Here is a 72,089-nt window from a genome sequence, read left to right as displayed (position 1 = left end):
TAGCACAAAGTTAAGAGTACCAATGGCGGTTGGAACAAGACTTACACCTTCGTTAGATAAACCTACTGTTGATCTTATTTTATACAGAAGCATGATAGGTTCGTTGCTTTATCTTACTGTAAGTCGACCTGATATCATGTTTTTTGTTTGTAATTGTGCTATGCATCAAGAAAATACTATAGAACCTCACTTAACTGTTGTGAAAAATATCTTTCGTTATCTCAAAGGAACAATTTCGTTAGGATTGTGGTATCCTTCGAAATCAGGCTTTTTTATTCAAGCATTCTCAGATTCAGATTTGGGAGGTTGCAATCTTAATCGAAAAAGTACAAGTGACGGATGTCAATTATTGGATGGGAAGCTTGTTAGTTGGCTGTCGAAAAAGAAAACTTGTGTTACAATTTCAACTGCTGAAGCACAGTATGGTGCGGCTAATGCTTGCACTTCTCAAATAATATGGATCCAAAGCCAATTGCGTGATTATGCAATAAATATGAAAAATATATCATTGTATTGTGATTCACAAAGTGCGATATGCATATGTCATAATCTAGTACAACATTCAAAAACAAACACTATACTTTGTTATCATTTCATAAAAGATCATATGGAAGATGGAAATGTTGAAATTCATTTTGTAAAGACAACTGATCAGCTAGCTGATATCTTTACAAAACCCTTGGATGAAAAGTCATTTGTTCGAATTTTAACAGGGTTGGGAATGATAGAAGCAAGTTCTGTTCCAGGACAAATTTCGAAAGAATGAAAAGATGGTATTGAGGAAAAGTGTCGATTTAGAGGTAATGGTTAATCATTCAAAGGTTATTGTTCATATTCAGCGCTTCGACATGCTTCGCTTTCGACATCTAGAATGAAAAACTTTCACAAGTTTGGTACATTTAAATTTTCGTTATTTTTTCTTTCTTCTTTCGAAAAAATTTGAAAACCACAAAAATATTTTTGATATTTGTTCTTTATTTTCGAAAAATCAAAAACCACAAAAATATTTTCGTTAGTTGTTCTCTATTTTCGAAAAATCAAAAACCACAAAAATATTTTCGTTAGTTGTTCTTTAATTTTGAAAAATCAAAAATACCAAAAATATTTTTTTGTTTGTTTTTCATTTCGAAAATATAAAATCCAAAAAGATTTTTGTTTGTTCATGCAATCTACAATGAAGATTTTCAGAAATCATGCTTGCAGTTCTGGGTCAAATATTCTTTCGAAAAACTTTGAACTAGTTAAGTTGTCCCGAAAAGCATGCTGCAACATGTCGACCCAAGCCTCCATTGACTCAATGTGTATTTTCGAAAAGCCTTAATGAAATTTTTCCTGACGAAAATTTCTTCCCAATCAGGCTGTATTCACATTAGTCCCTGAGCTACCTTACTCTTCTCAAAGGAGTTAAGAGTTTACTGCTTGGTCCAAACATAGCAGAGGTACAATTGCTTCGAAAACCAATATTTTTTATCCTAAATTTCTAACACATTCACAGAAAAAGACGTATGTCCAAGAGATCTTTGATCGAAACCAATCGAGATTTAGACATGTCAAAAATCTGTGTTTATGATCTGGATTCATGAGGTCGTGATGAATGTGAAACCCAATATTTTGGAAACTTTTTAAGGAATTAAGGGGGAACTTTGTTCCAGATTTTCACGAAACACTTTTTTCAGCACCAATTTTTCGATACTCAAAATCATATTCTTTCGTCATGAGTGAGCTTGATCAAATGTTTGAAACCCACGACATTTTTTCCCAGCAAGATCCAGTTAAAATTTTGTTTTTCTGAATATAATTTTTGTATGAGTATGATTCGTTTTCTTTGTCACATAAAATTTTTTCCAAAGCATACTTGTTACTGACTACACTGGTCATACAAGTAATTTCGGTTATAATTGATCACACTTATGTTGAGTGCTAAAATGTAACGAAATTCCTAACCATCTATAAAGCCATATAAAAGAAGCCCTTCGATACTTCTTTACAACTAATCAATTGTAATTCACGGTATAGCACACATGTAGTTGATTATATCTCTTGATAATTAATGAAGTAATCTTTTCCTAGGATTTAAGTGCCTTTATGTCGAATTTTTTTTTTTGACATCACAGATCCAAATTTTTTTTTTATCATTGCTTCTTATCTTCTTTCATTGGCACACTACACTCACAAAATCTTTGAGGTTCTAAGCAATACCAGCTCAGGCTGAAGATTTAGAAAGTCTGGAAAACGACTTCGCTTCTAAACCCAAAAGTGAAAGAGCGCAACCTCTATGTTGAATGTTTTTGTTCTTATCTACTTGGTACCCATGAACAGTCTGATGTGATCGTTTGGCAACATGGTGCGAGTTTCATGGGTGCTTTATCTGACGTGGCATTAATAACGGCTAGTGGTGCAAGTTTCAAGGAGAGACGTGGCTAATGCTTTGATTAAATCGTTTGGTATTCAACAGAGGATACATATAAAAGGAAATTGGTTTATCCTTAGCACTTTACGCGATCAAAATTCTCTCAGATGATTTAAGCCCTAATTTCTCTTTGTTCTTCAAAGCTTTCAAAACCCTAATCAATGGCCGCTACTCAAACTCATACCACTAAAGATGTATCATCTCAGCCAATCATGAAACTTCAAAGCACTAATTATCAAGTTGAAGATGATGTTTGAGTGTATCCAGATGAATTCAAGATGTTAATTGTTGCTCTTCAACACTCAGGCTTGTCGACTGCGATGTTAAAATCTTTCGATGTTCCCATTGGCTGTCAATGGCGAGTTCTACTGTGACTTATAGCAAGGGTATGGATGTTGTTACCTTCAATCTGGTAACTGACAAGAAGATTCGTCTCACCAAGAAGCTTTTTACTCAAATTCATGAAATCCCTAATTCTCCACCATTCTACAAGGTTACGAGTGCTCATGTCATCCATATGTTCAATGAGATGGGGCCATCAACCACCTCTTACCAAGATCAGTGACTTCAAGAAATCAAGCCCACCCTGTATTTGGAACTTTCACTTTGGCATTTACCTTCGATACTTAACTGGTCAAAGTGTAGGTCTTGACAAGGGTCGTATGGAAGTATATGCTATGGTGGCTGGTATATACAATGACTTGATTGTGGATTATGCTTCGCAGATTTGGAAGGAGTTTCTTAAAACTGTCGAAAACACGAATACGGTTCAAGGGATATCGTGTGCTCGATATTGGAGTTTGATACTACGTTATGCTTATGAGAAGTAAGGAATTAAAGTTTCAGTTGATGAACCTAAAGCTGAATTTTTGAAGTATCATTTTCCAAAGACAGTTGAATATGATGCATAGGTCTTTCCCAACATTGCAAGAATTTCGGATGCTATGCTCAAAAAGATAGATCTGTCGAATCCTATATTGGTGGAGTATTTGAAGCAAATTAATCCTTCAGTGGAAACTGGAGTTCTTTTACCAAGTAATGACGAGGGGTCTTCCAAGAAAACCAAGAAGTCAAAGAAGGAAACTGAAGAAATTCCTTCGAAAGAAAGTCCTAAGAAGATCCTAAATAAATCACCAAAGAAGCGGGCTGATCATCAGGAAAAAGTTTCAAAGAAATTGGTCACGCAAATTGAAGTGAATAAATCTGGTTCTTCGAAGGAAATAATACCTTCGAAATCAGGGGTGTTTTAATGATTGAGGAAGTTTTCACACAAGTCCAAAGTATCTTCTGATGATCACTCTCCTTTAGTTCGGAAAGCACAATCGAATAGGAAGGGAGTTCTTATTCGTGAAATCCTAGCACCAATTTCTCCATTATCAAAGAAAAGAAGAGCTGAAGATGTTGCGAAACATATTGCTGATACAAGAAAGAAGAGAAAGTTGGTCCTTCAAGAAGAGTCATCGGATAGTGAGATTGTCCCAGAAACACCTTTGGGATCAAATTCACCAATCAAAAGATCTACTCCTACAGCAGTTGTTGCTATTTCACCTGAAATTGTGATTGCCAAGTCAGTTACTGCGGAGGTTCCAACTTCAGGCATTCTTGCAAATCTATCTGATACGGGTGCAAATGTCAACATGGGTGAGGATGTCACGAAGTTAGCTAGTTCTCGAGGTATAATCACTTCATCTACTGTCGAACCCACTTCTGTCATTAACACTTCACTTCCCCCATTTATTTCAAAAGTTCTTATCACCACAACTTCACCAACTTTCGAAAACATCTTACAACAACCCTTCAATACATTTTTCACATCTTAATCTACTAATCCACCAAAGCCTACTTCCGATGATGAAACTGATGGAGGAGGTTTCGGAGGAGTATTTGCTGACTTAGAATTTGATTCTGAGGAAGAAAACATTTCAGATCATACGCTAATGTCTGACAAACAATTCAAGATCCTTAGTTGAAAGCTCAACTCTATTCTTCAATCCCAAGGTAACTCAGGGGCAAAACATTTTGTTTCGGGTATAGAGGTAGATGTAATGCTTAAGGAATAGGAGTTACATCTTCAAGCAAAGATGGGAATCTTGAATAAAAACAATGAGCTCAGACTCAAGGCTCAATCTGACTCATTCAATGGTGAAATCAAAGATCTTAGGCTGGTATCAAAAAACATCAAGTTCTATTTGTTAAAGATGTCAAGACTATATGAGAGGATGTGAATCGCAAGCTTGAGGAAATGAAGGTTGAAGTTTCCAAAGAAATCCAAGAGTTGAATACTAATTATTCTTCTCTTCATTCAAAAATTGATACCATTGTTGGAGCTGCTACGAAAGTAGTGGAATGTTATCCGTCATTACTTCCTAAGGCTGAAGCAAAGGCGAGTGAAGATGTTCAGAATTTCGAAAAGCTTGAAGTTTTACTTGGAGAATTGAAGGAAATTGTGTCAAAGCCTTTTACAAATTCTATTTTCACCCCTGATCTTTTATCTTAGAAATTCAATTCTCTTGAAGCAGTAATAACGAAAGCAGTGGCTCCTATATCAAAATTTGCAACTCTTTTACCAACTAGTGCCCCACCTGTTGTCACAGGGGTGCAAGAGGGAGAAAGGGAGTTAGTTGGTAAGAAAGGGAAAGGAAGCAAAGGAGGAGAGGAGAATGCAAAAAACAGTTGGCAAGGTGATTTTAACTCAAATCCAATTCTCATTGTTTCGAAAGTTAATACAGTGATGGCAACAAAAACAACGACAAGACCCATTCAGAAGGGAATAGTTATTGGTTCGGAAGGTGCTGGAGGTAGTTCAATTTCTTCGAAACCAAAAACAACTAAATCTAATAGAGATAAGGGAAAGGGGATTGTTGTTGAAAAGTAGAAAGATGAAAAGAAGACAGAAATTGAAGTAGAAATGGAAAAGCAAAGATAGATACAAAGTATTATGAGGCTTCGCGAAAATGATCCACCAAAAATGGATAAAGGAGATCCAAGTAAACTTCACACCTATGAAAATATCGAAGCCAGAGTGTGATACAACCACATGTATTCATTCGAAAAGAAGCCTAGAAGAAGCTATTCTATCAAAAATATTGATATGAATCAACTTGATTTTCCAATAAACGAAATGATGTTCATCACAACTCCATACAAAATTATTGAGAGGTTTCAGAATGAAGATGATTTTCTCCATATGAAATTAAGGTTTCATGTTGTGGTTGGAAAAGAACAGGAGGAGGTATGGTCCCTTATCAAGATAGTTCAAGTGATAAGCGTGACAAAGGATGTTATGTTTGAAAACACAATCCAAAAATTTCAGTATCATGTGGTCAGGGCAAACAAAGTGCCATCTGATTTTTCTGTTGCTGATTTTCCATTGATGAACTTGAATGATCTTATTCAAGTTACATTAATTCTTAAGGATATGGATGCTTTGAAACTACAAGGAACAAGCAAGGAAATTTTGAGACTTGGGCTTGGTCATATCAAAATTTTCATAGAAAATTACTATGATTGTCTAGCCTTGACCGATATAAAGCTATCTTATGCATTGGAAAAAGAAGTAAAAGTATATATGGAATTTGTGAAGTCACAAGTTGAACATAAGAAGTTTGCTGATGGAGAAATTTGTCTAAAGCCATTGGGGTTAGTCTTTTCAGGAAAAGACAAGAAGGGAAAAGTGAAGAGATTTTTATTTCAATCTTCTGAAGTTGAAAGGTATACTACAGCTCAGTATACGAACTTTATTGTTCGTATGAAAATTTTTAAAAACGAACAACGAAGGTGATAAAGCCGAATTGAAGAAGGTGATGAGTTGGTACACTGAAATTCAAAGGATGATGCATTTTTCTGCTCAAATTCTCACAAACTGAAGTTCGACACTGAATACAAAGGGGGAGAGTGTTGAGTCATATTTTTTGTAATGTTTCAAAGTTTGTTGAGTTAGTTTCGAATGTTTTGTAATCTATTTACTAAGGCATTTTTAGTAACGAAGTCTGAATGTCGTGTCCTTAGTATTTTTTATGTACTTTCAGTTCTCCTATAAATAGGAGATGTACTCTGAGATAGATAGAACTTTTGGATGTATTTTATATCTAATACTCTCTGTGTATTTTCAGTTCTCCTATAATCGAGCTGAAACAAGATATTATTTACTTCTCGTTGTTCATATAATTTGATTACTCTGATTTCTTTCATATACTCGACTAATCACTTCTACACTAAAACAACATACGTATCTCATGCGGTCCATGCCACGTTGTGGTGTTACTTCCACCATGTCGTGACCATCCATAAACTCATAATTTACTTTAAAATTCATACCATTAAGCCCTTCTTCTATCCCATTAATCCCTGAGCTGGTCCATTCTGGAAAACAGATGTTACATCGGAAAATCACACGACGGAGTCTGTCGATCAGTGAGTTCGGGCTGCTATAGGTGTGGAAAGATCGATCATATTATCAGGGATTTAACTTTAGGATTGGGTCTGATTTCCTTCCATTGAAATTAAGCGGGACATAAGAAGGCATATTTTCTAAGGTTATGAGGAGGAGCAGTGAGGGCACCCGATCCGGCTACTTTGAGGATCATAGATGGCTGCCATGGCAAGACAGATGCTCCAATGGTGAAGAGCCCGGATTCTCAGTTGATGGCTGAGGAGGTCGAGCAGCACCGGATGTTGTAATAAGTATGTATCCATCTTATATCTTTTTCCTACTTTAATTAATTATGCTTATGGTTTATCTACTTATAATTAGGGATGTTTCCAGGCAATAGTGTGTCTGCTCATGTTTTTTTTTTCAACTCGAGGGCTACCCGATCTTTTGTATCTCTTGTGCTTAGCAAGAAGTTCAGTGACGCTCCGGGAGTGTTGGACTACCCATTGGAGGTGGATATTGTTGATGATCATATTGTGAGTGCTTTGAGGGTTCACCGGAATTGCATTCTTGAGTTGTTCCATCAGAAGTATTTGGTACACCTGGTCCCCATTCCTCTGCGAGGTACAAAGATTATTATGGGCATGGATTGGTTGATCCATAATTGGGATATGACTAATTGTTAGCATCATCTGGTGAGAGTTTGAACCCAATGTGGGGGAGAGCTGGATATTCATGGTGAGGGCACTCAACGAGCACCATCTATTTGCTCAATTGTGAGGGATAGGAGGTATCTTTAGCAGGGATGCTCTGGATTTTGGCATATGTTATGGATACTCGGTTTGTGGAGGAGAAAACTATGGATGTTGTACATATTGTCTGGGAATTTCCTGTTTACTGATTTCCTGAGAATACAAATGATTTTGAAAAGTGTCAACAATTAAGTTGGTGAGTTCATAAGCGTTTTGTTGGAGAAGGATTTGTAATAGTTTCGTGAGAAATGATAGTGTATACTTTCAGAAAATCCAATATTTTCTTTAAAAATGAACTGGAAATCCCAAGACTACAAATGTAAGTAATGTTGTACTGAAAAATGGTATTATGAAGTTTTATCTTTATATAAAACTACTTGAATGTATGTTAACCCGTAAACCAAATGTTTTGTTAATACTTCATGTGAGTTATTAAAACTATACTAATGCCACTAGTGGCCTGCTACGACGTTCTTCAAGCGTCAGAACTGTTACCACATTTGTCACCCTTGACTGGTCGGTCTAGCTGTAGCTAAGAGCTGAGGTACGGGGTTGTCAATCCCGTATAGATCTATACACAAGTGTCACACTCTCCCTACAAAAGACTTTGGTTATAATGCATGACTTGGAGAGTACTCTGGTAGGTACGGTGAAGCCAAATGTCTCACAAAATTTTATCAACTGGTTTACGTGAACTGAAAACCCTGTTTCTTGAAAATTAAATAATTATACCTTTAAATAATTATATGTTTCTTCTGAAAATGATAGTGTAGTGTTTGTGACTCCCAAACTATACCAATTATAGTTTATCATGTGTGACAACCCGTAAATTTCTATCTTGTAAAGTCAATTTAATTCAATCAAAATTTGGACTTGTTTATGTTGACTTTTAGCTTTGTTAAGGGCCTGTTTGAGAGTTCTAAGCCTAGTACACTCAAGGATTGGGTTTTAGGAAGTATTTACTTGAGTTCATTGAGTTGCAATTGAGCCGAAACCACCTTCACATGGAGTTCACGGCTGCAAACTAGGGTTTACGGCCGTAAACCCATGTTGGCCATGAACCCCTCATCATTAGTATGAAGATCCTTCATTATCCTTTATTTCTCACATCTTCAAGCCAAGAACTCTCATTTCTCTCTCAAGTATCATCAAGGATATCCTCCTTGATCTTCAAAAGTGTAAATGATTCTTCCTTTCTTATTTGCTATCATTCTTATTCAAGTGAAACCCTTTGATTTCATCCATGACTTCAACTCTTTTTGGTTTAAATCTTCAAATCTTCATCTTTTCACCAAGAACACACACTTGTTCTTGGGGCCATAAACATTTTCAAGACTTCCATTAAGTAAGTATCCTTTCCATACACTTGTTATCTATTAGAAGCTCTTGATTTCCAACCAAGAAACAACCACTTTATGCATGATCTTCAAGAGTTTACGGTCGTAAACCCTTCATTGGGCAATAAACCCTTCATAGATCATGTGGTGGCCGTGAACCCTTCAACCCATGGCCGTAAACCCTTCAAGTGATCTTGATATGGCCATAAACTCCATTCAATCAATCACTTGTGATGTAACACCTCATAGCAAGTGTTTCCTAGTTCCTAAGGTTGTTTCCCTTAAATGTTAGTTGTAAAACCACTAACTATATACATATATGTATCAATATATGTCATTTAGGACTCGTTTGTACCTCGAGACTTCATTCGTGGAACTTCTCATCCTTACTCGAATCTCCAAGTTGAAACACCCACATAAGGTGAGTTCATACCCCTATAATCAATCTTTTAAATGTTTTAAATGATTTTAAAGGGGGGGGGGGATACAAGTTGAACACAATGATATTGTGTAAATATTTACCTATGATAACCATCGCATTAAATGATTTCTTGTGCTTTTGTAAGTGATCAAATCAATTTAAAAAAAAAAAAAACTCTTTTAAGTTATGTTACTTTGTTGTTTATAAAACTCTGTTTTTAAAGTACAAGCATAACTAAGTAAATAATCGAGTCTTTTCTACAAATCAGGGACAATACAAAACAAACATACTACTAAACTATAATAGGTATAGTTTAGGGGTTCAGAACATACTATAACTAGAACAGGAAGGAACATACGATAACAAGAACAAGATCACAATAAGGTGAAGCCACTACTTCACGACTTAGCAATATAACTGTTATGTCGCGTTTTGTAACTAGAGTCTCTTGGAGAGAGAACGAGCATTTTGTGTATAGATCTATACGGGACTGACAATCCCGCATCCCGACTGTTTGCTACAGTTCGGCCGGCAGGCCAAGGGGTGACAAATATCGCATCAGTTTCGACGCCAACAGGTCGTCGTGTTAAACACTCGTCAATCAATATGGTTATAACCACCTCACATTTTAACCTTAATTAACAAATTACTTTTAAGGTAGTTAGTAATTCAGTATTTACGTTATACAAGATTACTGTACACTTTCATTTTCCCATTACATTCATATAGTGATCTTCTCACATAAAAGGTAATGCAAACTATTTTCTAGTAAAGATTATCTTAAACTTGGGAAAACATACGTCATTACAAAAGACAAACAGAATAGTCAAGTGTCAGTACATTCAGTTAGAAGGGGACCTATAATGCTAAATTTATGATTCCTTGGTAGATACATTAGGGATATATATTAATTGGATCCGACAAATAGTAGGATGTGTGCTTTCCGCTTCATTTCCTGTTCCTTGTTTAGTTGTTGGCTTAGAGCAGATTTATCCAGTCTACTATCTATTCGATCTTAGCTATATATATCCTGTATACACCAAGAAATCATAAGGAGTATCAGGTATGAGTCAGGTCATAGCATACAAATTCAGTATACCACTTTCTAGTACAAAAACATACTTTTCAGATAGAACATTTAGTAGGCTAAACTAGAAACTTATTAGTAAAAGGTTTAATTCATTTTATTAAATCAGTATAACTTAAAGGACATTTAGTGGTTAATTCAATAATACCTTAGTTTATACATCAGGGTTATATATAATTAATATCCGATAGACAGTTGGATGTGTGCTTTCCGCCTTACTTCCTGTTCCTTGTTTGGTTGTGGGCTTAGGGCAGATTCACCCATTTAACTGTCTGTTCGATATTAGATTATATATAGCTATTATAAACTAAGTGATTATAGAAGGAACTATTTTGGTTACCATTTTTACTAAAGGAAATATATGATTTTCTTAAAGAATGTTTTCATCAAATATAAGGAACTATTACAATTAACTCCGTAAGTACCAAATAAATACGCCAAGGTTATATAAAATTAAGACCTAACAAACAATGGGATGTATGCTTTCCACCTTACTTCCTGTTCCTTGTTTGGTTGTGGGCTTAGGGCAGATTCACCCATTTAACTGTCTGTTCGATATTAGATTATATGTAGCTATTATAAGCTAAGTGATTATAGAAGGAACTATTTTGGTTACCATTTTTACTAAAGGAAATATATGATTTTCTTAAAGAATGTTTTCATCAAATATAAGGAACTATTACAATTAACTCCGTAAGTACCAAATGAATACGCCAAGGTTATATAACATTAAGACCTAACAAACAATGGGATGTATGCTTTCCGCCTTACTTTATGTTCCTTGTTTGGTTGTGGGCTTAGGGCAGATTCACACAATCGATTGTCTGTTTACTCTGGATTGTATATAACTTGTATCAATTTAGTACTCATAGAAGGATTTGTAGAGTCATTTTCACTTATCATTCATCACATCAGAAAATATAGGATTTTCTGGAGGAACAGACGGAATTTTCTAAAGAACTTACAGTATACTTTCATCACTAAAATACTTATGAACTCACCAGCTTAAATGATGATCTACTCTTTCAAAACAACTTGTATTCTCAGGAAACTAGTAGATAGGTATGCATACTGGGATTCAGAAGATGGAGTATAGTAGCTTCATGTCTTGTTTTGTTATTTACTTTTGAAGTCAATCTTTTATGAATCACATACTTTGTAAACACTTTAATATTAATGAAATGGTTGTTTGTTACTTTGATTAATATGATGCAGGTGTTGTGATACTACATATAATGTCCTCCGCCCCCGAACGTTTCCGATGTTCTGGTTTGGGGGTGTGACATTATATTTGTTTGTCAAGAACATTTATATAATCATTTATATAAATACATTGTAATTATCTTATCTATTTTCAAAATGTAAGGTCAAACATCATATTTTTGGGTTGTAAGCCACAAAATGGTGAAATAACTATAATGTACCCTTTTTGTTAGAAAAACTATATTTTGGTAATAAGCTCCAAAAAAAAACTGGTTGTTTTGAAATCATGATTTTTTATAATTATATAACATAGTTTATATCTTGTTGTTGTTAGTTTTGCATCTCAAAACTACTATATCACAAATCATTGACCAAAAGCTAGTGATAGTCATATTTCACGCAATAATGTTTTATATTTAACATTGTGATGAAACAAGCAACTATTTGTATTATAAACCAACTTTTAATTGTATTCCCCCCCCCCCCCTAAAACATGAAACTCTAAAAAATATGGGGGTATGAACTCACCTTGAGTGTGGTTGGGGTTAGATAAAGAGATGATGGTGAAAGTCTTCAAGCCTAAAACACTTGAATAAGGTTGATTAACTCTTTGAAGGTGATATTATCCTAAGAGTTTTAACACATAATAATGTGTGTAAATAAGATGAAACTAACATGAAAGTGTATAAAAACACTAGATTAACAAGAAAAGCTTACCAAAATTCTAAGAACAAGCTTGGAGAATTTTAACTTGGAGGATTTGGATTTGGTTCTTTGAGAGAAAACAAAGTAAAAGAAAGTAATATGGAAATGGTGGGGTATTTATGTCTAGCACCTGATTCCTGGTATGTATTCGGGATTATTAAATCTCTTTACTTTGCACAATTAGCCTTGGACTCGGCAAGTTGAGGGACTGACTCGCCGAGTAGAAGCGGGACTAGACGCGGGATCTACTCGGTCTACTCGGCGAGTAGGTCCGATGGACTCGGCGAGTAGACCCTATTTGGACTTAAACCCTAACCCAGGTGTTTGCACCCTATTTAATCGATCTAACCCAGCCTCACTTCCCTTAGCACTCCCAAAGACCTGTAGAACGAAACCCTAGCCTCCCTTGTGTCCTTGTGGGTGATTGTTAACATTTTGAAGGTGATTTGGGGCTTGGGAGAAGAAGTAGAAGATTGAAGAGTGCAAGAAGGGAAGGAGATCCGGAATCTACTCTGTGAAAGGCCTCCATTCAGGTAGAAAAGACCCTAACTTGATCTTTAGCTCGTTAGTCCCCTTTTGTCCCTAAGAAAAGAGGTTTTAAGCCCTAAAAACCTAAATCTCTATGTGTTTATGGCTAATGTTCTGCAAGAACTTCGGATGTCGACCTTTTGGACTTCATAGTAGCATAAAGTCTCTGTGGTTGAGGTAGTGGGAGTCCCCAATGAGCATAGGACCTCTTGTATAGCTTGGAAGTGCATGATTGAGCTCTTAGGGCCATGCATGCACGTAAAGTTTACAACTTTACGTGGTAAATGAACCCTAGGACCATGGATCTGTGGTCTGGAAGTGTTGCATGTCCAAGATCTGGCCTACTCAGGAAGTGGGTCGAAGGACTCGGCGAGTTCTATGAAGATGGTCGTCGACTCGGCGAGTTGGATGAACAAACTCGGCGAGTCCTATGAAGATTGCCTTGAACTCGTCGAGTAGTTCTTCAAACTCGGCGAGTAATATGAACATCCACAGAACACGAGGGGTTTAAGCGTCAAAGGCTCGACCCTTCGTACCTGTGCACGGAATTAACCGTATAACGTAGTCCCGAAACCCCCAAACCCTCGAATGGGGTGTTTTGGTGTGGATTGGAAGCAAGCAGAGGACCTGCTCGAGGAACTCGGCGAGTTGCTCGCAGGACTCGGCGAGTTGGTACTCGAGTCGGCCCCAAAGTCCCGGATAGCGAGTCAGGCGTGACTCAGCGAGTGAAAGAGGGACCTGGTGAGTGGGACCGGATCAGTGAGAGATGGACTCAGCGAGTTGCTCTCTGGACTCGGCGAGTCCAGTCAACTGGAAGTTGACTTTGACCTGGTCTTTGACTTGGTGAGGGGTAAAAGGGTCATTTTACCCTAAGAACATCTAGCGTGTTTGACTGACTGTTTTGTGGGAATTACAGTCGAGGGACGTTAGCAGCAGCAGCAGTAGACAGTCAGTTCCCACACAGACCAGCAGCCTATTCGAGGTGAGTTACCTTCCAGTAGCGGTGGGTCTAAGGCCACAATGCCGACCCACCAGTAGGAGACGTATGATAGATGATTGTCTTTGTGATATCATCTAGGTTGCTACTACCTGATATGTTATATGCTAGCATGATATGTTGTATGTGATAGTAGTCGAGTTCGGTTGTTAGGACCGAAGGGTAGTCAGACACCCCAGTTACGTCTGACAGTATGTGATGATATGTTTGCATGCTGGCTTGTTATGTTATATGCGATAGAGGTAGTATGAGGGGACCAGTCCCTGTGTTCGGTTGTCAGGACCGAAGGGTAGTTCAGGCACCCCAGATATGTCTGATAGTATGTTTATGTTATGATATATGTGATAGTAGCAGTAGGGGGTGGAATAGTCCCCGAGGGTCGGTTGTTAGGACCGACGGGTATTCAGCACCCCAGAATGGCTTGACACGGGTAGTCAGCACCCCAGAATGGCTTGACACGGGTAGTCAGCACCCCAGAATGGCTTGACACGGGTAGGACGGCACCCCAGAACGGCCGTACCAGGTAGTCAGGCACCACAGAATAGCCTGGCAGTATGTATGTTATGTGTTTGTATGGTATGTGGTACGATGGGGGAACTCACTAAGCTTTGTGCTTACGGTTTTCAGTTTTGGTTTCAGGTACCTCCTCAGCTAGGCGAAAGGAGCCGGCGCGGTAGCGGCACATCATGCACACACACGGATTTCCGCACTTACGAGATTCTCTGGGATTTATACTCTGATATTATGATGATTGTATGATTTGATTTTTATACATGGCTTACGTTTTGTTATGGTTTGATCAATCAATGTTTTTAACAATTAATGTTTCTCTAAAGTAATGTTTTTAAAATGAAATTTTTGGACGTGAAATCTGGGTCGTTACAAGTTGGTATCGGAGCCCTGGTTTGAGGGATTCGGACACGCCTTCGGGAGTGTCTGAACTCAAATCGAGGGATTAAAAGATTTTCTAAAAGAAAATGTTTTCTAAAATTGAGAAAAGAGTTTTGAGAAAGAATGAAGTGTGTGATGTGCGCGACCGGCCGAGCTCAAGTAAGTATTCCCCAAAGTACCCATACAAGTTTATGTTATGTTTATCAGCTTTTGTAGAACAGCATGCTAGAATAGGTCTAAGGACCTAGGAGTGATCCCTTATGTGCCTGCTTTATGTGTTCCAGTTGTATCAGAACTTGCATGCTAGTTATTGAGTAAACAGTAAGTAGGATAGCCTGCTTAGGTTATGCCTGGTAGTATGAGCTTAGCACTTTATGCTAGCTCAGTTCCTGAGAGTAGATAGAGTTAATTGAGATTATTACCCTTATCTGAATGCTGCTTGCTTCATGCTACGTGGGACTCTGAATAATGGGAGTTAGCCATTAGGCGAATGCGTCACGTCACATGTGATCAGGGTTAAATAATCTTAGAGTGTCGGATTTGATCCTACTGCGCAGCTCTTGTTTGAGTCCAACCGTTGTAGGGACGAGTCGGGTACTCGAAGGATTATCTGAGCCTCGTCACATGTGATGGTATTCAGGTAATAGCTAGTTGGCATTACAAGGAGGCCTGCAGCAGCTGAGGACTGGTTAGAGTGGGATTAGAGATTTCCCTAGGGCAAGCCTAGGATGAGTATATCAGTGATCAGCAGTAGTGAAAGGGATCTGGTGGAGTCGAGGCATTCCTTGAAGAAGGTACGGATAGATGTGGAAGGTAGTATGGGCCCGTACTACTGAAAGCAGAGGATCCGTACCCGAACCAAGGAAGGCCAAGATAAGACCAGGGAACTTGTAAGTAGTTGTGCTCCCTCAGGGAGTATCAGTATCACTAATGATTGTTGTGATGTATTGCAGAATGGTGGTACTTCAATCGAGGCCGGTAGATGGCGGTTCAGGAGAGGGGTCAGGTTCGGGATCAGGTTCCGAGCCGGTTGATGAGGGACTACGCGAGTTCATCGCGTCAGAGATTACCAGAGGCATCCTTGAGTCGACCCCCATTCTCTTTGGGTCGATCAAGGAAGGGATCATGGAGTTGATGGAGGATCGCCTTCGGGCATTCAGGAGTGATATGGCATCTAGCCAGTCAGGATCTCGCACGCTGTCCTTCAAGGACTTCAGGGGCAGTGGTGCGCCGGATTTCCATGGGGTGAAAGACCCCATTGCTGCCAAGCGATGGATTGCAGACATCGAGTCTGCTCAGTTGACTAGCTTCTGCCCCGAGGGGTCGAAGGTGAGGTATGCAGCAGGATGTTTACGGGACCGAGCCCGGGATTGGTGGGAGTCAGTGGGTGACTCGTTGGGAGCCTCAGCTATCGAGGCGATGACCTGGTTGGACTTCGTGACCAGGTTCAGGGCAGAGTTTGCGCCGGCTGTCGAGCTTCAGCAGTTGGCCAAGGAGTTTCTTGACATGAGACAGACGACGGAGACTGTGGCGGAGATCACTGCCAAGTTCCGGGAGAGGGCTTTGTTGGTGCCCCAGTATGCCGGTGACGAGGACATGAGGAGGACTCGTTACCATGATATGCTACGAGCTGACATCCGGGAGCATGTTAGCTTTTCGGCTTGCCCTACCTTGGACTCTATGATTGCCAGGGCGAGGGAGAGGGAGATATATTTGGAGCACATCCAGAAACGGAAATTGGAGGAGGGACAGGCAGGAGGGGCTTCGGGAAAGAAGCCCAAGGGATCAGATGGTAGGCCGAAAGGCCAGTCAGGACCGAGCCGCTGCAGGAAATGCGACAGGCCGCACGAGGGGGCGTGCAGGATGGGATCATCAGGCTGCTACAAGTGCGGCAAGTCTGGGCACATCAGCAGGGATTGCACTGCTCCGGCAGCAGTTATTCAGACATCAGAGTTGTTGTGCTTTCACTGCAACCAGAGGGGCCACAAGAAGGACAATTGCCCCCAGTTGATAGTTTCAGCGCCGGTGAAGGCGCCAGCTCCAGCGACCCTGCGGATCATGGATGGCCGGCAGGGCAAGTCAGAGGCTCCAGTGGTGAGGAGCCGAGCATTTCAGCTGACTACCGAGGAGGCACGCGCCACACCCGATGTGGTGACGGGTATGATTCTTTCCCTCTATCTTATTTTTATGATGTTATGTTATTGATATGTGCTCTGTATGTATATGTATGCATTAGGATCGTTCCATGTGAACGGCCTCCCAGTTCAGGTGATATTTGATTCGGGTGCATCCCGATCATTCGTTTCCCTTGCGCTTAGAAAGAAGTTTCATGAGCCATCAGGCGAGTTAGGTTGCCCTTTGGAGGTGGAGATTGCTGATGATCGATCGGTGCGGGCATCGATGGTATTTCGAGACTGCGTGCTGCGTTTGTTCGAGGAGCGCTACTTGGTAGATTTGGTTCCCATACCGTTGCGTGGGAACAAGGTGATTATAGGCATGGATTGGCTGAGCCCTAATGGGGCTGTGATAGATTGCGCGCAGTGGCTAGTGCGGGTCAGGACCCCAAGCGGGGGAGAGTTAGTGATTCATGGTGAGGGGCCCAGTATGGACCCGCTGTATGTTCAGCAGCGAGGGCTAGGCGCTACCTTCAGCAGGGATGCGCAGGATATGTCGCGTATGTGATGGATACCCGGGAGGCGGGTAAGGCGACAGTGAGCGAGGTTCCGGTGGTCCGAGACTTTGTAGATGTTTTCCCATAGGAGCTTCCTGGGATACCTCCGGAGCGACAGGTGGAGTTCAGGATTGACCTTGTTCCTGGTGCGGCTCCGATAGCCAAGGCACCATATCGGTTGGCTCCTCCCGAGATGCAGGAGTTGTCTACGCAGCTGCAGGAGCTGCTAGACAAGGGATTTATTCGTCCGAGCAGTTCGCCCTGGGGAGCCCCAATTCTGTTTGTGAAGAAGAAGGACGGGTCGCATCGGATGTGTATAGATTATCGGGAGCTGAACAAGGTAACGGTGAAGAACCGTTACCCGCTTCCGAGGATTGATGACCTCTTTGACCAGCTTCAGGGAGCATCTTGGTTCTCCAAGATTGATTTGCGTTCGGGTTATCATCAGATGAGGGTCAGGGAGGAGGATATGCAGAAGACCGCGTTTCGGACGTGCTGTGGCCATTATGAGTTCGTGGTGATGCCGTTTGGGCTCACCAATGCTCCTGCCGCGTTCGTGGACCTCATGAATCGCGTATGCAGACCGATGCTAGACCGGTCTGTGATAGTCTTTATCAATGATATCTTGGTTTATTCCAAGACTTGGGAGGAACATGAGGAGCATCTGAGAGAGGTGTTAGAGACCCTGAAGAGGGAGAGCTTGTATGCCAAGTTCTCCAAGTGTGAGTTTTGTTTGCGCGAGGTGCAATTTCTTGGACACCTCGTCAACCAGAACGGGATTCTGGTCGATCCGGCCAAGGTCGAGGCCGTGATGAGATGGGAGGTTCCGAAGTCTCCATCTGAGATTCGCAGTTTCCTGGGATTGGCAGGCTACTATCGGAGATTTATTTAGGATTTCTCCAAGATAGTCGTGCCCCTTACGCGGCTGACGAAGAAAGCCGTGGTCTTTCGGTGGGGGCCCGAGCAGCAGGCTGCATTTGAGACGCTGAGACAGAGATTGTGCGAGCCGCCAATCTTATCCCTGCCAGAGGGCGTGGAGGATTTTGTGGTTTATTGTGATGCATCCATTTCTGGGTTGGGCGCGGTACTGATGCAGAGGGGGCATGTTATTGCCTACGCTTCGAGGCAGCTCAAGCCTCACGAGGCGAACTACCCGACGCATGATTTGGAGTTGGGGGCGGTGGTTTTTGTCCTCAAGATTTGGCGACATTACCTCTACGGGGTTCGATGTACCATCTACACGGACCACAAGAGTTTGAGGTACCTCATAGATCAACCAAATCTGAACATGAGGCAGCGTCGGTGGTTGGATGTGGTGAAGGATTATGATTGCGAGATCCTTTACCACCCGAGGAAGGCCAACGTGATGGCCGATGCGCTCAGCCGCAAGGCGGCACCGATCAGGGACGTCTGCTTGAGGATGACCGTGGTGACTCCCCTGTTGGAGCAAATTCGGGAGGCTCAGCAGGAGGCTATCAAGGAGGAACATCGGAAGAGCGAGCGTGTGGTGGGTCAGGTTTCCTCCTTTGACTATGATAGCCGAGGATTGTTGACTTTGCACCGTAGGGTATGGGTGCCGTATCACGGGGGTGTGCGCCAGACTTTGATGGAGGAGACGCACAAGTCCCGATTCTCTATTTATCCAGGGGCGACGAAGATGTATAGGGATCTTCGTCTGGATTACTGGTGGCCCTGCATGAAGCGGGATGTGGCATGGTACGTCGAACGGTGTTTGACCTGCAGGAAGGTCAAGGCCGAACATCAGAGACCGCATGGCAAGATGCAGCCGTTGGATATTCCACTGTGGAAATGGGAAGATATCACAATGGATTTTATCACGAAGCTTCCCAGGACCGCACGTGGAGTGGATTCGATTTGGGTCATCGTGGATAGATTGACCAAGAGTGCTCATTTTATTCCGATCCAGGAGAGCATATCGACCGAGAAATTGGCCGACATCTATATCAGGGAGATTGTGGCACGGCATGGGGTGCCAGTATCGGTGATCTCGGATAGGGATGTGCGTTTTACTTCCAGATCTTGGAAGAGATTCCATGACGAGTTGGGCACTCGTCTGCATTTTAGCACTGCCTTTCACCCACAGACGGATGGTCAGAGCGAGCGGACCATCCAGACTCTGGAGGATATGCTGCGGACGTGCGTGCTAGAGTTTAGTGGTAGCTGGGATACCTATCTTCACCTGGCCGAGTTCTCCTACAACAACAGCTATCACGCGAGTATCGACCGCTCTCCCTTCGAGATGTTGTATGGACGGAGGTGCAGGACCCTGATATGTTGGGGTGAAGTTGGCCAGAGGGTCATGGGGAGCACCGAAGTGGTGCTCAAGACGACCGAGAGGATCCAGCAGGTCCGGAGTAGGCTTCAGACTGCTTAGAGTCGGCAGAAAAGTTACGCCGACAAGCGTCGATCCGACTTGGAGTTTCGAGTCGGGGATATGGTTCTCCTGAAGGTGTTGCCTTGGAAAAGCGTCATCCGATTCAGGAAGCGGGGCAAGTTGGGCCCGAGGTTCATCGGACCGTTCAGGGTTGTAACCCGGGTGGGCAAGGTGGCGTATAGGTTGGATCTTCCAGCCGAGCTCAACCAGATCCACAACACTTTCCATGTCTCTCAGCTGCGAAAGTGCTTAGTGGACGATTCAGCAGTAGTGCCGTTGGAGGATATTCATGTTGATGATAGCCTGAATTACATCGAGCGCCCAGTCGCAATCCTCGACAGGAAGTCGAAGGATTTAAGGAACAAGAGGGTGGATCTAGTGAAGGTGCAATGGCAGCATCGCAAGGGTTCGGAGTGGACTTGGGAGCCGGTGGACGAGATGATGGAGCACTATCCCGAGCTGTTTCAGGATCGAGCAGCAGACTTCAAGGACGAAGTCTAAAATAAGTGGGGGAGATTTGTAGCACCTGATTCCTGGTATGTATTCATGATTATTAAATCACTTTACTTTGCACAATTAGCCTTGGACTCGGCGAGTTGAGGGACTGACTCGCCGAGTAGAAGCGGGACTAGACGCGGGATCTACTTGGTCTACTCGGCGAGTAGGTCCGATGGACTCGGCGAGTAGACCCTGTTTGGACTTAAACCCTAACCCAGGTGTTTGCACCCTATTTAATCGATCTAACCCAACCTCCACTTCCCTTAGCACTCCCAAAGACCTGTAGAACGAAACCCTAGCCTCCCTTGTGTCCTTGTGGGTGATTGTTAACATTTTGAAGGTGATTTGGGGCTTGGGAGAAGAAGTAGAAGATTGAAGAGTGCAAGAATGGAAGGAGATCCAGAATCTACTCTGTGAAAGACCTCCATTCAGGTAGAAAATACCCTAACTTGATCTTTAGCTCGTTAGTCCCCTTTTTTCCCTAAGAAAAGAGGTTTTAAGCCCTAAAAACCTAAATCTCTATGTGTTTATGGCTAATGTTCTGCAAGAACTTCGGATGTGGACCTTTTGGACTTCATAGTAGCATAAAGTCTCTGTGGTTGAGGTAGTGGGAGTCCCCAATGAGCATAAGACCTCTTGTATAGCTTGGAAGTGCATGTTTGAGCTCATAGGGCCATGCATGCACGTAAAGTTTACAACTTTACGTGGTAAATGAACCCTAGGACCATGGATCTGTGGTCTGGAAGTGTTGCATGTCCTAGATCTGGCCTACTCAGGAAGTGGGTCGAAGGACTCGGCGAGTCCCAAGGTGGAACTCGGCGAGTTCTATGAAGATGGTCGTCGACTCGGCGAGTTGGATGAACAAACTCGGCGAGTCCTATGAAGATTGCCTGGAACTCGCTGAGTAGTTCTTCAAACTCGGCGAGTAATATGAACATACACAGAACACGAGGGGTTTAAGCGTCAAAGGCTCAACCTTCGTACCTGTGCACGGAATTAACCGTATAACGTAGTCCCGAAACCCCCAAACCCTTGAATGGGGTGTTTTGGTGTGGATTGGAAGCAAGCAGAGGACCTGCTCGAGGAACTCGGCGAGTTGCTCGCAGGACTCGGCGAGTTGGTACTCGAGTCGGCCCCAAAGTCCCGGATAGCGAGTCAGGCGTGACTCAGCGAGTGAAAGAGGGACCTGGTGAGTGGGACCGGATCAGTGAGAGATGGACTCAGCGAGTTGCTCTCTGGACTCGGCGAGTCCAGTCAACTGGAAGTTGACTTTGACCTGGTCTTTGACTTGGTGTGGGGTAAAAGGGTCAATTTACCCTAAGAACATCTAGCGTGTTTAACTGACCGTTTTGTGGGAATTACAGTCGAGGGACGTTAGCAGCAGCAGCAGTAGACAACCAGTTCCCACACAGACCAGCAGCCTATTCGAGGTGAGTTACCTTCCAGTAGCGGTGGGTCTAAGGCCACAATGCCGACCCACCAGTAGGAGACGTATGATAGATGATTGTCTTTGTGATATCATCTAGGTTCATACTACCTGATATGTTATATGCTAGCATGATATGTTGTATGTGATAGTATTCGAGTTCGGTTGTTAGGACCGAAGGGTAGTCAGACACCCCAGTTACGTCTGACAGTATGTGATGATATGTTTGCATGCTGGCTTGTTATGTTATACGCGATAGAGGTAGTATGAGGGGACCAGTCCCTGTGTTCGGTTGTCAAGACCGAAGGGTAGTTCAGGCACCCTAGATATGTCTGATAGTATGTTTATGTTATGATATATGTGATAGTAGCAGTAGGGGGTGGAATAGTCCCCGAGGGTCGGTTGTTAGGACCGACGGGTAGTCAGCACCCCAGAATGGCTTGACACGGGTAGTCAGCACCCCAGAATGGCTTGACACGGGTAGTCAGCACCCCAGAATGGCTTGACATGGGTAGTTAGCACCCCAGAATGGCTTGACACGGGTAGGACGGCACCCCAGAACGGCCGTACCGGGTAGTCAGGCACCCCAGAATAGCCTGGTAGTATGCGTGTTAATTGTTTGTATGAGATGTGGTACGATGGGGGAACTCACTAAGCTTTATGCTTACAGTTTTTGGTTTTGGTTTCAGGTACCTCTTCGTCGAAGGGGAAGGAGCCGGCGCGGTAGCGGCACATCATGCACACACACGGATTTCCGCACTTACGAGATTCTCTGGGATTTATACTCTGATATTATGATGATTGTATGATTTGATTTTTAGACATGGCTTACGTTTTGTTATGGTTTGATCAATCAGTGTTTTTAACAATTAATGTTTCTCTAAAGTAATGTTTTTAAAATGAAATTTTTGGACGTGAAATCTGGGTCGTTACATTATGGGTTGATTTCGGCCAAAGATAAGGAGGAAAGGGTGATGGGATATTTTCCTAGTTATTTGTTCGATAATTGTGTGGGTAACTGTTGGGTAATATTTTGTATTGGAAAAGGATGAAACTTCAAGTCACAAAGTCAACCTTCCTTATCTACTTTTCCAGCCAAAATCTCCATGGACACCACTAAAATTATATATGATTTTGGTCCATGCATCAACCGAGATCACCTTGATTTCGGTCCAAGAGAAGCTGAGAACACTAAAGTCTTCGGTCTACATGGATCTCAGTCTAGTGGGTTCTCGGTCAAGCATGATTTCGGTTCTAATCCATCCTCAAATGGTGTTTTCGGTTGGGTATCACCCACTAAAGGGTGATTTCGATTCTAGTGCAAATCGAAAATACTATTTTGTTTGGGGTCCTAAGCCGAAAACTCTAAAGCAAGGTTTAGTTTATGATTTTGGCTCTAACTTGTTGACTTTCAAAGGTTCATTACGAACATTGTTTTCAAAGTATGTATATATTTTTACTTATACAAATGATGTCTTGTGGCTTTCAAGGATTTATTGCAACAAAGTCATGATGTGGTTTTACTAATACATAGATACATTTTAGACCTTACTTGACCCAAAATTTTACGATTGTCTCATCATCCCCCCATTATAGGGAATTTCGTCCCGAAATTTGCATCTTGGATGGGTTCTTGCAAACTAGAAGAAATGTTGTGTGTATTTCTGTTTCATTTGCTCCTCTCATTCCCAAGTAAATTCGGGCCCTCGTTTGGCGTTCCAACGTACCTTCACTATGGGTATGCGACTTTTTTTCTTCCTTTTGACGTCTTATCCATGATTTCCACAGGTTCCTCTATGAAGTGTAGTCTCTTGTGTACCTCGATTTCGTTGAGGGGGGACTACAAGAGTCTCCTCGGACAGAAACTTCTTCAGGTTGGACACGTGGAAGGTGGGATGTACATTGTTGAGCTCTTATGGTAGTCGAAGTTTGTAAGTCACCAGGCCGACTCTAGCAAGGATATCGAATGGCCCAATATACCTGGGATTTAGCTTCCCACGTTTGCCAAAACGTATCATACCCTTCCAGGGTGAGACCTTCAACAGTACGCGGTCACCAACCTGGAACTCCAAGGGTTTTTCATCGTTTGTCCGCATAGCTCTTTTGTCGATCCCGGGATGCCTTTAATCGTTCACGGATTTGAACGATCTTTTCTGTAGTTTCTCGTATGATCTTCGGGCTTGTGAGTGTGCTATCATGCACTTGTCTTTTTGCTAGCTACATGTCACCCACCTCAGCTCATCACAAAGGGGATCTACACTTGCCCCCATAGAGGGCTTCGAAAGGTGCGACTTTGGTGCTAGTGTGATAGTTATTATTGTAGGAGAATTCGACGAGTGGTAAGTGGGTATCCCAGTCTTTACCAAAATATATCACACATGCTTTCAACATGTCTTCCAGCGTCTGCCTTGTTCTCTCGCTCTGCCTGTCAGTCTGAGGATGACGGATTGTACTCATGTTAAGTTTGGTCCCCAAGGACTTCTATAGTGACAGCCAGAACAATGAGGTGAATCTACTATCCCATTTGAAGATGATGGATATTGGCACCCCATGTAGTCGCACGATTTCTTTAATGTACATCCTTGTTAGCTTTTCCATCTTGTCGCTCTCTTTTATTGGTAGGAAGTGTGCATATTTGGTTAACCTATCAACGATCACCCAGATGATGTCAATTCCATTCATCGTCTTGGGTAACTTGGTTATGAAGTCCATGGTTATCCGCTCCTACTTCCACTCAGGTATGTCCGGTTGCTGAAGCAAACCTGAGGGCTTTTGATATTCTACCTTGACCTTGGCATAAGTCAGGCACTTGCGCACATAGTTAGCGATCTCTGCCTTCATGTTTGGCCACCAATAAAGTTTCTTGAGGTCCAGGTACATCTTGTCTGAAATGGGATGAACGTAGTATTTTGTCTTGTGAGCCTCGTTCATGACAGCGTCTTTATGTCCGCCGAATTTCGGTGTCCAGATTCGATTCATGAGATAATAAGCCTCGTCATCCTTAACTTCAAGGTTTTTATCCATTCCCTGTAAGGCCTCACCTGTGACATTCTCAGGTTTCAAGATTTCTAGCTGCGCCTCCTTGATCTGTGTGGACAGGTGTGAATGAATGGTCATGGTCAACGATTTTACTCGGTGGCCCGAGTATTCTTTCCGACTTAGGGCGTCTGGTACTTTGTTGGCCTTGCCTGAATGATAATGAATTTCACATTAGTAGTCATTTAGCAACGCAAACCATCATCATTGTCTCATGTTGAGCTCCTTTTGATTGAGGATGTGTTGTAGACTCTTATGATCTATGAAGATGGTGCACCTTGTGCCGTATAGGTAGTATCTCCAGATCTTCAGGGCAAACACCACTGCTGCTAATTCGAGGTCGTGCATGGTGCAACTGACCTCGTGAGTCTTGAGTTCCCTTGAGGCATAGGCGATGATCTTTCCTTGTTACATGAGCACACATCCTAGGCCCTGCTTGGATGCATCACAGTAGACCACAAAGTCTTTGGTCCCTTCTGGGAGAGAAAGGATTGGAGCACTGCACAGGGCTTGTTTAAGCGTTTGGAAGGCGGCTTCTTGTTTATTCCACCATCTGAATGTCACTCCCTTATGAGTTAAGGTAGTGATTGGCTTTGTGATCTTAGAGAAGTTTTGTATGAATCTTCGATAGTAGCCAGCAAGGCCCAAAAAATGGCGTATCTTTGTCGGTGTTTTAGGTGTTGCCCAGTTTTCAATCTCCTTGACTTTAGAGGCATCCACATGTATCCCTTCCTCACTGACTATGTGCCCCAAGAAATCTACTATTCGAATCTAGAACTCGCATTTCGAGAACTTTGAGTATAACTTTTCTGCCCTTAACATCTCCAAGACCTGCTGTAGGTGCTGACTATGTTCCTCCTTGCTTCGTGAATAGATTAGTATATCATCGATGAACACTATCACGAATTTATCCAGGTAAGGTCGGTACACACAGTTCATTAGGGCCATGAACGCCACATGTTCATTAGTCAAGCCAAAGGGAATCACTACAAACTCGTAGTGACTGTAGCGAGTTCAGAATGTCGTCTTAGGAATATCTTCCTCCTGAATTCACAGTTGATGGTACCCCGCCCTTAGATCAATCTTTGAGAAGTAGCTAGATCCTCGTAGTTGATCAAATAAGTCGTCGATTTGAGGGAGGGGATAACGATTCTTGATAGTGAGTTTGTTCAGTTCTTGATAATCTATACACATGCGAAAAGATCTGTCTTTCTTTTTCACGAACAAGACCGGTGCTCCCCAAGGTTAGAAGCTCGGTCTGATAAATCCTTTGCTAAGTAACTCGTTCAGTTGACTGGACAGTTTCTGCATTTCAGTCGATGCTAAGCGGTATGGAGATTTGGCTATGGGGTTGGATCCAAGAATCAAGTTGATTCTGAACTCGACTTTCCATACGGGTGGTATTCCCGGAAGGTCTTCTGGAAATACATCGGGAAATTTACAGACCTCGAGAATATCTTTGATGTCTTTCACTCCTTGTTTCTCATCCACCATGTGGGCTAAGAAGGCGTGGTATTCCTTGTGTAGATACTTCTGAGCCTTGATGCAAGAGTTCAGTTGTAGATTCATGTTGGGCTTGTCACCATAAATGACGAGGTTTTCACTATTTAGTAGGTTAAGGCGAACAACCTTTTCATAAAAGAATATTTTGGCATGGTGAGGAATTAACCAATCCATGCCAATGATAACGTCAAAGCTACTTATTGCGACTGACATCAGGCCGATTTGGAAGGAATGATTGTTTAGAGTTTGTATGCACCCTACGAATATATCTTTAGTGCTTTCAGTTTTTCCATTGGCCATTTCTACGGTGAATGTTTCATTTAGCGATTGGGGTTTCTATTTGAGTAAGTGTTTAAACTGGTGGCTCACGAAACTTTTCTCCACACCACTATCGAAAAGTATGAATGCGTATGAGTTGTTTAGGAGAAACCTACCAATAACCACGGTGGGATCCCTCATGGCCTCCTCATGCCCCATCGTTAGAACCCTTCCTATGCCTCCATTATTTCTATTATGTGCCTTCGGGCAGTCCTTCTTGAAATGTCGGGTTTCACCGCAACTGTAGCATGCGTGACTCACCCCAGCATTAGCGGCTTGAGTGGTTTTTTGTGCCGGTGCTTTGCATAAACGGGCTATGTGCCCCTTCTTGTTGCAATTGTTACATTGCATTTCTCAGCAGGGTCCATGGTGGTGGTAGCTGCACTTGTCACATTTTGGAAGAGTCCCAACATATTGATTGGTTGGTACAGGGGTGGTAAGGGAGGTGATGGCATGGACAGCCACAGTTTGTTGTTTCTTGGCCGGATCTTGAGCGGGTTGGCTCTTTTTTTATTCCCGAACTTCCACTTGTTGTCTCCCTGTTTTGGTTGTTCGGGCATAGTGGTTATGATGCCTTGACGAACCCCCCTGGTCGACAAGAGTTTGTGCCAAACGCTTGGCACTGTCGAGGGTGCTTGGGTTGGCGGATATGACCAGATAGCCCCCAAATGTAATATTCTACTTTCTTGGCCTTTGGGGTGACCATTCCCAGGCACAGAGTTTTCCAGTTTGTTAAAGTGGGCATTATAGATGGCAATGTCAGAGCGCTTCATGGCGTGTTCCCACAACTCCTGTTCCAATTTATGCATCTCGCTCCTTGGACAGTATTCCTCGAGCATCATTGCTTTCAAATCCTCCCAACTCATAGCATTGGCAACGGCTAGAGTCAAAGTTTTAACGTGGTTGTTCCACCACGACAAGGCTGAGTCTGCAAACGTACATGCAACATATATGACTTTGTACTCATCCAGGCATGCCCAAATTTCGAATATAGACTCGGTCATTTCAAACCATCTTGTCAAAGTGATGACTCCGTCGTCGCCATGATAGGTCCTCAACTTGCAGTTCATAAATTCTTTGTAGGAGCACATTCACTGGTGCCCTTTGTTCTCCCCTTGGTTGGAACTATTAGTCCCGTTTCCGCTTCCGTTGTTGTTACTGCTGATTTGGGCCACAGCGGCAACCTAGAACACACTAGAATCCATTTGTGGAGGTGATGGTGGTTGTGGCGCTGATGTATTGTTGAAGCGCCTGTTAGATTTCCGGTGGTGGCATTTTTTTCTACCATAAAATTTAAAGGTGGAATGACGATAAGTCTCTGATAAGAGTTTATGAATCGGACATTACCATAATGGAATGCCTTGTTTATGTATGTATCAAATCTCGTTGTCATTGAAATTTGTAAGCAATTCACAAATGAAAATTACTATAATATGTAAACAATTGCATAACAAATTGCAACATCCAATGAGATAAAAATGCATACCCATTTCATTGATATTATGGTACTAGTTCATAGTTTTATGAAAATTCACCTTTAAGAAGGTCTACATGAAAGAGTAGCACCAACTGTTACTTGTAAATAAAATAAAGACATGAGTAGGATAATCCTTACACGTCGCGGGTAGTCTCCTATGGGCCATGGGATGAAGTCATGGAGGCCTGCATCTCCGCTATCCGGCACTCAGCTGCAGTCACCCTCTCCTCGAGAGCCGAGTGCCTCTCCTAATACTCCCTTGTTTCCGCTCGAGCGGTGGTGAGGTCCTCATGGAGGCGGTCAATAAGGTGACATGTCCAAGGATAGTCCCTCTCCAGTAGTCGAGCCTGTGTGTCAGCAGCGGCCCCCAGCTCCATGATCCGACTCGCCGACGCCCTGGTTTGATCTCCAAGGTGGATGATTTGTTGAACCATAATAGGGAGGGAACTGTCTACCGGTCCCCCGTGACTGAGGTTATAGAAACCTTGCTCCATGCCGTATGGAGAACGCTGATGTTGCTGCCGGCTCCACCTTTCCAGGTCCTCCGCCCAGCGGGGCATGGGTCGCTGTTAGCCCAAACGATGTGCGGGAACTCATGTGATGTAAGGAGGATTTATGACTTCGGACTCTGCATCAGAGTCCTCCTCTTCTTCTTCCTCGTCTTCTTCCTACTCCTCTGGATCCTCTTCAGGTTCTTCTTCCACTATTTCCTCATGATCCTCTCCGGGATCCTCTTCGATCCACCCACCATTCCCCTGGTTAGGGAAATAGGGGTCTCCAGGCATGTAAAATCCTACCATAACGTCTGTGCAAGAATAGAGATATGAGAAATACATGAAAGGATTAAGTGTATGATTCTGTAGTATTCTAGAATACTCTTATAGTATTTTAATCTTTATGTTTGATTCTAGAGTTTCTTGGTATATATGGTTGGTAAGTTTTAGACTCGTTTCCCACCATGACCATTCCTAAACACAAGTTAGTCATATCTCATATAAATATAGTTGGTCAGGCCATATTTACCCTAGATATGATTACATAACTGTCTAGGCTTAACCGTAGTGTTTAACTCCTCTAAATACTTTTTATATGTTTCTTATTATGACATTGTTTCTAGTATGCATGCATCTATGTATACTTTTTATAAAAATACTATTATATTTTAAAAGTATACTTCTTATTCAGAGTATTTTAGCCCCATTGTATTTATAGTTGTATATCTTACATGGTTTGATATACTTAGTTCACTATAAACAATGCTCTGATACCAATCTGTCACACCTCCAAACCAGAACAACGGAAATGTCTGGGGTGGATGACTTTCATGTAAAGTATCATAACAATTGAATAGTATCGATCAAAGCATTACAACCATTGTATTAAATATCTAATAAGTTTACAATGTGCTAAAAAACATTGTCTACATGATATCAAATACATATGACAAAAATAAATAACATGATGCGACGAAGCCCCATCCTCCAAGAAACTCTTTGATTACCTGATTACTGATTTCCTGAGAATACAAGTGATTTTGAAAAGTGTCAATAATTAAGTTGGTGAGTTCATAAGTGTTTTGTTTGAGAAGGATTTGTAACAGTTTCGTGAGAAATGATAGTTGTATACTTTCAGAAAATCCAATATTTTCTTGAAAAATGAACTGTAAATCCCAAGACTAAAATTGTAAGTAATGTATTACTAAAAAATGGTATTATGAAGTTTTCTCTTTATATAAAACTACTTGAATGTATGTTAACCCATAAACCAAATGTTTTGTTAATACTTCATGTGAGTTATTATAACCATACTAATGTCACTAGTGGCCTGCTACGATGTTCTTCAAGCGTCGGAACTGTTACGACATTTGTCACCCTATACTGGCCGATCTAGCTGTAGCTAAGAGCTGAGGTGCGGGGTTATCAATCCTGTATAGATCTATACACAAGTGTCACGCTCTCCCTACATGAGACTCTGGTTATAATGCAAGACTTGTTGTGTACTATGGTAGGTACGGTGAAGCCAAATGTCTCACAAAAATTGTATCAACCAATTTACATGAACTGAAAACCCCTTTTTCTTGTAAATGAAATAATTATACCTTTAAATAATTATATGTTTCGTCCGAAAATGATAGTGTAGTGTTTGTGACTCCCAAACTATACCAATAATAATTTATCGTGTTTGTTTGTTAACAACATTTATATAATCATTTATATAAATACATAGTCATTATCTTGTCTAGTTTCAAAATGTAAGGTCAAACATCATATGTTTGGGTTGTAACCCATAAAATGGTGAAATAATTGAAATGTACCCTTTTTGTTAGAAAAACTATATTTTGGTAAACAGCTCCAAAAAAAATTTGGTTGTATTGAAATCATAATTTTGCTTATGATTAAATAACATAGTTTATATCTTGTTGTTGTTAGTTTTTCATCTCATAACTATTATATCACAAATCATTGTCCAAAAGCTAGTGATAGTCATATTTAATGCAATAATGTTTTATATTGAAACAAGCAAGTATTTGTATGATAAACCAACTTTTACTTGTATCCCCCTCTCCTAAAACATGAAAATCTCAAAAAATGTGGGGGTATGAACTCACCTTGAGTGTGGTTGGGATTGGATAAAATAGATAATTGTGAAGGTCTTCAAGCCGAAAACACTTGAATGTGGTTAATGAACTCTTTGAAGGTGATATTATCCTAAGAGTTTTAACATATAATAATGTGTGTAAATGAGATGAAACTAACATGAAAGTGTATAAAAACACTAGATTAACAAGAAAAGCTTACCAAAATTCTAAGAACAAGCTTGGAGAATTTGAACTTTGAGGATTTGGACTTGGTTCTTTGAGAGAAAACAAAGTAACAACAAGTAAGATGGAAATGGTGGGGGATTTATGGGGTGATTTCGGCCAAAGATAAGGAGGAAATGGTGATGGGATATTTTCCTAGTTAATTGTTGGATAATTACGTGGGTAACCGTTGGGTAATATTTTTTATTGGAAAAGGATGAAACATCAAGTCACAAAGTCAACCTTCCTTATCTACTTTTCCAGCTGAATTCTCCATGGAAACCACTAAAATCATATGTGATTTTGGTCCATGCATCAACCAAGATCGCCTTGATTTTTGTCCAAGAGAAACCAAGAACACTAAAGTCGTCGGTTTAGATGGATCTCGGTCTAGTGGGTCGGTCAAGCATGATTTCAATTCTAATCCATCCTTAAATGGTGTTTTCAGTTGGGTATCACCCACTAAAAGGTGATTTCGGTTCTAGTGCAAACCGAAATTACAAGATTGTTTGGGGTCCTAGGCCAAAAACAATAAAGAAAGGTTTAATTTATGATTTTTGTTCTTAAATGTTGTCTTTCACAGGTTCATTACGAACATGGTTTTCAAAGTATGTATATATTTTTACTTATATAAATAAATGAGGTCTTGTGGCTTTCAAGGATTTATTGCAACAAAGTCATGATGTGGTTTTACTTATACATAGATACACTTTATACCTTTCTTGACCCAAAATTTGCCAGTTGTCACACATCATATGGAGTGTCGGTTTCATTTGTTTACAACCCCAACGCCTGATTTACTTCCAGGTTTTGGACACTACTAGAAAAACAACATTTTACGACGCGCAATGTGTGTCGTAAAATGCTCAGACGACGCGCAAATGTGTGTCAAGGAAGGCCCTGTCATAACGAGAAACGACACGCTTTTACGTGTCGTCTATTTACGACGCACATTTATGACACACATTTACGACTCACGGTTATGACACACAATGCGTATCAAGGAAGGCCCTGTCATAAAGGAAGACGACACACATTTGCGTGTTGTAACCTTACGACACGTGTGTTTATGACACGTAATGTGTATCAAGGAAGCCCCTATCATAAAGGAAGACGAGACGCATTTTGTGTGTCATAATTTTAAATGTTTTCAAAATTATATATTTTTGATAGATTTACTAATTTTCAAATTAAATAACACACTAAAAGTCTAATAATACAAAATAAAATACCATAAACAATAAAGATAATTCATTGCACTAATATGTCAAATACAAATAATCATTCCAATAGTAAGTAAATGTAACACATTGCTAATATTGCATAATATTTATTATAGAAAACAAATCAATAGAAGTTGTAACATAAATTTACAAACTAATTAGATACAAGAAATATGAAAAACTTGAAATCCCTGAGATTAATAGTTATTACAGAAGCTTCACCTGAGATACATACAGTTGGACCAGTAAGCAAGGATGTTCCCGAATCCACAATAGCAGCACAAGAACACGTACACGATATCTTCTGCTAGAAGGTGTCAATCCAAAACTATTGTTGAAGGTTGCCATGATAGATGTTAAGATTTGAACATAACAAGAAACCAATCAGTGTTGGGAACTCAAAATTTACTACCACGATTATCATGTATACTCTGGACAAAAAAATAAATATAAAATGGAAATGAGTCAAAAGTTTAACTGTTTGGGCTATTTATGTCCTTTTTTTTACAATTTAATCTCACCTTGATGGCATTCTTTTTCCAACTTGGGCATATGAATACTTCTTGGCAAATGCATCAACAATGTCATTTTGGCCACTGTCAATCATACAAAGTGCTCGTTGAAACCCATCATCATTTATCATCTTTTGTGAACTTGAATATTTCACTTCAAAAAACTAAATTTACAAATCCCAAAATTGAAATTTTTAGGTAATATAAATTGCATGATACAAAAATCAATTGATAAATAGTTTTTTATGGTAGGAAGGGCATAACTGTCATTCGGACATTCCTATGATAAACCTAGAAAGTTCACATGAAAGGCTCTCTCAAGGCTATGGGCAAGTTTAGTTCAGGCTCAGAAGTAGGAATATCCAAATTTGGAATATCCCACTGTCAAATCCAAGAAAAAAGAAAATCAATTATTGAAAGATTTAAAATCATATTTCACAAGGAGTGTTAATACTTAAAGAACACAAAAGGGTACCTTGGGCGCAAAATCGTTGGAAACTAATCTTGCAAAAATTCCCTATAATGAATGAGAGAAAGATTAAGAAATTATCACACAATGAGCTGAATTTCTCTATTAAGTTGTCCTTTGTACATTAAGTCAAAAATCTTATGGGGATTAAGCCATACATACCACTATCAAAAGGTAAAAGCTTAAAGTGTAAGTGTCATACATGAAACAAAACAGATAAAGGAATGTGTATATATAACATGGATTTCAAAAATCACTTGATATTTACTCACTTCAAGATCTGAAAACATTTCAAATGAAATGTTGGATCATTTTCACTATTACATAAATTATGCTTCGTGGAATTACTTGTGCACATGACAAGTTAGCACATGAAATTTGTGAATTTTCAGGCTAGTCTGCACTCTTGTATAAAACTGCACTTTTGTGCTTGGAATTAAGTTAAGCCCTTGGTAAGGATGAAAATAGACTTCCATACCTGATTATAGGATTTTACCTCATGGCATTTGGAGTCTTTATGAATTTTTGAAGTTGATTGATGCAAACAGTAGGTTGTATGGACCAGTCTGCAAAGATTGGTACTTATACCCTTAAAGGAATTGGAATTAGGAAAAGTGGTCAAAAGTTTAGTGAAAATAGATACACTAACCTTTCCAAAAAAACTAGACTTCATGATTTTTGGACAATCTGATAGTCTTGTATGATTTTTATAAGATAGGGACAGATTGCAGCAATGTGCTGAAACATTTCATGACAGCATCAAACAAAATGGGATAAACAACTCACTTAAACTAAGAATCGGGATAGGAAAACAAAGAAAAAACGTAGTATACAATCATACCTTTCCACAGTGAAAACCCCATTAAAATTCTCAACCTAACACAATTGCCCTTCCTATGGCATGAATTACCATTCTGCCCTTCTCTTCTTCCTTATTTTTTGCTGCATTTTTAGAAAGAAAAAAAATGTGTGGTAAAGAGGGTGAAAATCAGGGTACTTAAGTGCTGCAGCAAATGATGCAATAAAAATCACACTCTAACAAAATACGAATTGAGAGTCATTCCATTCCATCAAGATCCTTTAAAAATAATGTTTGTTGGGATTTCTGCAATATTTTTGCAACTGCTTCATTCAAATATTCCCTAAAAATCTTGTAGCTTAAATATAATCCACCTTCTATTTCTACAACTGTTCTTCTCATTTCCCACTTTTTCCACTTTTAACCCTTCTACTTGTAATCCCTGCAGTCCCATCCCTACTAATCTCTTTCAAAATTCCCACAATGCCTGCAGCTGCTAACCTTGCAGCTCTTCTTGTCACTACATCACATATTTTCACCACCAGTTTTCTCACTTTCAGTGGAACATCGTTTATCTGATAATTAATTTAAAAAAAACACATCTTTTTTCAAAAAAGAAAATAAACCGCGATTCAAAAAAGTTTTTTTATATAGAAACTAGGAAAAATCTTACATTTAGGGTTTTTTCTAGAATCTTGGCAACTTCACTCAGGTTTGGGGTGTCATCTTCATGCATAGCAGCCATTAATAGTGTACTGAGTATTTTCAAGAAACGAAATATAAATTTATTTTTGTAATCCCATTTGTTGAGAACTTTTTATCAATCTAAACAATGTACTTTACATTGCTACCCCTATATTGGTAAAAAGAGTAAAGAGTTTTCATTTTATGACATACCTTAACACGAATCTTGTTGAAAGCTTAGAGGAAACTGGTCCAAAAATATTTGATTCTAATGACATTTTGTGAATTAGTCTTCTTACAATGTCACCTAAGTACATTCCTCATATCATTTTCTCAAAACCCTGTATTATTAATCACAAAAATCATATCAAGTAAAAAAATATGGAAATTATAGAATGAAAATTATCTTGGATAAAAATAACTAAATTAACCTGATCATTTGGGTTCTGACTTTCTGCATCAAGATCAATGTCATATGATGTTCTAGGTAAATGTGAGGACCAAAAATTACCCCATTCCATGTTTATAACCTAATTGAAGTTAATTTACATTACATAAGTGAATTGAACTATTATTTTTTTATGAATTCATTGATAATTGAAAGACTAAAGATACCATTCCCCCTAAAGTCATGAGAAGACCTTGACATTTTATAACAGCATCAACTCTCTCCAAATAACATGCATTTGTTCCTGTTCCAATTACAACTGCTGCAACTGTATCTTTATCATAGAAATGTCCAAGAGCTAATGTCCCAACACTATCATTCATATATATATATATATATATATATATATATATATATATATATATATATATATATATATACTATATTAAAATCATATTAATAATCTTAACAACTATACAAAATTACATAACAACAATGAACAAAAGTCCTTACAAGTAGGACTCTTTCATGCATCACACTAAACTGGAAACAAGGTAAAAATCAATTGAGTTCTTGTAGTCTAAAAATGATACTCAAGCAACTTTGGAAAGATCTATATACAGTCATAGCAGGTACCTTGAGTTGGAAATTTCTCATCAACCAATGGGATGTCAACAAGCACCGATCAATTGATGACTTTAACATGAATGATTATGAATGTGATCGGTACCTAGGACTCCCACTCAGATGAAATTGAAAAGAGAGAGAGAAGATTACCAGATGGAATGATTCTCATCCTTACAAAGGTTTCGTGCTTTGGTTCTTTTCTAAGAATATCAGCAGAATGAAAGAAGATCAACTTTAGTAGATAGCAGAATGAGTGTGGATGGGTCCGACTTATCATCATCAAAAGCTCCAATCTTTCTGATAGTATAGGATCTCCAATCTCTTTTGAAAAAAAAAACCCTAAAAAGACAAATCACAATCGATCCAATAATCGGTGATTTTGACCTAGGAGGGTTGTAATATTGATGATACAGAGATGTAGAAAATGGCTTCAAAGGTGTCATCATATTCAGGGTGCAAAGAGAATTTGGACTCGATTTAACTAGGATTCGAGTTTCATAAATTAATAGGAGAAGAAAAGTAGATAGACACCACCGATTGTGCTTGGATAAATGATAATTCAGTAGGAGCATGGCCAATAGGGAAGGACCAGTGGTCAACGGCAAATGTGAGGAATGAGATGTTCGATGAGACAGATAAGAAGGAGGACATGAGTAGGGGAGAAGCGGATCGGAGAGGATATTGAGAAGATGAAGGATAGAAAAAAAGGTAGAAGGTGGGTTTTTAAAATTTTGGGGATTTCATTTCCCTGATGTCGAAAGGCGCGTTACATTAAAATTATAAAGCAACATACATAGAAGACGTGTTTTTAAGATAAAGCACCCTCCATGTTTTTAATTTTTTTCTTTAGACATTAATTTAAGGTCACGCAAAAATGTGTGACGTAAATCCTTAAATTTTTTGAAGAGATGACACTATTGTAAGGTTACTCTCTTTTGCGTAACATAAATCAGTACGTGTCGTGGTTTGCGCGTCATTAAAGGCATATATTCTAGTAGTGGGATGAAGTTTCACTTGGAGTTGAGTACTCGATTGCTTTTCATTACTGCTTACCAGCCGCAGAGTGATGGTTAGAGTGAGCGGACAATTCAGACACTTGAGGATATGTTGTGTGCCTGTGTGTTGAATTTTGCTGGGAACTAGGATACTTACCTTCTTTTAGTGGAATTCTCCTACAAAAACAGTTACCACGCCAACATTGGTATGCCTCCCTTTGAGCTAATTTATGGTATGAGATGTTAGATTTCGAATTGTTGGGGTGAGGTCAGTTAGTGAGTGATGGGGAGCGCTGAAGTAGTGCTCAAGACCACAGAGTTGATTCAACAGGTGTGGGTTAGGTCACAGACCGCACGGAGTAGGCAGAAGAGTTACCTTGATCGATGCTATTTCGACCTTGAGTTTTAGGTGGGAGATCTCGTGCTTCTGAAGGAGTCATATTAGATAGGTTCCATCTGGTTTTGGAAGCAGGTACAGTTGGGCCAAAAATTCATTGGACCATTCATAGTTGTCTCTTGGGTGGTCAAGGTCGCATATTGTTTAGATCTACTTGTTGAGCTTAGTCATATTCACAACACATTTCACGCCTCTCTGCTTCGAAAGTATTTGGCTGATGATTACACAATAGTATCCTTGGATGACATTTAGGTTGATGAGTACCTGAATTATGTGGAGAGACTGGTTACTGTTTTAGACAAAAAGACGAAGTCCTTACGTAACAATGATGTGGGTTTGGTGAAGGTGCAATGGCATCACTGGAAGGGCTCTAAATGGACTTGGGAATCTGAAGAGGATATGAGGGGGCATTACCTTGAGTTAATTGCGACAACGGATTTTGAGGAAAAAATATGAGTCAAGTGGAGGAGAATTGTAGCACCCAAATTTTAGGTATAATTTCTACATTTCATTTGTGGAATTTCAATTGGCTACGAGTTGGTGAAGGTATCACCATGACATGGCATTCTGCCAGGGTCGCGTTTGCATTAAATGGTTGCCACGACATAGCCATGCATTTCCACGACGTGGTGACTAGGTTTTAGCAAACCCTAAATTTCTAGGTTTTATGCACTATTTAAGGTAAGTTATGGCTAGGGTTTCCTCCTCCCTCAACCTCCATTGCCTCCCAAAGCACCCTTGATAAGCCCTAGCCTCCTGTTGAAGTTCTTGGCTCACTTTTGGTGTTTTTGTGATCTTAGAAGGAAGAATAAGGTGTTTTTGTGCATAGATGTTCAAGAAACTTGTCTGTTCTATTTGTGTGCATCTTTTGGGCTCATTTTATGTCCTCATATTTCCATCGTTTTGGCTCTCTCTTCTTAGATCTAGATTTTGCTTCATGTTTTGGCTCATTTTTTAGTTTGGGTTGGATAGATGAGATAAAGTTTGTAACTTTATAGCTTACCTTGGTAATTTTATCTTCATTTTGACCTAGATGGGTAAAGGACATGCATGTTCATAAATTTGGGATTTTAAAGACCACTAGGGTCCCATGAAGCTTACTGGAAAGTATGAACAAGGAGCTTTTCAAATTAGGGATTTAATCAATCAAGTTTTCCCAATACAGTAGACACGATGTGGCGAGATGGGTGCCATGACGTGGCAATATGGAATTTTGTGATTGTTTTGGTTAGACTCTGCCACGACATGGTAGCATCCCTGCCACGACATCGTAGCATGCCTGCCACGACATCATAGTGGATTTTGATCGAGATCAAGCTGGATGGCCACAACGTGGCCATTATTTGGCCACGACATGGAGGGCGGCTGAGTTGACTTTGATTGTTAATCTTAACCGTTGACTTTTAACTTGGTTTGACTTTTATTCAAGGGGCTAGTGTTAGAAGGTAGCTTGAGATTTTACATTGTATGATTCATAGGAGGTGTGTATCACCCACTTTTCGACTGTGTGAGCCTCCTAGTTGTCGATTGCATTTGTGAGGTGCGTCATCTCACTCTACTACATAGGGTGCTAGTTATCTTTGTGACTCTTGCATGGAAGACCAAGATTTGTCTCCTGGCATTTGTATGAAAGACCAGGGTTTAGCCCCTGGAAATTATATGGAAGACAAGAATCTGGCCCTTTGGACTTGTACAAGTAAAGACCATGATTTAGTCCATGGTAGGAAATGATGGTAAGACAATAATTTTTCCCATAGCATTCACCTAGGGTTAAATAGACCCATCATGTTATGTATGGTTTGTGGTATTTTGAGGAACTCACTAAGCTTTGTACTTATGGTTTCATGTTTAAAATGTTTCAGGTACTTATGGTTCGAAAGGGAAGGACTCGACTCGATCGTACTGCATCCCCCAGAGATTTATTCTGCACTCTCTTTGATATAGTATGATGTTTTCATAATTTTATATACATTGTTCAATTTTGAATAAATGGTTGTATGGTTTAGGTGGTTTAAAATAAAAAAAATTACTTGGTACTTTTAGGACATTATAAACATGTTCTCAAAACATTCGTTCTTCTAAAACATTCTTTGTTTTCAAACGTGTTTGCTTTCAATACATTCTTTCAAAAAATTCCTTCCAAAGTATTTAATAGGTTCTTTTCTAAACGTTTCATATATCAAAGCATTGGTATTTCATGATCATTAGATCATTTTTCCGTCTACTTAAAATGGAAATATGCCAACATGTACTCACCTAAGTCACTAATGTAGATTGCTACTACTTTCCAGTTCAACTCTACAGGAAATTATTTTTTTACATAAATCTCATGTTAAGTCCTTAATGGGGTCATGGAATGTCCAATTCCATTCTAAATTTCTCATTTTGCCCTTAAGAGCACAAACTCCATGGATTCAACCAATAATCAATCAACACATAGTATTTACAATCCAAATCATTCTAATAACATCTATTCAAGGTTATGAACTTCATTTGCTCAACAAACATACCATAATTCATTAAATCCTTTGGTGTCATCATAGATATGTTTGAGCATTCCAATTGCTCAATAAGTCTACAATCATGGATGTGTTTTAGCATTCCAATTGGATTCATTGTCATCAAACATCATGTAGGTCATTGAATCCATTCCATAATAACTTACATATATAAAATACACAAATTAGATTTTTAGGGTTCATGGAGATAATTAGATTGAGATTAGAAACATGGAAACCGCTCACGGGAGGTTAGAAAACCAAATCATGATCATCAACTGAAGCCAAAATTGATAGTGAGGTTCTATCAGTTTCACAAAAATGATTTCTAGGTTGAAAGGAAGAGAAATTATACCTTGTAAGCCCTTGCTCCTTCCTTTATTTTCTTGGTTACTTAATTATCCACTTGAATCAACCCAAGATGGAATAAGATGAAGAAATCACCATGAGATGGCTTCTTGCTTGCAAATCATGATTTGAAGTGAATGTGGGGAGTGTGTGCATCTTATTTCCTAAACAATATCTATATTTGGTCGCTCTAGTTTACATCTTTTGCCAAATTTACCAGTACTTCCTTTATTTTCATATTTTCCTAAAAGGTTGACATAACAAGTCGTCCTTTATCCATTATATAACTTTCGTAGTCTCTTCCATTAATTAAGTCAACCCTCAGGTCAACTCACTTTGCCAATTTGCCAATTTTGTCCCTTTTAACTTTTAAAATACCATTATTTTTACTTCTAACTTTCTAAACTTGATTTCAACTAATGATATGATTATTCCTTGATGGTTTAAATATATAAATTTTCTTTCTTTTGTTTACTTTATTAATTTAAGAACCTAGTCTTAAATTTTATGGTGTTACATAAGGAATATTGGTGATCAAGAGATTCCAACAAAAATGAGAGGTTGATTCTTTAATTGTGAAAACACCAACAATTAGATCAGTCTTAAATGCAGTAGCCTTTGAAGATCTATATTTGGATCATATAGATGTGAAAAAAACTTTTCACCTTAATAACTTTGCAGATGACATCTACAAGGGACATCTAGAGAGTTCTCTTACGGTTGGTAAAAAAAAGTTGGTGTCAAAGAAGAAGAAAATTATGTATATCATGAAGCAAGCTTCAAAGCAGTGGTACTTGAAGTTCGATAACTTTATGAAGAGGAGCTAGTACAGAAGACATGAGGTGGATCATTATTCTTACGTGATGAAGTGCAGCTCCATTTATATCATCCTCATGTTGAATGTTAATGTCGTGTTGATTGATGACTTCGACACATAAAAGATCAACTAACTTAATATGTAGTTTTCTAGGGAGTTCAAGATGGTGAACTAAGGGGTTGCTAAACTGATGAAAGTCTTTATGATGAACTCAAAACATGAATGTACCAAGTTTGTTACCATTAAGAATTTGAAGTTATGCATGGATTTAACTACCCTTCCATGACTTTAAGGAATAATGTTGACAAAAGAGAGGGAGAGAGAAAGAGAGAGAGAGAGAGAGAGAGAGAGAGAGAGAGAGAAAGGGATGAATAGATAGAGTAATCGAGGAATGATGAAGAATTGAATGACAGATGAAGACTAATTTTTTAAGCCTTTATGTTAAAGATTATTAGGATGTGAAGACTTCAGCAAAGGTGCTCATGGTGCGAAAAGGTGCTACCTTAGTGAGAGAACGCTCCCTTTGGCGAAAATAAGTTAAGTCCTAAATCTGTTGGGGCATTTGGAGAATGTGTTCCAGCAATTCTGGAAGCCTAGAATGTGCTCAAGATATAGCTAAAAGCGCTCATATGATGTGTTGGCAGGCATGATACACTCCCATATACATGGCAGGTGGTCATACATATCCATCAAGGTTGAATGTTCTAGAAGCATATATATGACGTCCTGAGAATGGTTCATAATTAGTGCATCCCCTTTATAGGCTAATTCTAGATGTTCCTGACCCACCATATTAGTGTATTTCATGCTTTCCTATAAATAGTACACACCCATTCATTATTCCTTATGCTAGTTTTTTTAGTACATTCAAGAGAACACTAATTCTCAGGTTGAGAACATTTTGGAACAGTTTGTAAAAAAGAGAGAGATTCTTTTGTTTTGAAAACTCAAGTGATGTGCAACTTTGTGAGTGACTATAATTTTTCTTGAAATTTAATAAAATTCTCTTTCTCTCTCTCTCTCTCTCTCTCTCTCTCTATATATATATATATATATATATATATATATATATATATATATATATATATATATATATATCTTGGTTGTAGGCTAGATTGATCGAACCATGTTAAATACTATGTTCAGTTTTCAATTTTTTTTTTTATTTCAGTCTTTTAGAAGTTTATTTTGCATGTTATACCGAAGTTCTTGTTCGAGGTACTTATCTTATTTTGTTGAACTCCTAACTAGAATTTTTTTTGAAAATCTATCACAATTAATAATGTTTTTTCCGATAGAAATTTTTTTCTTAAAATAACTAAAATGGTTGATTCACAATCAATCTTACATCCATACAATAATTAGTTAGAACAGAATAACCTAAGCATATATATATATATATATATATATATATATATATATATATATATATATATATATATATATATATATATATAATAGGTCATGATTGCTAGTGTTGATGTAAAACGCAATGTTTTAAAAACCGGTTTTTTTAATTGAACCGGTGTGTTTACCGGTTTCCGGTTCAACCGGTTTAACAGGTTCGACCGCTGAGTAAACCGGTTTCTATAAATTTCATTTTTTTTCGTATTTTCATACGGATACACACATACACAAATCAAGAATTTGATGTCCACAATTTCAAACAATAAAATACATATGAAAACAAGTTATAGATCAATCTAAATATATTAAAATAGTTCATAACCATAAGTTTTACATCCATCCACGTGCATTAAAAAGAAAATAAAGTCTTAGATGAATATAAACGCATCAAAAAACTTCGTAACATTTATCATATGTTTTTATTCAGAAAAATTTTAATAAATGTAAAAAAACTATCAAAGTTTATTATGCAAAATGTTTCAATTTCATGTGTTTTTATTCAATTTAACCGGTTCAACCGGTTTAATTGAACCAGTTCAACCGGATTGTTGTAAAAACCGGCCGGTTCGATCCGGTTCAGAAATATACATAAAACCGGTGATAATTGAACCGTTTTCTTCCTTGATTTCCGGTGTAACTGGTTCGACCAGCCGGTTAAAACCGGTTTTGAAAACATTGGTAAAACGACTATCCATTATATTTTATCTATATGGATGGAGTTCTTACCTAGTTATGAAATAACCTTTATAATCTTCTTTATTTAGCACGTGAAATAAATTAAATTATTCTACTTTAATTAGCTTTAAACTTAACAACGTTACGTCGTTACGTACTACATTATCATGGATTTTGTTTATTCAGAATACAAATTTGAAGTATTTAGTCATTATATTTTATCGGTTTTTATTTGCTCAATCAAAGTTTAAACAATATAAAATTAGGTTAAAAGACAAACACATCTATCATGATCCACAAGAAACTACTAAAGTTTCCACCATTCATAGACATCCACACGTACAAACACAAATAGTTCATTTTAAATGAAAAAAGTTGCATGACTATACTCAGTCCAAATAAATACTAGACAAAGAAAAACCCCATATCACACTGATGCTTCTTTCTCGTTATGTTTCTTAAAAAAAAGTAAATATCTTAGTTCGCTATTATTATGACAGTACCCATATAAAAATGTCACTGTCATGCGTTTTAGGAAACAAATTGCTTAATTATACATGATCAAAATTCAGATATAATGCTTTTGTGTATATTTACTGATATACATCTTATTGAGCATCTCAAAACCCTTTCTTTTTTAACAACAAAAGATTAATAAAACGATCAATGTTTTTGTAACCACAAAGTCCAAATTAGAGAATGTTTTTTAATCCTAGACGTATACCACTCAAACGAGCAATGAACAATTCTCTCCAAAATAACACTTCGAGGAAGACACCATCCGGAGCCAAGCCTATCATTATCCAAGTGTCCAAACATTCCGAAGTTTCCTCACTAAGCATAGACATTAATCTAAGGTGTAAAATAGAGCAAGGCTCAAACCGAACTCTATTTTACATTTTATAAACATGAGAAATGAACAATTACATCATAAATTTGGAATGTAAAAGCCCCAATTTTATTGTACATTCTATAAATAAAAGAAGAGAAATCAAACATTATTTTTTTTTTTCTCTTACCATCTTCTTATATATCTAAAACTTCAACACTTATAATATTTAATAAAATTAATAACTTTTGATGACATTTGTCATCATTTAAAAATGATAGGGGATGTATAAGAACAAGTAAGAAAATATTTAATTTTTTTCTATAAATAAAAAAGAGAAATTATATATATATATATATATATATATATATATATATATATATATATATATATATATATATATATATATATATTCTTACCATCTTCTTATACATCTAAAGCTGCAATATTTATAATATTTAATAAAATTAATAAATTTTGATGACATTATCATTTAAAAATGATAGGGGGTGTATAAGAACAAGTAGGAAGATATTTAATTTTTAATAAAAGAAAAAGAGTAGTTATATTTTAAATTTGGAATGTAAATTATACCATTTCTCATATACTTTATATTTAGATTATATATAACATACAGTTTAGAATTTGATTGAAAATAAACCACTATAAAAACTATTTTACATTCTAAAATAAATTTCAAAAATAAAGTATAATTAAAGATGCTCTTAAGTTTTATCTAATTTTCAAAGTCTTCAAAGAAATAATAGTTACAGCTTGGAATAAGTATTCTATTCTTGCAAGGGGGAATAGATTTGGTGAGCGGATCCAAACATATACAGACAAAAGCAGTTGTATCAATATTATTAAGAAATATTGGTTTATATTTATTTTATCTTTTTTTGAATTATTTTTGTTATTTGGAATTTAATTTCAGGATTATGAGGAGAGGGTGGGAGGTGGTCCCACTGAAGTCAGCCATGAGGACATTGTAGTCAAAACCCTTTCCACACATCATTCCTCTTATTCTTTAATTTATTATATAAACTTGATAAGGGATTAGGGATTATATATCATAACTCATTTTTTCCCCATAAATGACAAATAAGATGTCTCCTGAGTAAGAGAAAGAAAAATCCAACTAAAACATTTAGTTTTTTTTTTTCTTTTTGGTGCAAATTTTAGACAAAATAAAATAGATTTTTTCACTAATAAATTTCGTATTACATTGTTTAGAGAAATAGATGTTGTCCTTGCAATTATACTATCTAGATGTAGCTCACCTAACAAACAATGAACATTCAGGATATTTATCCAGAAATATGCATGTGTCATGATATTAATTACAAATAAGGGTATTCATTAGAATTAAACGATTCTTATGATTAGACCTTATAATGGAGCGGGGTTTGACCCTGATCCGCTTCAAACCTATGCAAAATTAATAGGTTTGAATCATATTTTATACCCGTTAACGACCCATATTCGTTAACCCTTTTATTAAAAAGGTTGGGTATGGATCACTATCGATCCGATCTTTTTATGATCCGTCCGGTCTAAAATTATGATATATAAATAATTATTAATAAGTTATAATATATTTATCAATCTTCACGTACATGAGTCAAGGAGTTAGACTGTTAGATGTTCCACTTCAACTTCCCAGTTTAGTTTCTAATCTAAATAGCCGGTTGCAGTTGACTCTCACTATAATCGACTCTATAATCTTTGAAATAGATTGTGAAATCGATACTCCACAATCAAGACTCAAAAGCAAGAAGAAAAGGGTTTCAATCAAGATTCAAGAACAAGAAAAAAAATGTTGTAATCGACTTATCAACATTCCACAATCCAGTTTGTTTTCTAATATTCTAATATAATCAACTCTAGAATCTTTAAAATCAACTCCATTTGTGTGTTTTAATGAATAATTATAGCATAAACTTAATATTGTAAATGATTCAGGTAAAAGGGTTGAAATCTGTTGATCATGTGGATAAGGGTATGAGTTTAATCATTCAAAACGCTGTGGGTTACGGGTCGGGTTTGGATCATCATTTGAAAATCACTTAACAGGTTTGGATCAAGACCGATCCGCTCCAAACCCGCTTCATTGTCAGGTCTACTTACGATCATTTTTAATCAAGTAAATTTAAATGGATTTTGATTTTTAATATATAGATCTGAGTTCAAATTAAATTCAAATATGATAGGAACCAACCAAATTTCAATCTTGTTGTATCGATTTTTGCAATTCTATTTTTGATAAGTAACAATATTACCATTCTATTATTACTTTCTACCATTTCTTCCTTTACAAAGAAAATGGCAAAAACAATACACCTACAACACCATGGCGTGCCTTGAACAAATACAACATCAAGTCATGAATAAGTAAAGTTCCAATATCTTAAACATGTCATCTCTGATATTACTCTATGTTTTTGTAAATAATTTAAATCTTCATAATCATGATCCACAACTCACTTTGGGTTCATTTACCAATGAAAAATACTTGATAACATGTAACAAAGGAAAAAAATAGCACTAATTTTGATGATATTATGTTATCTTTGCAGATGACACCTACGATAAAGATATTTTCACAGAAGAACTTACGAAAATACCTGTATCGCAAGTATAATCTTGTTATTTTCGCTTGTGCCTTTAAGAAAATAAAAACATATTTTCTCATGGCATGTTTTTCATAGTAAGGCTTTGCGAAATTGAAAGCGGAAGATTTGAAAAAATAATTGTTTTAAGTAAAAGGGTTGTGTTGTGGAGGCCAAATTTCAAAGACCTTAGGACCCATTTCTCTCCGGTAACTATAATAAATTATGATTTTTTTTATAAAGGAATTAATTCGTACACAACAGTTTTTTTCATACACATCAATTTATAATTTATAGGATTGTACATTATAATATTTTAAAACATAAATTGTTGTATATAGAGAAAAAAAAACTTTTGGATACAAATCAACCCGATTTGATAAATGTCCTAATCGACTACTTTTTGAGAAAAAAAAAACTTAATTGTTTTATTCAAATATGTCATTTTCTTTCCAAATAAAGCTTTTAATCCCTTCTATCTTATTTCAAAAAGCTAAGAAAATGTTATATTATAGAGTTTGAGTATTTTATCAAGATTTTAACATTAATATCCCAAAACAATTAAAATGTGATGAATGTTAACATTTATATCTAAGAACAATTAAAATGAGATGAAGGTTAAAACAATAAAAATATTTTAGATCGATAATATGTAAATTCAATATTACAAAACAACTTCTCGTTATTTGCTAAAAATTTACGGGAAAATGAGAAATTCAATACTAATTACTTGTTTATAAAATTAAATTTCTAGTTAGAAAATCTAAATGAACAAACAATTTACAACATGAACGACTTTATTTCAAATAAAAGCAATTCGTTTTCAAGGACTATTACAACTCTATCTCACTACAAGAACTCCTAACCTACTCTTAATATTACATAACACAACTCAAACACAAAATGGAAGAATGTACAAAGTCTCTAGAGAGAATATAAACCCTAAAATGAAAGATGAAAAAAAAGACAACAATATGCAGCCATGTCTTCTATATATATACCATGAATTTCACATAGCCCCTTCCAAGATTCAATATTGGTGCTTTAACCCCTTCACATATAAAACAACCAGAAATATACAAAACTAACAAATAAGAGACAAAGTTAGTTTGACCAACAGTTCGATCATTTGACAATGATATTTCAACACCCCCACACGAACTAACATTTATCCAAAAACAATATTTCGAAAAAGGATCAATCATACCCATTTTATCAAAAAAAAATCATAGTGAGTGGAAACCAAAGATTATGTCAATATATATGCAATTTGATTTGAAGAATCAATTAGCTGCCCAGTTGGCGGCTTTCAAGGTGGTTGCTTGTTTGACCATTGGATCAAATTCTGTTGGTAATCCATTGACAAACTTGTTGACCTTGGAGAGTTTAGTTGGAACTAAATAAGGAACAAGCTTCATTTTCTCTGTAAAACTTGTAGCATACTCGGTGATGCTCATTTTTTCCTACTTTAGGTTCTGAAATACGTTGTTGATCTCCAGTAGATCCTGCTCAGAGCAATACTGGATTTTTAATTGCACCAAAAAGTCTTCCCAAGACATCTTGCTAGCTTCTCCCTTGGGCATGGTATCAGCTAGTATCTTTCACCAGCTTAATATCCCAGTCTTCAACAGTGTAACTGTGAGGGCGGTCTTCAGTTTGTTGTTGCAGTCGCAATTTTCAAACATCATCTCCATCTCGGAGATCCAATCCATGACTTCTACCGGCATTGCGCTTCCAGAAAGACTCGGTTGCTTGGATGTCATGAAATCCTTGTACTTATATCCACGTCCGTCATTACCTCCATTGTGTTGGTTTCTTATAACCATACGTGGCTCAGCTTGACTGACAGTCTGACTAAAATTTCCTTTCTCTGACTGTTCTATGTTCAATTCAGGTTGTACGATGGGTACAGTAGGTTCATCCCTATTATGTTGAGGTAGATGCATTGTCTCTTCCATCTGACGATCCAACATCATTTGTATCATCGCTTGTACTCCTGCCAGCATGATTGGCTTGGGTGCAGCTGCTATATCTGGTGCACGCTCAGTCACTTGTGGCTTAGGTTGGTGGTTTCCATTAGCGTTTCTGAATCCGCTTTCGGTTCTCTCCATGTCGATCTATACACCAAAGTAGGCGAATTTAGATCTTTATTTACGATAGACGTTTAAATCCTCCTTGTCTCTCCGAAAAATTACATGTTGGTTCTAATACCGTAATTGAATGTTTAGAAATCTGAACACATAAAGTTTCCAGATCCGGTCAGCAATAGACGATAGATCCGATCAAATAATAACATAATTCATTCATAACATAAAAGCAATTTAGGCATCGTTCCTAAAATAATATAGTGCTCGTGTCTATATATAGCAGCCACTCATCTCACAATCATACCTTAACATTCTAAATTTAAGTCTAGAAATCCTACAAACTCCTAGTTTGCTTAAACTAATGCTCTGATACCAACTGTGACATCCCCAATTTCACGGCGAGAAAAGACCGATTTATTTATGCTTTATTTAAAAATCAGAGTATCCTTTTGAAGAATAATATTGCGGAATTTGTTCCCAAAAATATGATAAGTAAATTATCAAAGCATTTCCGAAGAAATGTATTTTCATTATGCTAAAAACGTTGGGATGTCATTGTCAATACAATACATAAGCATAAACGGAAATTGTTGGATTAGTGTCTAAGTCCATAACTATTTTGGTATGTACTTGACCCGATGGTGCATGGTCCTTTTGGGTTGCCTTCACCAAAGCAACTTGATAGGATGAATTATGGAGAGAAAGGATTAAATATGATTTATTAATATATTATGAGAATAATATATTAAAGAAGAAATCATATTGTTTAATTAATATTAGTCAATAATTAATTGGTAATTAGTTTTGTGACTAAAAGAGATTAATTAAACTTAAGGGACTGGAACTGTAATTATAAGATAATTGTAATCTGGGCTATGGATTGCCTTATATTAAGGAGTGGACGAATTCTATGGGGAAGCCCATAAGAAATCGTCCAAGGCCTTAAGGAAAGGGATCCATGGGTTGCTTAGGGCTTAAGCATCCAAATTAGGGTTTCCTTATTAGATAACCCTAATAGCCTCCTATATATATAGACCCCTTATGACCCAAAAACGTGGCTAAGACTTCTTCTAGGGTTTCACACGTTTTAGGGCAGCCTCCATCCTCTCTCCTCTTAATCCTTTTGCTCTTGGTGTTTGTGAACCATTAGAGGAGTGACATTTGTGACTCTAAGCTTTCTAAAGTCAATACAAGGAGGAATTGGGATTGTTATTGCTATATAACAATCAAGGTATGATCTAAACCCTAATTATATGTTATATTGGTTATCATATTCTAGATCTAAGGTTTATAGTCTTGGATAACTTGCATGTATAATAGAGAAACCTAGATCCAAGCATTAGGGTTTGTATGAGCACATAGGATGTTCTTATGACCAAAACCCATCAGTGGTATCAGAGCCTAGATTGGTTTCTATTGTATTGATGCCTTGTATGTTGAAAAAATTCGTTTTTTGTGATTCTGCTTGCTGAACTCGCCGAGTCTCTAGATGAACTCGCCGAGTTCATGCTGACTCGACGAGTCCATGCCTGACTCGACGAGTCGGCTGGTCAGAAGGAGGGAAAACCGGGATTTCTTGCTGTTTTTGCTTAAGGATAGTTGTCTTATCATATTAGATCAATGTAAATCCGACTTTTTGATATATATGACTATATTCTTGATCTAATTGAAGATATTTATCAATTAATAAAATATTTGTTTCCTTATGTGATAATTGATTAATTATTTTGATTAAATTGGTAAATTCTTTTGCAAGAAATCATTAAATAAATCAAATATGGATAATTATGTGAGTAAATGTTCATTTAGATTATTTGTTATTTGATCCTTATGTTATGAAATGTTTCATATTTTCCCCTTTAGGTTTTATAGTTTAAATTTGACCTCAAAAGTTTTGTTGTTTTGAAATTTAAATAGTTGAAACCCTATTGTTTTGAAAAAGGTTTCAAAACTTGCCCTCAAGTTTTGGAATTTAAATTTTGATTAAAAGTTTAATTTTGATGTATATTTAAATTCTAAACCCTAATGTTTTGAAATGTTTCAAAACTTGCCCTCAAGTTTTGAAATTTAAAAGTTGATTAAGGGTTTAATTAGGAATGTTAAATTCTAAAACCCTAGTATTGTTTTGAAAAGTTCAAATCACACCCTTATGGTTTTATTAATTAATTAAGGTGTATAATTAAAAGAAGTTTAATAAATCCATAAAGTTTTGGTTTACAATTTAATTGAATTAAAGGTATGATTATTAAATTTGACCACCTAGTAATTTAAAAGCTGTAAAATACACCCTATACTATATATAACATTTAAGTCTAACATTATATATATGTATGAGTAAAAGTCAGTCTTACCGTTAGTAGGCCTCATTCACGAAGCTGGTCTATAAGGGGTGTTTAAGAAAATTGCCTATAAAATGGCGATTGAATGGGTATCCACTCTTACCCACCGCACTCTTGACTAGTGGAGGGTCGTTAGCCGAACGGGTAGGATAGGACGAAACCTTCCATTATAAGTATAATGAATTACTAAAGTAACTAAATTTTTTTAAAAATTCTCAATCTTAGTTACTTAGGCAAAAGTGAATTGATGCAATTCCATGAAATTACACTTTGTGCCCTTGCGAAGACATTAGTGGAGCGTGTGTGGTTTACCGGCACACTAAATGGTTCTAAGCAAAGGTAGAAAAGGGTGACTCAATGTTTGTCATAGTTCGGTGGAGCGTGTGTGGTTTATCGGCACATCGAATAGGTGACTGTAACATGTGGGGGCACCATGTAGTTTGCATGGTTATTCACACCCGCTTTGTGATTCTCGACATCCCAGTCACAAACAAGAGGGGCATATCGAGATTAAAACATGCCATTGAAATGTTCAATGAATCTCATAAGATCTAGGAGTTTTCATAGATTTAAAACTTAAATTTCTTTTTCGTTTTTCATGGTGGAAATTAGTGAATCGTCATTCATTTACCTTCAAATGTTCTGCAATTTGGGTTACGACATCCCTCTCCCGAGTTGTAGAATATTGTGTTGGGTCCTAGCCTTAGTATCTCATTTGGGTGATTTACTAAAGACTCAATCAATCAACTAACTTGAATTCGTTTTCTCCCGTTTTGTAGATGTCAAAGTTCGACAACTATGGTCTTCCCAAATCCCGTGGAACAAGCATTCCACATGAAGATGATATTCCACGATTCGATCGAGGAACAAGAGATCATGCTTCACTTCCTCCACCTCCTCCAATTGTTCTCCCTAACCCACAAGTTCGAAGGCTTGAAAAGTTCAAGCTCACTCAAGCCCTTTTGGCAAGTAAACATAAAGAAGGAAAGTCGGTGTGTGCACACGTCCTAGGGATGAAGTCACACATTGATAGGCTAAGAATATTGGGATCCGTTGTATTTAAGGAGATGGTTGTTGATTGGGTTCTTCAGTCACTTCCTAACTCATATAGTGAGTTCATAAGAGAGTACTATATGATCAACCGCGACGTGACCCTTATAGATCTCACCTATATGCTTATTGATGCTGAATCAGCAATGGTTTGGCGCATTAGAGAAGCAAAGTTGATTGGTGAATCTACCTTCCAGACCTCTATGGATATAGGAAATGGTAACGAAAAGACATGCTATGATCGAAAAGTTTGATCATAAGAGAAAGGCAATGTCTGAAGTAGTTCCATGTGCTGTTCCAAAAGAGTCGATTTTCTTTTATTGCCAAGAGAAGGGGCATTGGAGACGAAGCTTCCCTATTTACCTAAGAGATCTAAGAGATGGGAGAGTCGAAACGTATGGCTCTGCTTTAGGTAAAATCCATTGACTAACTCTTTTAAGCTTCTATTCTAGATTCTTAATACATAATGTGATAAGATTACAACTGATGTTTTGTAGGATCGAAGAAAAGAAAGGAAGCTTAAGGGAAGAAGTGAGCGAAATCTAACCGTGAAGAAATGGATTTCGATCGCATTACTTGAAGATTAGATTCTTGAGCTACTACTTAGAGTTAGAATTGAATTGCTAAGAGATATGTATTAGCATAGTTTTTCAATGAATTGCATTGTAAGGACATATTTTTTTCCGCAATAAAATAAATTTTGATTTTATTTATTTATTTATCCTTGCAATGGCGTGTATGAAAAATTGATGGTTGAATGTTTCTAATATTAGCAATAATGGATTTGATTCTTAATTATGTTGTTTGTGGAAATGTCGAGAATTTACCAAATAGGGAGAGTTTCTCATCGCTCAAGTTTCATTTGGACAGAAACTTGGAATCATGCAACTTAGTTGCACGATGAATGAGAAATTTCATATTTGGAAATTAGACTAATTCATTGACAAAGTGTCAAGTGAAGGACTAGGAGATCGAGCACACAAAGTTGCGTGTTAATTAAGTCCACCACAAGAGTAACAAAGATATTCGTCATAATTTACTAAAGGTTTAGTAAATATGATTACACTTATAAGATTAAGTGTAATTGTGAATTGATTAAAAGGGTTTAAATCAATAGCAAAACGAATAAGAAGAATCAAGTAGGCAGAAAGATAAAGGTTTCTCCATTCTAAGAATAAGGGAGAGTAGTTTTATGCTTTATGATAGGTCTTAATGATTAAGAACCATATCTCAATTGATCCTCTAAGTGAGTCTTAGTACAATTGTATGTCTAAGAAGAGGAATCAAGAATTGAAGAAATGGTTAAATCAAGAAGTAAATCATACTTCGTTCCAAAACAAGTCTTAGAGTTAAGATTGTGACATTGAGTGGATAAGTATTAAGAAGGTTTATAACATTCATCAAATGTGGAAAGTTGTGATGTCTTGGATAAGACAAAGACCAACTAGGACCAATTTATGAAATGTTTTGATAAAAGCTACACTAACTCTTGAATATTTGTTTGTCAAGAAATGTTTATTGACAAGAGAATCTTATATGTCAAGGAGTCAGTGGGAGTCTTAATGGCCTTGAAAGGTTTCAAGAATAAATCAAATAAACCTTATCGATCATCACTAGCACACGAGTTGAGGTTTACAACCTATCGTGTTGACATTATTTTGTTTCTATGCTGTTCCAATTGAGTTAATTATGCATGTGAGTCCTATGAGTTCTCATTTGAATGTATAAAAGGCAAGGACCTTGATCAATGAAAAGTACATTGATAGGAAAAGGTGAGTTTCTTAACTACTTGGAAGACATGGTGGGCAGCTGTACTACCATAAGGCAAGAAATCAAGATTAAGGAAGTTCGGTCCATATGAGTTTGAATTTGTCGTAAACTTTGGTTTTGACAAATTCACATGGATAGGAACACATACGCCGTTTAAATCTAAGTGTCATAAGATTTCATCCTTCATGAAAATGATTGTGAGGAAATGCTTTCACTAAGAAAATTTTTAAGAAGATACTGATTGTAAAATTGAATTCTCGAATTCGATTATGGTTACGGTATCCCTTTCCATAATTTGAGTTGTGAGGTTTGGCAATTAGTCTTAATTGTTTAGACGCACAAATAAACTATCTAAGGCAAAGGTGTATAAGTTCAAGAAGCCTTGATAAAAGATTATCAAAGCACTAAGTATTAGAAACATGAACTTAAGAAATTCAATAAGTATTGTTTGTCTGAAAGTTAAGATGTTTCTAAAGACATGTCAAAGCTAGTTGGAGCATTAGTGTTATGTTTATAATAATCATCATGATAGTGGGAGCATAAAAGTTATGATTGTATGATTATTATGGAAAGTATTGCAAGTTGGCAATATTAATTATAGAAAACAAGAGTCATTCTTTGCAAAGTCGTAACGATGGAATAGTTGTTTTGCTATAATTAAGGGAGAGAATATTATGCTTCATTTCAAATCTAAAGGCTTAGGTTGTGGAATGTTAATAATTTAGTCAAGGAAACATAGTGCGTTCTTAAAAATCCGATTATGATTACGGCATTCCTCTTCATAGTTCGAATTTTGAGAACGTAGCACATAAAATATTATGGCAGAAGATTGATAAAGTATCGAATCTTCGTGTAAGACATTATGCATCGTGTCTCATACGCTTCGGGTATAGGATTGATTGCAAATGCTATAATATTTGACCATTCTAAAATTTTCCAAATGTTTAGCGCATTTAGAGTGAAAAAGGACTAGAATCGGTTTTGACTAAAATAATTAAACAACTATCAAAGGACAATCCAAAGTTCGCCGAGGATTGGTCGCTTGTGAGTAGTTGGAAGTATAGTATTGGATGGACCATATCGACATTATTACGAATAGATAAGATTCTATTAAGAATGAGTTATCATATGGAAATATGGAAACGTGTCCATATTGGGAATTGAATATTAAAAAAAATCTATGTCTAGATTAGAAACTTTTATGCAAAAGGATGTTCAAAGGAATGTACTTTGAGTGAGAGACATCATATCTAAGGAATTGTCTTGTAAAGATAGAAGACTTTGTAATATCATTGGCAATAGTCTTTGTGACTTTGGTGCAGTGACATTACGAAAGGATCGTTGCATAGAATGTCAGAATCTAGCATATTCTATAAGTAGCAAGAATTTGATGTTCTTTCACTTATGAAAAAGGATTTGGAGTTGTGAAATGAGAATGATTGGAAGTGTGTTCAATTTGATCTATTTCACAAAGTAAGAACCATAGGTAAACATTGTGTGCATGCTAGGAGCGTGGGACAAGTGTAATAATTCAAGTAAGAAGTTGATTACCCGAAACGACAAATAATGAGTAATCAATATGGTGATAGATAAAAGGAGTTTTATTTATAATCAAAGGTTTGAGGCCATATGGGATTAGTATTATTCTTGTGTTTCACTTTGCATGTTTTGACTTCCTGAATAATTTAATTGGTTGAGAACAGTCAAATTATTCTAACGGGCCACAGTCGTTCATATGTTGGAAGTAGATATGAAAGAACACTGTCGTGAATTGGTGTGTGGATTGTCTAAAGTGTATTAGACATAAGCAAATGTTTGCTGCAACGTTCATGAGTGCTTATGAATATGATTTGAGCACTGGATTAAACCCACACTCACTTGGATCACTCTATGAATTGTATCACAAGTGATTGGTGAGACGATAACATCTTATATTCTTGAAACCGAGATGTGTGAGTTGTATCTTGCGAATCGGTTGCACATTGATAATATGTAAACGCACTAGTAACTTGGTGTTATAAAACATAGTGTTGTGTGTGATTCGGTGCGTGAGTGCAAGCGAGCATTGAATCAAATTTTATCCGTTCCTTTTATCCAAAGAAGGATAAAAGCGATATCTTTGGGCCCCTCGATGATTTGGTGATGACAAACGTAAATGCTCGGCCGGGCTAGGACTAATTTGATTTGTTCAATTAGTCAGTCCTCATAAATCGGAAGTCGAGAAATAGTACAAAGATACTGATTTGAAATCATGTCTTACGATATCTAGAATGGAGGAATATATGATCCCTTATCTAAAGGACACGCGTATCTGATAGGATCAGAGTTGACAGCGGCTTTGGAAAGCTACGATTGCAGATCAGGATCTGAAGTCATACGCATAATAGTTATTAGACTTATCCAAGTGGGAGACTGTTGGATTAGTGTCTAAGTCCATAACTATTTTGGTATGTACTTGACCCGATGGTGCATGGTCCTTTTGGGTTGCCTTCACCAAAGCAACTTGATAGGATGAATTATGGAGAGAAAGGATTAAATATGATTTATTAATATATTATGAGAATAATATATTAAAGAAGAAATCATATTGTTTAATTAATATTAGTCAATAATTAATTGGTAATTAGTTTTGTGACTAAAAGAGATTAATTAAACTTAAGGGACTGGAATTTTAATTATAAGATAATTGCAATCTGGGCTATGGATTGCCTCATATTAAGGAGTGGACGAATTCTTTGGGGAAGCCCATAAGAAATCGTCCAAGGCCTTAAGGAAAGGGATCCATGGGTTGCTTAGGGCTTAAGCATCCAAATTAGAGTTTCCTTATTAGATAACCCTAACAGCCTCCTATATATATAGACCCCTTATGACCCAAAAACGTGGCTAAGACTTCTTCTAGGGTTTCACACGTTTTAGGGAAACCTCCATCCTCTCTCCTCTTCATCATTTTGCTCTTGGTGTTTGTGAACCATTAGAGGAGTGACATTTGTGACTCTAAGCTTTTAAAGTCAATACAAGGAGGAATTGGGATTGCTATTGCTATATAACAATCAAGGTATGATCTAAACCCGAATTATATGTTATATTGGTTATCATATTCTAGATCTAGGGTTTATAGTCTTGGATAACTTGCATGTACAATAGAGAAACCTAGATCCAAGCATTAGGGTTTGTATGAGCACATAGGATGTTCTTATGACCAAAACCCATCAGAAATAACATAGGCCTTACAACATCTATTAATATACTGACCTATAATCCCTTGATCTCTCATCAGATCATCACACTCACGCTCTTTTGTCGCTATCTATAATACAAGAAACCGAGTGGGTCAGGCTTGGGAGCCTGGTGAGCACATAGGGTTTTCAACCCACAATAATTATGTTCTTTAATTTCATCAAATCATTCAACCCGATTACCCATTCTCATTATCCTCACTTTCTTTCCCTACAACATCTAATTTTCAGGGACCTAGCCTAAGGACTTTCATCCTAAGGATTTTCATCGGGATTGACAATACTGCTTAGGGTATTTCAGCAATATATGTCAGTAAGGCAACCACGAGGGGGATCGAGTACACCTGGTGAACACATCGTTCACAAACACCTACAGGTCGCGAGCCTGCTAGCGTTCCACTATATTGTCTAGAATACCCTTGGTCTTCATCCATACTCTGCTAGATGACTGGGTCAGCTTTCAACATCGAGGTCTCTCATCATTATATTTCATCTTTCATCATCTATTTCATCTACCCATCTTTTCCCAACATATTGATAGGTATAAAATGTATATCAGATTAAATTAAGTAAAACATGTATACATCATTTATCTAGCATAGATATCAAGAACACAAATAATATGCACATATATCACGTAATTTATATTAAATACTTCATATCTATGTGTAAGATGAAAGTAACTATGCACTCCCTTGTTAAAATGATTACTCGAAACTCAGGCAGCGCTTCGCTTCTAAAAATTTTCTTCTCCTTCGACAAAACCTAGTATCATTATTACTAGATTTTAGTCTAATATTTATTGCGACTAATTATTAGTCTAGATTTATCATTAACTCAAAGTATACTTTCATGATCTATCAAGTAAGGAACAACCAGGTAGGATCATATCGGAGGTAGGGTCCGTTTAGTATACGAAGTATATTGTTTGGAAATCGCACTTTAAACACCTCACTAAATCATATCCTGGACATCATCCCCGTAAATAGATCAATCAGTATAACGAATTTGAATCAACGATAAATCATGTTTATAGGTTCCTAATAACAATAATGAACTTAAACATAAGTTATACTTAAAGTAGGCTAAGCATAACTCACTTACAGGGGGCTTTAGCGAGGAAGCGGGCTTTGCATGGGCATAACTTGTGAGCCAAAAACTCTTCTTCTCAGGGCCTTCTGGCGCTCTGGGACTCACTTCTAGCACCTAGGAGGTGCTAGGTAAAAACTTAGAAGGTTTAGGATGTTTCAGAGAGAAGTGGATGAGAATTGTGTGAGAAATGGAGTGATTTGTGCCTCTATTTATAGGTTGGACGATCGGGTTACGTTGGGTGTAACTTTGATGTACGTGGGGCGTTATGCAGTACGATGGGCGTACTAGGCTGAGATGGTGCCACGTTTCACCTCTAAAACTTAATAGAAAACTAATTATTTTCTACAATCCGTAACTTTCGCATACGAGCTTCGTTTTTTATGTTCTTTATATACACGCGTAAGTAGCGATGTGATCTACAACTTTTGTTTAGACTCAATCGGTTAATTTTGAATGTCTTATTAAAGTTTTATTTTAACAGACTTAGACAGTTAAAGCCCGTTAAAAATTTATAACTTTGTCATCCGACGTCCGTCTTTTACTGTCTTTATATCATTGAGCTCCTATTAACGAGATCTTCAATTCTCGTTTAGGTTGTGTCGGCTAATATTTGATCGATCTAAAATTCGATTAATGGGCTGTACACTGCTATGCTAAATCTTAGAAAAATCATAACTTCCTCAAACAAAGTCAGATTTTGATGTTCTTTTTATGTACGTTCTTGGTTTAATATATACTAAGACTTTTGTTTAGATTGCTATGGCTAAAGCGTAGTTTATCAAAATTTTACTTTTTACGATACGTGACTTTGTGCCGATTTAGTTGCAAAACTTCGACGAGCCATAACTTCTTCGTTATAATTAGGATTTCAGCGTTCCTTAGATCCCCGAAATCCTTGTTACGACTACTTCAACTTTCTTCATAGATATTTGGTCTATCTATTATTTTATTTTTGACGCATATTTTTATTATTATTTTATTATATCGTTATAAGCACATATGTTGCACATAAATCACATAATACTCAAATAATTCTTCTTTATTACTTCAAAATAGGTTATAATTGTTGATCCTAACTATTACATCATTATAATAATGCTTAGCCAGAAAGGTGGGCGTTACATAAGAGGGTTTCCAAAAAAACACAAGATATCAACTAACGGATTTTGTTGAAAATAAACATTTAGCCAAATCAGCATTAAGAAATCCTTTAAGATCAATAGAATTAGATTTTACAAAACTTACACCTTTTCGTGGATTGTTCTTTAAGTATCTTAACAATCTCATTGCAATATTTAAATGGTATTTAATGTGTTTGTACATAAACTGAATTAAAACTTGAACATAATACGAGATATTAGGTTTAGTGATAGTAAGATATATTAATTACCCAATAAGCTTTTGAAAATCAATTATATTTTTCTAGAAAACTGCCGGTAGTTTTATCAAAAACACGATCAACAAAAGAATTGTTTTCAAGTGGAGCCTTGATAGATTTACACCCCAACATACCAAATCCATGCAAATATTTCATACAATATTTTATTTGTGAAAGACAAACTGACACCATGAATATCAACAACTTCAATTCCTATAAAGTATTTCATCTTTCCCAAATCTTTAATTGAAAACTTAGACTTAAGTAAACTATTCACTTTAGAAATTTCAACTTCATTATTACCTAAGAATAATGTCATCCACATAAACCAAATAAACAACCACAGAACTGTCTATATTTTAAACAACCATAGAATAATCATTAAGACTTTGTTTAAAACCATAAGAAAAAAGAGATGTACAAAGCTTTTGGTTCCATTTTCGAGGAGTTTGTTTTAAACCATGTAAATATTTTAGCAACTTACTAACTCTTTTATCCCTACTGCTATAGTAACCTTGAGGGAGTGTCATACAGACATGTTCCTCAAGATCTCTATACAGAAATGCATTGTTTATATCAAATTAATACAAATTCTAGTTAATATTAACAACTAAAGTTATTATGATTCTAACAATGACAATCTTTGGAACTGGTTAAAAAGTTTATTCGTAATCTATTACTTCTTTTTATTGTAGCCTTTGGCAACTAAATGAGCCTTATACCTTCAATTTCACCATTGGATTTATACTTAATTTTATAAATCCAACAACAACCAATATGTTTTCTATTTCTAGATAATTTTGTTATTTCCTATGTTCTATTTCTATACAAAGCTTCCATTTCTTGGTTTATGGATTTGACCCATTCAGGATTAAGAGAAGCCTCATAGTAGAATTGAGGTTCTAAAGCTTTATCAAAATTAGTTACAAAACATTAGTTTCATCTGTTTTGTGTGAATAGTTAACCTTATTCTTAATTCCATGTTTATACTTGTCTTCAACAATATAATCATTAAAATTAAGTGGAACACATGTTTCTCTCCAAGATCTACTACGACCTATCGAGTGACTTTCAAGGAGTTTGATATTATCTTGACTCATTTCCTCAATCAGGTCAGGTTTATAGGAGTTAGTCCAATCAGGTTGTGGCACAAATGCATCCTCAATGTGAGTAGTATATGTCCAATTAGTATCTCTTTTATTTTCACTATGACTTGTAGTAGCACCACCAGACTGATGGTCATCACTCACACTACCAGGTCCTAAGTCATCATTAACTAGCCTAGGTAGAGTTGGCTTATCATAGAAAAACAATTCCCAAGAGATAGAACTATCATAAGACTTATTAGACTGACCAATTCTCATTTTAAAAGGAAACACTGATTCATAGAACTTGACATCCCTGGAAACAAAAATAGAATTAGAATCAAGACTAAGTAATTTATATTCTTTTTTCAAGACAATAGCCTAACAAAACACACTTTTCAACCCTTTCAGAAAACTTACCAGTTATATTAAGTTCTGTAAAAAAAAAACAAAGACACCTAAAAACTCTTAGATTTTTAAAACTATGAGGCTTTTTATAAACTAACTCATATATGTTTATTAAAAAAAAAAAGTTAAAATGGCATCTCCCCAATATCTCAAGGGAAGACTAGAGTGTAAAACAAGTGATCCATTAAGAATATGTTTGTGTTTTATCTCCACAAATCCATTTTTTGTGGTTTATGAAAACAAGAAGTTTGGTGAAACACCATTATCTTTACAAAAAAAACTTTAATTTTATTATTATCAAACTCAGTACCGTTATCAGACATGACAATTTTAAGAGTAGTTTGAAACTTATTTTTCAAAATGCTAAAAAAAGTTTTAAAAAAACAATTAAACACTTCATCTTTTGAATTTAGAAGATAAACCCAATTTGTTTAAGAAAAGTCATCCACAATGGTCAATAAATATTTAAAACCAGTTAAATAAGTCACACGATAAGGCCCCAAACATCTAGGTGAACGAGATCTCCAAGTTTGTTAGATTTATATTGGCTTATAGGAAAAGATCCCCTTTTTTATTTTGCTTTATGGTATATATCACAAGGGGACAAAGAATCTCTACTAAAATTCAATTTGTCTCTTAAGATATTCAAGGCTTGGTTAACAGGGTGACCAATTCTATTATGCCAAGTAAATTTAAAATATTACATTTAGTAACATTGCTATTATTAATTTAATCACCTCTAGGTAGACTATTTAGATAATAGAGACCACCATATTGACTACCATTCTCAACCATCCCTTTAGATTGTGAATCCTAAACCAAACTCTTATGTTCGATAACATTGGATTTCAAGTATAATTTCCGATGCTTAAATCTTATGGAAATTCGTGGCCACAACATGGTGGGGAAGGTCACCACATCGTGGAAACCACTTTTGGTCTGTGAACATTTTAAGTAGCCACAACGTGACAGTGTCTTGGCCACAACGTGGAGGCATCTTAGGCTCAAACCCTAATTTTCTGGGCTTAAGGCCCTATTTAAAGGATGTGATGTCTAGGGTTTCATTCACCCTCATTCTCCATCACCCTCTAAGTCCATAAATCAACCCTAGCCTCCTTGTGTGTGTTTTGAGTGTGTGATCCAATTTTATGAAGGTTGAAGAGAAGAAGGAGTCCCTCTTGTTTCTTGGGTGTTTGGTTCTAGCTTAGATCCATAATCTTCATCACATTTGTGATCTTTTGGAGGTATAAAGTTTCTATCTTGCTTATTACTTCACTAGATCAATTGTGGGTCTTATGAGTCTCAAATGCAACTTTATGGGTCTTATGAGTCTCAAATGCCTTATATGATCCAGATCTGAACTCTTATGAAGTTTTGGGGCAATACATGGATTTAAACTCCATTTCTTACCCTTTATGTCCTAGTTTGAATGGAGGACATGTATGGGTCATGAATGTCCATAAAATATAGATTTTTATGAACCTTTAGGTTCCTTAGAAGCTTATTGGAATGTTTGAGCAAAGGGCTTATCAGATTAAGAGCTTAATTAATTAAGTTGTCTTCAGCCAGAAACCACGACCTGGAAAGATGTTCACTACAACGTGGTGAAGGAGGGCATCATGAATTTTTATTGGATTGCTTTCATGAGATGCTGGCAAAGTTGGTCTCGACTATGTTGAATAGCCACGACGTGGCTAGTGGATGGCCACAATATGGTGATTGTTACCCGTTGACTTTTTGACAATGTTGACTTTTGGTCAACTGATTAGTTTTTGATAGTGGTCTAAGGCTTGACCTCGAATGATTCATTAGATGGTGTGTAGCACCATTTTACTGTAAGTGAGAGATTTGTTACTTTCGATTGCATTTATGAGGTGAGTCTTCTCACTATACTATATAGGATGTTAGACTATCTCTATGACTCTTGCATGAAAGATTGTGGTTGGATCACAACACTTGTATGAAAGACTGTTGTTGGATCACATCACTTATATGAAAGATTGTGATTGGATCATGGCGGAAAGACTGCAATTCGGATGCTACAATAGAAGTGATTGTAAAACTATGGTTGGATGATAACATTCACATGGGTTGAAATATATCCCTAGGGATGGGCCCACTTTTATGTATGGTATGTGGTATTTTAGGGAACTTACTAAGCCTTGTGCTTTAGTTTTGATATTTTTATGTTTCAGGTACTTCTAGTTCCAAAGGGAAGGGTCAGGCTTGATCATATTGCATCCCCTGGAGTTTTTTCGCAGTATCTGTTTTATGATCTTACACTGATGTTTACAGAATACTTTTATACTATGATTACTTATAGATGAATGAATGAATGATTTTGGTTTTTGAGAAATGAAATTTGTACGTAGTATTTTTGGTTCGTTAGATGTTCATTAAAAAAATCTCACACTTACTATGTTTACATAGTTTATGGACAGATAAAATATTGATATTAAAATCTAGAACAACAAATACATCAAACAATGTTAAGTTGTTTGACACTTGCATGTTCCCTATTTTAGAAATCTGATCTAAAGAGTCATTAGGATGTCCAACTCTATGGTTTAGTTTAGAAACATCAACAATGTCGTTAAGACAAGATTCATAGGCTGTCATATTTTGATTAGCTCTGAAATCAATGACCCGCTTTTGTACATTATAGTTGAAAATGGAGTTACATGAAATACTTGTCATATTTGCACTCGTAGATCCTTCATTTGTTCCCTGCTTATCACTGACGAGATTAAGGAATTGAGAGATTGTTCTCTAGTAAGATAATGAAACCCAAAATTATTATTGTTTTAAGAGGAAGTTATGGATTCATTTTGATTTACATTGGAAGAATTAGCAAGAAAGACTTTGTTTTGGTTATTCTGATTGTTAGAATCAAGTTTAGGTTTATAGTCTTTTGGATAACCTATTATTTTGAAACACTTATCAATATAATGGCCTTTAAGAGCACAATTTTTTTCATTGAGGGATATGATTTATTCCTTTAGTGTTATTCTTTTGATTTTGAAACTTGCTAACAAAAGTTGTTATTAGACTTAGAAAGAGGGAAATGCTTTTGGTTGAACTTTTCCCTAGAAACAAAAGACAAGGCAATTTTAACATTCGGGAGATGATCCATAAGTAAAATGTTCCTTCTAACTTGGGTAAAATAATCATCCAAAACATTTAAAAATTGCATTAATTTCGTTAATTTTGCATGATTATTAAAACTGGCAGATGTTTCACATTTACAATCAGTAATATTAGTTAAACCATCAAAATCAATCAATTTAGAATCTAATTTGTAAAAATAATCGTATAAGGTCATTCCACTCTGAGAGATGAATTGATCTTCTGACGAACATTGAAAATCACAGAACCATATACCTTATGATAAGTTTCAAAGAGTTCAGTCCATTTATCTTGGACACTTTCAGTAGCATAATTTAACTCTGATATAGACCCAAGAATCCAATATCATGTAACAACATTAGCGCATTCCCATTTTAATTCTTTTAGTTCATCATTATTAGGTTTAGTAATAGTTCCATTCTTAAATCCAAGTTTGTTACGAGCTTTTAAAGCACTTATCATAGAACTACACCACACTCTATAATTTTTTTCCCATAAGTTTAAAATTAATGATACTAGTTATAACCAAGGTTGTAAAAATCGTTCAGCGATAGCTTGAATGTTGATTGGGGTTAATCGATTAATCAGTTTGGCGGGGATTTATTAAGGACCCTAAATTACTAATAAAACTATTTTAAAACTTAATATATCTAAAGAAAATTAGCATTTGAAAACATAAAATTTTTAAATTTTGAATTATTTGGTATAATATTTGAATATTTAAAAATTTAAATTTTTTGTAAATTTTGTTGTCATATTTGAAATTTTGAATTTTTAAAAATTTTCCCGCCTATGACCGCCGCGAATCGTTGAGGACCGTCTAGCTCGCATTTGACCAAAATTGACCAATTTCCGCCAAGCACCCTAATTGTAATCGGTTGCAGACCGCCAAACGATTAATCCCCAATTTCTGCAACACTGGTTACAAGATTATCAGAAGGGTGGATATGAAAAGGATCATCAAACTCCACATTCTCATTCTTGGTACCACCTCTAGTCAGAGTTTCAGGTGCTATTTAAACTAGAGAAATTGGAAGGACCAAGATAAGATAGAACCACAATATGTTGGGTCCCAAACTTAGCCAAACAGACCTCTAGATCAGATAACAAATTTAAACATATAATAGAAATCCGAAAATTAATCAAGTACACAAGTAGATAATCTTATGAAAATAAGCACAAAAATGTATAACAAGTGAAGGCAGACGAATTAATCAACTACTCACTATTGACAGTGAGAATGAATGAAAATGCAAACCTTCAAAAAATAGTAAGCAAAAGGCAATCGAATAATCAAGAACACACCAAGGGTAGGGTGAGACTCAAATACTCGCAATCCTTCAAAATATTAAGGTAAGGCATTCAAGAGATCAAGACAACACCTACAATTAGATGAAGCTTGAATAACCGCATACCTTCAAAGTAAAGAAGGAAAAGAAGGGAAGAAAATCTCATTGAGGTCCTATAGTTAGTTTTAGAGATCGCAGGCTCAGAAAGGCTTTTATCCTCAAGTTGGGGTGACAAGATTAAGATCGAGGTTTGATACCCTCAGATCGAGGTTTGAACGACTCAGATGGTTTTAGCCACAACTAAGGTGACATACTCGAGATTTGAGGTTTGATACCCTCATATTCAGGTTTGATTCATAGGAGATGACGCTGGAAAAATAAGTGCAGAGCAATAAACCTCGGTTATACTACATTGTCCATAGGATATAATGTAAAGGAAACCCTATCACAACCACCTCGAAACCCTAGCTGAACATATGAATCCCTAGTCGCCACTCGAAATCCTAATTCGATGCAATAAAACAATTAGAATAGAAGACCAACATAAGAAAAATGATGAAGATGATGTACAAAAGGACCAGATCTGACCTAAATCTTCAATATCAGACCCTAAAAAACATAACCAAAATAGTTCTCAAACCCTAACACGAAAGATGAAGCAGTTCTAAAAACAACGGACCAAAACCTTAACACGATGGATTGGACATAAAGAGATGGAAACGAGGAGATCAAACACTAACCATACTCTGATACCATCTAAACTTTGATAATTTGAATGAACGAATAATTTCCAACACGAACAACTTTATTTCAAATAAAACCGGTTCATTTTCAAGGACCATTAAAACTTTGTCTCACTACAAGAACTCCTAACCTACTCTCAATATTACAAAACACAACTCAAACCCAAAATGAAATAATGTACAAACTCTCTAGAGAGAATATAAACCCTAAAATGAAAGTGATCAACTAAAACAACAATATGCAGCCATGTCTTCTATATATACCATGAATTTCACACATCCCCTTCTAGGATTCAATATTGTTACTTTAACCCTTACACATATAAAACAACTAGAAATATACAAAACTAAAAAATAAGAGGAAAAGTTAGTTTTACTAATAGTTTGATCATTTGACCGTGATATTTCAACAAAATTTAAAACCAAAATCTTCAATAGTTATTCACTAATATGACTAAATTTGGAACTTAAATATTATCTAACAAGCACGCTCTTAAGTTGTGTCACAAAATTCCACTTAATTTAAGAATTATTCTTGATTTTCATGAAACTCTCCATTGTGAAAGGTATATATCTAATTGAATCCATCTCCCATACTACATGTCATGGCCACCCAAACACTATGTGCATTCTATATTGAGATCACAAAATGTGGATCACGTTATTGTTTCTCTATTTAAGGATCTCATCAAGTAAGAAGGGGGAGAAAACGATGATGTTGCTTCATCATGTTCTTTAAGGACAAATCATAAAAGATTAAAATCTAGTGCCTTGTCGGTTTTGAAAAATCACTTTTTGAAAAGGACTAAAAAGATTCTTGTGATTGGTCGAAGATTGAGGTATTCCAAATCTTACAAAAGTTTGTTATGATAAGGAGTTTTTCGAAAAAATTAAAAAGTTACGAAGTCATATTATAGTGATTTTTCAAGGCGATTTTCCAAAAATAAGATGGTAGGAAACACTTGAAAAGAACTTCCATAAATCTGCAAAATTGTTTTTATGAAATTTCAACACAACCTTGATCGTTTGATGCACTTAGATCTAGTTGAAAATAAGGGTGGAAGTATTTGAGGAATACACATGTTATGCCAACATAAAGAAATGTATCATAAGAACTAGTTCAAAAGTATTTCAACTTGGGGTCTGGATAGGGATGGCAATTTGATTGGTATAGGATGATTATTTGTGATCTAAGTATCATACTTAGTTATAAAATTGTCTTCCAAACCAAACCCAAACCCATCAAGTATCCGAATAGTAAATAAATATTAGGTTCACGGGTATACCCCCGAGTATAAGTATCCCAATTTATGAGCTTAAAAAGTTAAAATTACTTAGGACTGTTTGATATAGCTTCTGATTGGGTCCAAATGTAGATTGGGTCCAAAAGTGTCAATTAACATGTTTGTTATACATTAAAAATCTTGGACTCGGTCAATTGATTCTACCTAACTCGGCCCATAAGTGAAATGCCAAGGACTGGAACTAGTGGCGACTCAACCAGTTTGGGGGCTTTAAGTGGACCAAAAAGATGGGGCCTTTTGGCCTTTACTATACTTTTGGGGGCTTTAAGTGGACCAAAAATATGGGGCCCTTTGGCCTTTACTATACTTAACGTTATAAATACTCATCATTTATTCGAGTTGGGACCGATAATAATAAACTAAAAAGTATATAAATGGTGGAGTTAATTTTTTTTATTATGTATATGTTTTTTGTGAATCACCAAGATAACTAAAAATGAAAAAACATCATATTGGAAGTAATGTATTAATGGAATTACCAGTTGCTTGACATCCTTGACTCACTAACTGCTTCCTTGACTTCGTTCCAACCCAAATTCAGAAATTCTAAAGGCAAAATCCATACAAAAGTATTCAAGAATTGACAATTGAAAATTTGTATTATGTAATGAATGGATAATTGAGAATAATTAACCCTAATCAGTTAACCCCACTGTTGAAAAAATCCCGACTAGGTCCCGATTAATCCCTAGGCGCTACTCGACCGATTAGAGGGTGCCTAACGATTAATCCCTACATACATAATGAGTGAAACATTATAAAACGATGAAATTTTAACATTTTGAAGAAGTTTTATTTCAATGGAAACTATTTGAGACATGATTATTGTTGTATTGGTCATATTAACCTATTTCGTTATCATATTAGTGGTATTTACGAACTTTGATATGATATTAATCATATTTAATTTTTTAAAATTCAACAAACTAGCAATTAATGGTCCCCGATTAATCCCCCAATAAATCTCCGCCTAGCCGATTAATCCTTTGACCCCAATCTAGTCTACTGATTAGCTAACGTCCAACGTTTTTGACAACCGTTTAACCCTAATAGATAATGGGAAATGGGAAAAGAAGTGAATCACATAACATTTGGAATTGAGGATTTGAACAATTGAGAATCAAGATATAAGAATAGAAGATAAATGTGGCGTTTTAGTTTTCAAGATCACATTAATGTGCCACATGTGTTTCGTCTTCAAGAATCAAGATCGTTTACTGTGATGTAGCATATCAGACAATCAATAGTGGACTAATTGAGATTTCAGATATATTAATATTGGGTGAAATTTGGAGAATAGAGGGCCCTTTATAAATAGGGGCCCTAAGCCCTACTTAGCAAAATATAAGGTTGAGGCTCACGTTTTGCCCTACCCATCTCAACGCAAGAAAAAAGAAGAGAACACACCCAATTCCGACTCCATCGTCTTCTTCCTTTTTCAGGTGCGACATTTTTTTCTTTCTCCACACTATTGCAGTTGTTTTTTCTCCACAATTTTTAATCGTTTTTTACTTATGATTTTCTTTTATTCATCTTTTTCAATCGTAATTTTTTTTCCAAGCATGATCAAATTAGTCACAATCATTGAACTTAAATGTTTTACTTCTAATTTGCTTTCATTCGTCTTTTTTAATTGTGAAAGAAACATACCTGTTAGAATCAGTAGGAGCTTTAATCTTGCAATTCATATTTTGTTTTGAAGGATATTATGACATCCCCAATTTCACGGCCAGAAATACCGATTTGTTTATGCTTTGTTTTAAAATCAGAGTTATCTTTTAAAGAAAACAGTTGCGGAATTTGTCCCCAAAACAAAATATGATAACCATTTATCAAAATATTTCTCAAAAAGAAGGTATTTTTATTAAATAATAAAACCTCGGGATGTCATGTTCCGATACAGATCAAAAGCATAAACAATATAAAATAGACCTTACAACAGTCATTTATAACCACTGATCTACAATCCAAAATCTCTCGTCAAGTCCACCAACTTATAGTCTTGTGCCATTACCTGTAATGCAAAGAATACTGAGTGGGTCAGGCTTGGGAGCCTGGTGAGCATATAGGGTTTTCAACCCACAATAATACATTTATTATATTCAATTATCAAGCAATCAACCCAAATACCCATCCCCATTATCTTCTTTATTTCTTAAGGTTTTACCCTAAGAATCGATTATACTTTCTTCATTCATTCCTAAGGATTTACCTAAGGAACTGGCACAAAGTCCATTTGCTACCACGGTTTATACAACAGACACTACGTCGCATAGTCACCAGGGTTCATACAATTGGCACTACGTCTCATAGTCACCAAGGTTTACAGAATAGGCACTACGTCTCATAGTCACCTGGGTTTACACAAAAGGCACGAAGTCACATCGTCACCAAGGTTTATCAAATAGGCACGAAGTCACATCGTCACCAAGGTTTATCAAATAGGCACGAAGTCGCATCGTCACCAACTAGTCCATCTACCCATGTTCTACCCAACATTTTTGTAGATATAAACACAAACATAATTTAATTCATTTAACACCTGTATAAAAACATCAAATCCAAGTCCATCTCAAATAGACAATTAATATATAACACATATCACGTATTTCATAGTTAATACTTTATATTTATGTGTTAGAAGAAAGTAACTATGCACTCATGCATATAAACAACAATATATATATATATATATATATATATATATATATATATATATATACACACATAACATGTATTTTATAAAATACTTCATATCTATGTGTAAGATGAAAGTGACTATGGAACGACTAGTAGTCTACGACTAGTGGTGTTACGGAACAACTACCCGACGAGTGGTACACTCACTTGATTAGACGATGCTCGGACAGCACTACGACTTGTAGAAGTAGTATTCTTCGGTAGATTTGGAAGATCTTCACAAAAACGGGCTTTTCGCGGGTAGAGCTTCGGCTCGGGAATCTCATTTCTTGGGATCCTCGGGGCTTCGGAACTTGCTTCAGGGCTCGGGAATGATACCGGGGCTTCGCGATATAATTGGCACGCAAAACGATGCAAAACTTAGAGAGAAAGGAAGAAAATTAGCAAGGGGAATGACTGATCTCGGGTTCTATTTATAGGCTGCTGGGTCTGGGATTACGCTGAGCGTAATTTTGGAGTACGCTGGGCGTAATCAGTACGTTGGGCGTAATTTCCAAGTACGCTGGGCGTACTCAGTATGTTGGGCGTAATTTGACGTCACTGCATGCGTCATTTGGTGGCACTCGAGTATTGGTCAGGCAACTTGCAACCCTCTGAGTACGTTGGGTGTACTCAAATTACGCTCGGCGGAATTTGACTCGTCAAACTTCTAAATTGCGTAACTTCCGCATACGAGCTCTGTTTTCGACGTTCTTTATATCCACACGAAGGTGAGATTATGCTCTACAACTTTCATTTAGACTCCGTCGGCTAATTTTGAATTTATTTTTATTATACTATTTTTAGTAGGCCGGGACAGGAAAACTTCGTTATAAAATCATAACTTCTTCATCCGACGTCTGTTTTCGTCTGTCTTTTTACCGTTGCACTACTAATGACGAGATCTTCGATTCTCATTTATATTGTTTCGTCTAAAAACCGCTCGATCTCAAATCGAGTATTCGGGCTGCATACCGCTAAGTCGAAACTTAGAAAAATCATAACTTCCTCATACGAAGTCAGATTTGGACGTTCTTTTTATGCACGCTCACGGTTTAATGTATTCTATGACTTTCTTTTAGGTCGCTAAGGCTAATTATCGCTCTAACATAAATTCACTTTTTATGTCGCGCCGTGTCGTGTCGGTTTTGTCGCGAAACTTTGACGGGTCATAACTTCTTCGTTATAACTCGGATTTCGGCGTTCTTTATATGTACGGAATCCTTGTAACATATACTACAACTTAGTTAATATTATTTATTCTAAATAATCTTCTATAAAAAAGTCGTTTTTGACGCTTATCGTTTCTAAATTAACTAGCTCTAATCTACGGGCGTTACAGATATACAAGAAGTAGCATTAGATAGTGGGTGCCATGAGTTGTATTTGAAATTGAGGGTAAAAGTTTCTTAAAAGAGGAAGTAACTGTTGTTAGCAGGTGTTATGGATTATCATTTGAAATTGTATACATACAAACCAATTGTTTGTTGTTTGATTGAATAGGTCTGTATATATATTTCCTTAGAGACATCTTGGATAAGTATAATGTGTGTTAATTATTGTAGAATATGCTAAATTCATCATGAGAAGTCATTTAGAACCCTAAGTTGAACACACAAAACTTCTTTTTTGACCTCGATCTGATTTACATCATGATTCAACATGTATTTTGTTTCATTGCTAAAATGTAATAGTGTTCTACAAAGAACTAAATGGAAAACCTCTGTCACTTGATCAAATAAGCATGAATTAACCAAACACATAAGTGGTTCATCGAAGGATGTAAAATATGATTTTATTTTGGATTGTGTAAAAAATAAGAATCTTTTTAGCACACTCTTTTACAATTTAGTGGGTTGTAATCATGTAAATCTTGAGAACCTGATGTTATAAATTGTGTTTGTTCTGTATAGTTTTATCCCAATTAGTAATTTGCAATGTTTTTCTCTAATAATGTTCTATAGATCAAAGCTAAGTCTGGATGTTGTTGTAGGTTGCATGAAACCATTTATGTTTGGAGTATGCTTTCTTTGTCCATCAATGGATTGCCTTTGGGACAATTATCATTATTGTCATCAGAGTGGATTTCAAATATATGTAACATAAAAAATGTGATACGGGTAAACATTGTGAAGGTAATCATGCAAAGATTGAACAAAATTGGTGTTATTAGTACTTGCATTTTGTATAGTGATCAATAAATATGACTACAAAACAATAGTATGAAAAATCAATATAAAGGAACTGAAAACATGTTTATAAAAGAAAACATTACCTATAAACTTTTTGGTTTTCATATGTGTAGTAATGATTGAACATTGTTTCAGATCAATTAATTATCAAAACTGTTTTTTATATATTTATGTGTTAATGATAAATCATAAAAGAATTATTATAAA

General features: G+C 36.9%; 1 protein-coding gene and 1 pseudogene across 1 annotated transcript; both read right to left on the bottom strand.

The window, feature by feature from the left end:
• Window positions 1–25,974: 25,974 nt before the first annotated feature.
• Window positions 25,975–26,532, bottom strand: LOC145089989 (uncharacterized). The gene has a single exon (XM_079028352.1). It carries the CDS (start codon window positions 26,530–26,532, stop codon window positions 25,975–25,977), a length of 558 nt encoding a protein of 185 aa, XP_078884478.1.
• A 7,556-nt stretch (window positions 26,533–34,088) lies between these two features.
• LOC145089988 (hexokinase-3-like) lies at window positions 34,089–35,285 on the bottom strand (annotated as a pseudogene).
• Window positions 35,286–72,089: the final 36,804 nt, after the last annotated feature.

Source organism: Lactuca serriola, chromosome 2 (genome assembly GCF_051521515.1).
Source record: "Lactuca serriola cultivar US96UC23 chromosome 2, Lser_US96UC23_V15, whole genome shotgun sequence".
Lineage (NCBI taxonomy): Eukaryota > Viridiplantae > Streptophyta > Magnoliopsida > Asterales > Asteraceae > Lactuca > Lactuca serriola.
This window is presented reverse-complemented; position numbering and strand designations above follow the sequence as displayed.

Coding starts and splice junctions, on each gene's coding strand:
- LOC145089989 (XM_079028352.1), bottom strand. CDS start 26,532: ATGGCCAATGGAAAAACTGAAAGCACTAAAGATATATTCGTAGGGTGC.